Here is a 72,089-nt window from a genome sequence, read left to right as displayed (position 1 = left end):
TACGTGGACGGGTCCAGCACAGTATCTGCTGGCGAGCGACTCACTGAGTGCGGAGTCTATGACCCAAGGGCAGGTATTGCCCTGGCAATCAAGCTCCCCAGCACCATGAGCGCCCAGCACGCTGAACTGTCCGCCGTAATGTACGTGGTGACCCACCCCGAGGAAATCCCTACCCCGTACACGATTTGCTCGGACAGTATGTTCACCTGCAATTCATGTACGGAGTACCTGGCTATCTGGTCCCGTCGCGGATACATGTCCGCTGACGGGAGACCCCTGGCAATCAAGCCCCTGCTGGAGAAAATATTGACAGCGGTGGGGGAAGAAGGAAAGGTCTACATACATAAGGTGAAGGCCCATTCAAAAACTGAACCCCGTGCAGAGGGAAACCAACAGGCTGACAAATTGGCCAAAGAAGGTGCCCGCACGGGAAAGTTCTGGGACCCCTATGACACCGGCCGCATAGCAGCGGTCAAGAATAAGAACAGGGCAGCAGAGAGTACAGGGATAGCTTTGGCCCCGGACTTAAAAACAGTTCAGGCACAGGACCCGGTCCTGAAAGCAATCCTGAATGTGCTAGCTAGAGGAGAGAGAGTAGAAGGTCCTTACGGCACAGCAGCCATTACCGTTAAGGAAGGCCTGCTGTTTAAAGAGGGACAATGGGTCGTGCCACAGCAGCACCAGGGGGAATTCCTAAAACTGGCCCATGAGGGTCCAGGAGCAGGACATCCCGGGCCTGAGACCACCTGGCAACTTGTGGAACAGGCAGGATGGTGGCCGGGACTCAGGGAGGATGTCCGTGGGTTCTGTGTGAACTGCCTGGTGTGTGCTGCGAACAACCCTGACCCCCAGAAAAGGAAGGTGTCCCTCGGACACGTCAGGAGGGTAGAGGGACCAAGGCAGTCAATCCAAATTGACGACATCGGGCCCCTATCCACCGCCCAGGGAGGCAACAAATACTGCCTAGTCCTGGTGGACGTGTTCTCAAAATGGGTTGAAGCCTTCCCCTGCCGAACAGCCACCGCACTCGGGACAGCTAAGATTCTAGTGAGGGAAGTGTTCTACCGGTGGGGACTCCCACAGTATGTGGAGTCGGACCAGGGGAGCCATTTCACCGGGCAATTATTGCAGGCAACCCTTAACCTGCTCGTCATTGAGGGGAAATGGCACATTGCCCACAATCCACAGTCAACGGGTAATGTGGAGCTTTTAAACTACACCATTAACGAAAGGCTGCGGAAGGAAACGGGAGACTCACCCCAAAAGTGGGTGGAGGTCTTACCATTGGTCCGAATGGGGATCCGAGCTAGCCAGTCAAAGAACACCGGGTATTCCCCATCTGAGCTCATGACTGGCCGGATCATGTGGACCCCCACCATTGTCCTAGCCCCGGTGCTCACAGAAGGTCAGCTCAGAGAGGCGAACCGGGACCGGTTTGTCAGGAACCTGTTTGAACACCTCAAACAGATTCACTGGCAGGCTGCTGGTAACATGGGCAGACAGCATCAGAGTAACCGATTGCTGCTAGAACCCAGCAAACACCACGATCGGGGACCAGGTCATGGTGAGGAACTATATTCGGGTCGGGGTTTTTGAAGCATTATATATGGGGCCAGACAGCATTGAGGACAAGGCAAGCCCGATGGTCGATGCCATAAAGCTGCCCCGCTGTACTAAGTGGTTCCACAGCATCCAGTGCAAGCTGTACAACCCAGGGTCAGCCAACCACAGAGGGCAGCCGGGATGGGTGAACTGTCCTCAGGACAGGGATCCTCCGTTGGCCGCCCCCGACGGTGGAGGGCCCACAGGGAATGTGGCAGGCTCAGAAACCGTGCCTATAGGCACGGTGAATTGCAGTACTGGAGGGGCTATCTCACCCATCGTTTGGGATTCGGACACACCCCCAGTAACCCAAGACCTGAGAAGGACCCTCCGTACACCACGGCCAAAGATATCATGGTCAACGGCATCTGAGCCTCAGCGATTCTACCCTAGGAGAAGGGCAGCCCGACACGAAAGGCCGAAGGTCAGAAGTACAGAGGCCGCTCAGAGTAGGGACCCCCAGCCAGCCGCCTACAGAGTGAGGGACTCACAGGAGCAGTAGCATCGAGCTGTCCCAGAGACAAGGGTCTCCAGCTCACCGGCTGCGGGGAAACCCTAGCATCCAGGCGGCTATCAGTCCGCACAAGGCATGGGCCTGACAGGGAGTAACCAGGCCACCCGGAGACGGGTGGCGGTTGTACATATCTCTAATTTTAGTTTAAGGCAGCTGACTGCACCATTTTACATTTTAAGGTTTAGTTTGTCTTGTGTGTCAGCCAGCCTGAGAGCAGTTCTCAAGGGCAGGATCTAGACATTACCGGGTGATGGACAAACCTCAGGAGACCAATTGATGTTGTTTAGTTTTAATCTCTGTTTTTTTCCCTTCTGTAATGTGGTTGTACGTTGCCGATATGCTGGTGAATATAATGTAACTGAAATGAAATGTAACTGTGCTGAAATGCAATTGTAGTGATTGAACCCCCTCCAAGCTGGGAGGGTATAAATGTAAAAAGTTTGTACCTGTAAAGGGAAAAATGTGCATCTATGGTGATGTTGCATAAGTGTTATGCATTTTGGGTATTAGTTTAGCTAATTTACGGGGAAGATTATCTCTTGGGAGTCAGGAACTTTGCTCAGCTCGAAGAATGATACCATAAGTGATATGGTATCACAGCGGGGAATGTAGAATTTACCAATATCTCGCAAAGATTCCAGGTACATTTCCCCTGCAGAGGAGAAGAATCCCTTTCTGGACTTTAAAATGGGAGGAAAACTTTGGGACACAAATGAATTTTAAAGGGGCAGACGAGGCCTGCAGGGGATAAAAGGAGGTGCATTCATGGAGACCCCCCTCCCCCCTACCCCCAGTGTTTGGACTCATAGGAAAGGGAATTTAATTTGGAACTATCTACCAGAAAGTTTGAAATCCTAAAGTGCACATGGAAGAAACTACGAACTTTAATCGAATTTGGAATTTGTAAAAGGTGCAACCCATGAAAAGTCTGACAAGTTGTGCACTGTGAGAACAATGACCACTAGGTGGCGAACTTGTGGGAGACACTCCTAACCTGGACCTTCAGGTATAAAAGGGGATGCTCCACCTACTTCCATCACTTGAATGCAAAGGAATAAAGGACAGGTCACAGACTGACCTTCTCTCAAGCATGGGCCTCGTGTGCATTTATACTGTACAGTAAGGACGTATCACTTATGACTCCAGGAACCCAGTGCAACTTTTGTTAAAATTATCAGGACCGGCTATTTCAGAGAAAAAATCTTCTCTCACATAATGTTTTTAGATCATGCACTGGTCGATCATTCTTCGGTGCAAAGTGGATGAACTGACTCTTCCCCACATTGAACCCCAGTAATCACAGTCAAGGGGAGATTTAATAGAGGTTTTCAGAATTATGGGGAAACTGTTTCCACGGGCAGGAGTGTCGGTACCCAGAGGACACAGACATAAGATAATTGGTAAAAGGAAAAATCCGGGACGGGGGATGTGGGGTGAGGAGTTGTATTTTTACCTGCTCCTATCCTTACATGTTGATGATCTTATGACCTTCCACAGGAGAACAATCTCGGCCCTGAGCATGTATGAGGAGAAAGCTCCAGAAAATATTCAATATTCCCACCCGGTGAGCTTTCGTGTGTGAGGCGAACGTGTTAACCGCTACACTGCGGAAACATCTCCACTTTCAGCACCAGGTCAGACGGAAATATGAAGCGAGCAGGTGAACTGCTGAATCCTACTTTTAAGGAGCTGGTCGTGGTGCCAAGCAAATGGGTTTTGCTCAATGACTATAATGAAGAAGTGGGATTTGAACCCACGCTTCCAGAAAAACTGCAAACGGAACACAGCACCTGAGACCGCTCGGCCATCCTGACTATTTGATGCTATATCTGGCCATCTACAGGTTGATTTTGAACTTTTGTGTCCTGTCACATGAAATAAATGAGGGCAGCAGGCGTATCTCTGCCTGACACCGGGGAAACAGTGAGACAGACCTTGGAGCAAGGGTCTGGTTATTGCTAAACAGCAAAGAAAATATTAATTCTGGAATTATCCAAAAGCAATGTGACCCCGACGTGAAATAATCAGGGGTTCAGTTTTGCCAGTATTTTCACAACTTAATGTTGCAATGTGAAACAATGCAGGAAATCAGTGGTGCAGATAAAATCCCATGTTGCTCATTTTCAGATTCAACACAGTGTAAAACTTACCAATATCTCACATAGATTCGAGGTACCTTTCCCCTGCAGAGGAGAAGAATCCCTTTCTGGACTTTTAAAATGGAAGGAAAACTTTGGGACGCAAATGAATTTTAAAGGGGCAGACGAGGCCTGCAGGGGATAAAAGGGGGTGCATTCATGGAGACCCCCCCCACCCCAGTGGACTCATAGGAAAGGGAATTTAATTTGGAACTATCTACCAGAAAGATTGAAATCCTAAAGTGCACATGGAAGAAACTACGAACTTGAATCGAATTTGGGATTTTTAAAAGGTGTATGTTGGGTCTGCAAGAAAAGGGGTGGGGTCAATATCTAAAGGGCCAGTTTGGACATTGGAACTAATCAAATTGTCTGGGAACTGTATACCCTCGAAACTTGCCCCTTGAAAACATTAGCATTTAAACAATCAACGATGGAAGAAACATTTATCATTGCACCCGGAGGACCCAAATGTCACATACATATTCCAACACCTTTTCAACAGGCATAAAAATATTTGGCTCAGGCCAGACTAGCACAATGGAGAGCTCACCAACTTCGAAAAGCCTATTAACGCCAGATTAAAACCACTTAATCAAGTTTCAGTTAGCTTGCTAAAAAATCGAAACAAAGAACTGAGCTAGATTTGATGGAAGATAAAGAAGCCATTTTTAGTATAATTGAAGTCTGTTCTGGCAGTTAGGTGTGCTTCAAGAGACACTATTAAGTCAGCAGTCTCGTTGCATAAGTTCTACACCAGTATCGAACATTGGGATCCCGAAATATCAGCGAAAGGAACCTCTAAAACACAGAAGGACAGCAGCACAACAGCAAACAGGCTGTCAAAACAACTATTGGAAAGTTGCGGGCCATTACGACCAACCCAACAGTCAACCGGAACTAACCCGACAAAACCGAAGATTTTTCCACTCTACAAGCTGGTCCTACGCTACCAAGGGGTACAGACTACAGAACGTGGACAACTAAGGCGAACCCCAGGGACAACGAAGGCGAACCCTGGAGTTGGAACTGTCAAAAAGGGGATTGGTGAGCATAGCCCTTGAACCCCCCAGAGCTATAACTTCGTTAGTTGGGGGGATTGGGAGGGGGGAGGCTGGGATAACTTGTGTAAATGTTTCTGCATTCTCCTTTTTGCCCCATTTAGAGTTTAAGCTGTATTCTTTTCCCCACAGGCTGTAATTTGACAATTTATTCAATGTGTTGTACCCCTCAGTGTGTACTGGTCTGTGTGTGTTATTAAAGGTGTGCCTTTTACTTCTTTTTAAACACAATAAAGCCATACCTGCTTCCTACCTTGAAACCGATTGTCTGTCCAAGTCTGTCACAGTCCCTTCATAATTCCAGGGTCGAGAACCAAGCGTGTGGGAGCGATTCGGAACCGCTCATATAAGGTCAGAAGGGAAAGCTGACCCCCTGCAAACCATCTCTTACAACAGTATGATTTGAAATAAAGTGAAAGAATTTTACAGTGAAAAGATTTGGAAGTGTAACTTGTATTTGTGTCTTTAATTAAACTTTGTGGCGTCTGACTCCCGTTCATGCCTCTGCTGAATAAGAAAGGAGAGTTTGACGTTGACCAGACTGCACTGCCCCTGATATTTGTGAGCTCATCCTTTATATTCTGTGGTTTCTCGCCCTTTGATGGGCTGCAGTGTAGCGGATATCACGTTGGCCTCACACGCGAAAGGTCCCCGGTGGATCCGTTTTCTCTCACTGAAAGCTATCTATTTATTGAAGTGAAATAAAGAGCAATTAAGGAATAAGGGAACCCTTTTGCCAGGAGAATAAATAGCAAATAAAAACAGAAAATGCTGGAAATCTCAGCTGGCCAGACAGCATCAGCGTTTTTACCAGGAGACTAAGCTCGCCTCCGATTGTTCATCCACAGCAAGTTTAAACATAATATAGAATCATGGAATGGTTACAGCACGGAAGTAGTCTGTTCGGCCTGTCGAGCCCGTGCCGACTCTCAGCTAGTCCCACTCCTCCGGCCTTTACCCGCACCTCTGAGATATTGTACCTTCAGATACTTATCCAAATCCATTTTGAAAGATAATATTAATTCTGCCTCCGCCACCCTTTCAGGCAGCGCATTCTGGATCCCAACCACTCGCTGCCAAATGGCCTCCTCCTGTTCCCAAGTTCCTGTGTATAAAGTCTGGGAAATACGAGATCAATTCCGGCCACTCTCACAGCCTTCCTAAATATAGCACCGTCATTCTATTCTCGTAAAACCAGCTCCTGAAGTATCGGCCAGCTGTGTTGGTTAGAGCTCTGGTTATGTTCCTAAGACAACATCTACCACCGTGTGTCTGCAGTGTAGCGGTTATCATGTTCCCCAAACACACCAAAGGTCCCCGGGTGAAATCACTTTGAAAACATTAAAATGGGCCGAATGGCAGACACCTGTTCCTAATTCTTACGTTCTTATGATCTTATGTCCTTTCACTGGATAACAATCTCTCCCCTGAAAAAGCTTGAGGAGAAAGTTCCAACAAAATATTTCCACCCTGTGAGCTTTCCCGTGTGTAAGGTGAACGTGTTAAACGCTACACTGCGGACACATCTCCACTTGCAGCACCAGGTCAGACGGAAATGTTAAGCGAGCAGCTGAACTGCTGAATCCCAGTTTTAAGGACTTTGTCGTGTGTCAGAACAAATTCTTGATGAGCCTCCATTTGCCGGCGTAGTTTGAAATTGCGGTTAGAACTTTGCAAAGAATGACTTGCATTTTTACTTGGCCTTTCAACAACTCAGGATATCCTCAAGTGATTTAAAGTCAATGAAGTACCGATGGAGCCTTGTAATGTGGGGAAAGATCTGCCCCAATCACCCCACACGCATCTCAACTCTTTCAGAAGCAAGAGAGTGTGTAACCTGGGTCAATAACTTAAAGTAATGGGCTCATTAACGATTAAAGCCCATTATTAATCCTCTCACACACCTCAATTATGTTTATGCAATGAATTGATGGAAACTTCAATAACTGAACTTTACTGAGTTAAGGAATTTTAATCATTGAAGAAGTTTTATCCCCTGTCTGATTTTACACACACTGTATTTTAGGAGAGTGAGTTAAGTTGTTCATCGCTCATGATAAAAGGAAACTCGGGCTACTTTTAAAAAATGTATTCCACAGAAAAATATTCTCCAAAATAATGTTTCTGTCCGTGCTCAAACCGAGGATATTTCACATGTGCAGCGAAGGTGATAATCGTTACACGATGGAAACCTCTGCTACACCTCGAAAAAAAGCATCCTGCAGCGCTGCCTCACTTCCCAGCAACAGATCAAAGCCGCAAACAAACCCATCGATTATTCCCACTTCCCCACCTCCACAGATACTGCCCGACCTGCTGAGTGTTTCCAGCATTTTCTGTTTTTACTGAATACACAAACACAGGTATTTGTTCAAAATCAAACTGGAGGTGGCCACACACAGATTAAACAGAGCCAGAGAGACAGACAGGATCGGGAAACACTGGGAAATGGGGCGAAACCAACAGGCGCCTGGCTGCAATCACCGACAGGGATGTGTGATTTACATAATCCTGGCTAGCTCAGTAGATACTGCTTGAGACTGTTAATCTCACTATTGTGGGTTTGAGCCCCATGTTGGGCGAATCATTATCGTTAAATTTTATGTCGCTTTCTCGGGCAAACTTTATTAATTAACTGATCAGCTTGTTTTGCACAGTGAAAGTAATGTTAACTGAGGGAATGTCGATAATTGAATAATTGGTTCTGTGCTTTGCATGTTAACTGTTAAACCATATCCCATTTTACACACTGTACTTCAGGCATCTGATTCAGAATGTTTATTGTAACATGAACGTGCCCCTGGGGAAACAGTGAGACAGGTTTTAGAGCAAGGGTCTGGTTATTGTGAAACAGCAAACACAATATCAATTCCGGAAGAACAACAGCTAAATTAACTGATTTGAACACGCAGCCTCCTGATCGGGTGTTAGACCCGTAACCGTTGCACCACGATGTCCAGATTCTACAACAGTCCCAGCGGATCGGAAGGTAGAAAATGTAACATCGCTAGTAAAGAAAGGAGGGAGAGAGAAAACCGGGAACTACAGGACAGTTAGTCTGACATCAGTCATCAGGAAAATGCTGTAATCCATTGTTAAGGAAGTGGTGTCAGGGCACTTTGAAAATTATAACATGATTCGACAGAGTCAACATGTTTTTATGTAAATGTCATGGTCAGGTACAGAAAATAATCAAATAAGACTAAAGTTAAGCTGGCCTTCATATCTAGCAAACTAGATCACCAGCAAGTGATCAGGAAGGCCAATGTAATCTTGGCCTTTATTGCAAAAGGGATGGAGTATAAAAGCAGGGAAATCTTGCTACAGTTATACAGGGTATTGGTGAGGTCACACCTGGAATACTGCGTGCAGTTTTGTTTTCCATATTTACGAAAGGATATACTTGCTCTGGAGGCAGTTGAGAGAAGGTTCACTCGGTTGATTCTGGAGATGAGGGGGTTGACTTATGAGGAAAGGTTGTGTAGATTGGGCCTCGACTCATTGGAATTCAGAAGAATAGGTGGTGATCTGATCAAAATGTATAAGATTATGAGGGGGCTTGACAAGGAGAATGTTTCCACTGATAGGGGAGACTAGAACTAAGGGGCATAATCTTAGAATAAGGGGCTGCGAACTCACCCAGTTTGTAAAGTTACACCCGGAACAAGTGTCCCGCAAAGGGCAGGAGAAGCCAAAGAGTCTGTAAACTCAGTGTGTAACAGAAATAAACGGGGTTATTAACGGTGATTACAGCAATTCATCATCATCATAGGCAATCCCTCGAAATCGAGGAAGACTTGCTTCCACTCTAAAAGTGAGTTCTCAGGTGACTGAACCGTCCAATACAGGAATTACAGTCTCTGTCACAGGTTGGACAGACAGTGGTTGAAGGAAAGGGTGGGTGGGACTGGTTTGCCACACGCTCCTTCCGCTGTCTGTGCATGTGTTCTGCATGCTCTCGGCGATGAGACTCGAGGTGCTCAGCACCCTCCAGATGCTCTTCCTCCACTGAGGGTGGTCTTTATTCAGGGACTCCCAGGTGTTGGTGGGGATGTTGCATTTTATGAAGTGGCTTTGAGGGTCCTTGAAACGTTTCCACTGCTCACCTGGGGCTCGCTTGCCGTGTCGAAGTTCCGAGTAGAGCGCTTGCTTTTGGAGTCTTGTGTCAGGCATGCGAACAATGTGGCCCGTCCAACGGAGCTGGTCGAGTGTGGTCAGTGCTTTGATGCTGGGGATGTTAGCCTGATTGAGGACGCTAACGTTGGTGCGTCTGTCCTCCCAGGGGATTTGCAGGATTTTGCAGAAACATCATTGGTGGTATTTCTCCAGCGACTTGAGGTGTCCACTGTATAAGGTCCATGTCTCTGAGCCATACAGGAGGACAGGTATCACTACAGCCCTGTAGACCATGAGCTTAGTGGCAGATTTGAGGGCCTGATCTTCGAACACTCTCTTCCTCAGGTGGCCGAAGGCTGCACTGGCGCACTGGAGGCAGTGTTGAACCTCGTCGTCGATGCCTGCCCTCGCTGACAATAGGCTCCCGAGGTATGCAATTATTCATCCTCTCACAGACCTCAATTATTTTCATGTGATAAACTGATTGAGAATAGAAAGAGGGTTAGTGCTCGGGATCTTAACCACTCGACCACCAAGGAAAAATTACGATAATTGTATTTATTATATATATATATATATGTATATATATATATATATATATATATTAATAGAATCATAGAATCAGAAAGTTTCAGCACAGAGTGAGGCCATTTCGGCCCATCGTGTCCCCGCCGGCCGACCCAGAGCTATCCAGCCTAATCCCACTTTCCAGCTCTCGGTCCAGAGCTCTGTCGGTTGCGGCACTTTAAGTGCACATCCACGTATCTTTTAACTGTGGTGAGGGTCCGTCCCTCGACCACCCTTTCAGGCATTGAGTTCCAGACCCCCACCACCCTCTGGGTGATGAAATGTCCCCTCATATCTCCTCTAAACCTCCCCAATTACTTAAAATCTACGCCCCCTGTTTGTTGACCCCTCTGCCAAGAGAAACAGGACCTTCATATCCACTCTATCCAGGCCCCTCAATTTTATGCACCTCAATCAGGTCTCCGCTCAGACTCCTCTGTTCCAAAGAAAACAGACTCAGCATCTCCAAACTATCCTCATAGCCAAAATTCTCCAGACCAGGCAACATTCGAGTAAATCTCCTCTGCTCCCTTTCCAGTGAAATCACATCTTTCCTGTAATGTGGTGACCAGAACTGCACGCAGTGCTCCAGCTGTGGTGTAGCCAGTGTTTTGTACAGTTCAAGCATAACCTCCTTGCTCTTGTATTCCATGCCTTGACTAATATAGGCAAGTATTCCATATGCCTTCTTAACCACATTAACTACCTGGCCTGCTACCTTCAGGGATCTGTGGACCTGCACTCCAAGGTCCCTTTGTTCCTCTACACTTTTCAGTGTCGTACCATTTAATGTGTATTCCCTTGCCTTGTTAAACCTCCCTAAATGCATTACCTCACACTTATCTGGATTGAATTCCATTTGCCACAGTTCTGCCCAACTGACCAGTACATTGATCATCATCATCATAGGCGGTCCCTCGATCGAGGACGATTTGCTTCCATGCGTTCACAGGTGTTTCGATGAAGGACCCGATGTTCCAGTCCTGAATCCAATTGAGGGGGTGGAAGATGCCTTTGTGTGGATTTTTTTAACGTGGGGTGACCGTTGCACACCAGCCACCACATGGGCTTGACAGAGCGAGGTCTTGGTCCAGTGGCAAGGGTTAACCAAGACAACAGGAGACCAGCTCTGCTGCCTGGACCCAGTGCCCACACATATCGCAGTGTGGGCTGGGCCCGTGCTGTCCCTGGGCCCTCGGCTCTTCTGGGCCCCCTCCCCTCATCTGTCCCACCTCCTCCACGATCTGTCGCCGCTCCTCCGCCATAAACATTCACCGCATCTCGCCACAAACACTCACCGCTCATCCGCCCCGACCTTCCCACTCCTCTGTACCTGGGCCCTGCCGATGTTCCTGCTCACGCTCCAAAATGACGACCAGGGTTTTGATGACGTCACCCAGACGCCCATCTCAAATACGTCGGTATTTGTTTAAATACCTGAAAACTGTTCACATATATGTAATAAACCTTGAAACACCTCCCGGAATTCCTTATAAGATGGGATTTTGGTTTGTTGATCCAGATTCCAGAATCCATGGAGAGATGTTACCCGTGGTATAAGGTGGTGTGGCTGGATTCCGATGGACTGCATGGATAGCTTACCAACTTCGCTTGTTGTTTTAGTATCATCGCGCTGGTCCCTCGGAGAACAGTGTGAAGTGGTGGGAGGATCAATGTGGCCAGGATTCATGTCCTGGTCAATATTTATCCCTCAATCAACATCACAGAGACAGATGATCTGGTCATCATCACACTGCTGCCTATAGGAGCCTGCCATGTGAAAATTGGCGGCTGTGTCTCCCACACTACAAGAGTGACCGCACTTCAAAAAGTACTTCATTGGCTGCAAAGCGCTTTGAGACGTCCATTGATATCTTCCTGCAGTCCGCCACTTTCTTGTTCATTATCAACCACTCAACCTGTTTTAGTGTCATCTGCAAAATTCTTACTCATACCCTCAACATTTAAGTCCAAGTCATTGATGTATACCACAAAAACCAAGGGACCCAGCACTGAGCCCTGCGGAACCCCACTGGATCAAAAAATCACCCATCAATCATTACGCTTTGATTCCTGCCTCTGAACAAATTTTGGACCCAACTTGCCACTTTTCCCTTGAATCCCATGGGCTTTTACATTCGTAACCAGTCTTCCAAGTGCGACCTGAGCAAAAGCTTTGCTAAAGTGCATATACATTACATCATACCACTGCCCTCATCAACCCTCCTGGTTACCTCCTCGAAAAATGCAATCTATTTAGTCAGACACGACCTTCCCTTGACAAATTCATGTTGACTATCCTTGATTAATCCATGTCTTTCCAAATGAAGATTTATCCTGTCCCTCATGAATTTTACAAATAATTGTAAAAGGTTCGGCTGGCCAGCCTGTATTTACTCAATCCCTTTCTCCCTTTTTAAACAAAGGTACAATGTTAGCAGTGCTCCAATCCTCTGTAGCCAGTGAGGATTGGACAATGGTGGTCAGAGCCTCTGCTATTTACTCTTTTGCTGCTCTTATCAGCCTGGGATACATTTCATCCGGGCCTGGGGATTTATCCACTTTCAAAGCTGCTAAGCCACCACTACTTCCTCTCTCACTCTGTTTATTTCATCTAATATTTCACACTTCTCCACCCTCATTGCAAAGTCCACATCGCCCCTCTCTTTTGTGAAAACAGATGCAAAGTATTCATAAAGAATCCTACCCAAGCCTTCCGCCTCCGCATACAGATTCCCTTTATGGACTCTAATAGGCTCCACTCTTTCTCTAGTTATCATCATGCTCTTAATGTATTTATAAAACATCTTTGGGTTTTCCCAGATTTAATTGCCAACATTCTCTCATGCTCTCTCTTTGCTTTCCTGATATATTTTTTAATTGCACCTCTGCACCTCTCGAGTTTCTGCAGTATTGAGTTATCGGTATCTGTCATAAGCTTCCCTTTTTTTCGTTAACTTTCCCTCTATGGCCCCTGACATCCCGGGAGCTCTAGATCTGTTCGTCCCACCTTTGTTTTTAGGGAACATACTTGCGCTGTGCCCTCAGGATCTCCTCCGTGAATGCCTCCCACTGCTCTGACACTGATTTACCAGCAAGTAGCCGTTCTCAGTCCACTTTGGCCAAATTCCATCTCAGCTCAGCAAAATTGGCTTTACCCCAATTGAGAACTTTTATTCCTGGTCCCCTTTGTCCTTTTCTATAACTACCCTAAACCTTACTGAGTATGATCACTCGCACCAAAATGCTCTCCCACTAATACCCCTCATACCTGCCCCTCTTCGATCACAAGACCCAGTCCAGAACCGACCCTCCCTTGATGGGCTTGTTACATACTGGATAAAGAAGTTCTCCTGAATGCATTTTAGGAATTCTCCACCATCTGTACCATTCACACTATCATTTTGCCAGTTTATATTCGGGTAGTTAAAATCCTCCACTATTACAGCTCTATAGGTTTTGCACTTCTCAACAATCTGCCCATATATTTGTTCTTCTATCTCCCTCTAACTGCCTGGGGGCCTATAGTGAACTCCCAGTAGTGTGATCGCCCCATTTTTGTTATTTAATTCAACCCACATGGCCTCGTTTGATGACCCCTCTCACACATCATTCCTTTTCACAGCTGCAGGATCCGTCAATAATCTCTCACAACTCAACTGAAAGCAGCCGGAATGTGCAGCTTTGAGAGGGGCTTTCTGCACCGTCAGGGCTGGAAACTGTAGAGTTTGAATGTGTACCGAACTGTACAGAGTATTCAGTCAATATAGCAGGACTGGGAGACATGATGCTTTGTTAATACTGAACAAGAAATGCACATTATTCAATGCTTCTCATATTTATTTGAACACGTTTTCAGCTGGTTTTGAAACAGGAAACTTTTGCGTGGTAAGCGAATGTGATGACCACTACACTACGGAACCCACGCTTTCAAAGCAGACTGCAAACTGAATGCAGCAACTTAGACCGCTCGGCCATCCTGACTGCTCAATATTATGTGTGGCCACATGCATTTTGATTTTGAACTTTTGTGTCCTGTCACATGAAATAAATGAGGACAGCAGGCGTATCTCTGCCTGACACCGGGTAAACATTGAGACAGACCTTGGAGCAAGGGTCTGGTTATTGTGAAACAGCAAAGACAATATTAATTCTGGAATTGCCCAAAAGGACAGGGACCTCAACATGATTTAAACACGCAACTTTCTGATCAAGAGGCAGACACACCACCGCTGCACCATGAGGCCGAAACACTGAGTCTGAGATGTTCATCGATATGAAGGTTCTGCAATAAAAAGGGCTTTAAAATCCCCGCCCATTCCCACTGGGTGTCAGAAGCAGCGCTCACCTGCCAGTCACCGTATGTTTATTCGTTAAACTTTTGTGTTGCTTTGACGGGAAAGCATCATTAATTAACCCATCACCTTCTTTTGCACAATGAAAGAAATGCTAACTGAGGGAGAGTTGATACTTTAATCAATAAATAGAGCAAATGCTGGAAATCTCAGCATGTCAGGCAGTATTTGCTCGGAGACTCAACTCGGTTCCAATTGTTCATCGACAGCAAGTTTAAACACAAAGTTCGCACTTGGGATCGAACCAGTGATCGTACACATATAAAGCAAACGTGACAACCACTACACTACGGAAACCTCTGGCACAGTAACCCCAACAGAGGGGAGCTGACCAGTGAGCTCCCTCTGTGCTGATCGGGAATGTGCTGGCTCACCTTAAACAACTTCTGTCCAACACTGAAAGTTCTCAATCCTTCTCCTCTGCTGCCTTTGCAGAAATGTCACGGATCACCCAGCCACAGTGTTCACTTCTACATCCTCACAGTGGGGCCACAGAGGCTCCTACCGTCTCCCCGCGATCAGCGAACACACCCAGTTTGTAAAATTAAACCCCGAACACGTGTCCGGCAAAGGGCAGGAGAAGCGGGAGAATGTGTAAGCTCGTTCTGTAACAGATAGTAGTGGGGTTATTAACGGCGATTACAGCAATCATTAATCCTCTCACACACCTCAATTATGTTTCTGCGATGAACTGATTGAGAATGGAAAGAGGTTTAATGCTCGACATCTTAACCACGCGACCAGGGAACAGCTTCGATAATTTGTATAAATACAAAAAAATAAATTTATTTATGGACCTGAATATCAACGGCTAGCTGCCGAGACCTCATGGAGCGACGATCGTGCATCTAACTTTGAGCGAGAGAAATTGTTCCACAGTGACACCAACTTCATCTTTTGTTCCCTTTTAAACACTAGAAATTGAGACAGGGGGAATAAATAGAGAAATAAAAGCACAGGACACAGACAAGAGGAAGAGAGAAAGCACTTTACAGCCGTTGAGTTATATTTGAAGTGTTATAGTGTGGGGAAAGATGTGCCCAAATCACCCCACACGAACCTCAACTCTTTGCGAAGGAGTTCGGTGCAAATAATCAGATGCCTCAGGGACTTGGACTTTCTTGGAATAAGTTCTGCTTGTTCCTGCATTCAAGCTTGAAACAGCAACTGGGCTTCCATCTCACGGAAGCAGCGTGTAGCGGTTAGCGAGTAGGTGACGAGGTTTGGGGTTGATGTGCATCGCTTTCAATCTTTGAAATTTCCCCAAGAAAAGAATCGCTGAATCCAACTGTCCCTGTAAGCATTTTGTTCACGTTTAATCACAGGAATATCCGCAGTCAGGAGCTGAAAATAAATTAAAACCTAATACCGGCTTCGGGACAATCAGAATACTTTGTCACAGACAAGGCACCGGAAGGCTGGAAGGTAGATCACACCGGCTGTGGGAGAGCTGGTTGGCGGTGACATGGAAGTGTCTGCAGTGTGCGGGACCAGACTGCTTCCACACATCCACAATGGATGTCTCCCCCGTATTTTGAGGCTGTTCCCCCTAGTTCTAGTCTCCCCGACCAGTAAAAACAATCTCTCTGCCTCTATCTTGTCTATCCCTTTCATTATTTTAATTGTTTCTACAAGATCACCCCTCATCCTTCTGAACTCCAACGAGCAAAGACCCAGTCTGCTCAATCTATCATCATAAGGTAACCCCCTCATCTCCGGAATCAGCCGAGTGAATTGTCTCTGTACCCCCTCCAAAGCTAGTATATCCTTCCTGAAGTAAGGTGACCAAAACTGCACGCAGTACTCCAGGTGCGGCATCACCAATACCCTATACAGTTGCAGCAGGACCTCCCTGCTTTTGTACTCCATGCCTCTCGCAATGAAGGCCAACATTCCATTCGCCTTCCTGATTACCTGTTGCACCTGCAAACTAACTTTTTGGGATTCATGCACAAGGACCCCCCGGTCCCTCTGCACCGCAGCATGTTGCAATTTCTCCTCATTCAAATAATATTCCCTTTTTACTGTTTTTTTTCCCAAGGTGGATGACCTCACACTTTCCGACATTGTATTCCATCTGCCAAATCTTAGCCCATTCATTTAACCTATCTAAATATCTTTGCAGCCTCTCTGTGTCCTCTACACAACCTGCTTTCCCACTAATTTTTGTGTCATCTGCAAATTTTGTTGCACTACACTCTGTCCCCTCTTCCAGGTCTATGTATATTGTAAACAGTTGTGGTCCCAGCACCGAGCCCTGTGGCACACCACTAACCACCGATTTCCAACCCGAAAAGGGCCCATTTATACCGACACTCTGCTTTTTGTTAGCCAGCCAATTCTCTATCCATGCTAATATATTTCCACTAACTCCGCGTACCTTTATCTTCTGCAGTAATCTTTTGTGTGTTACCTTATCGAATGCCTTTTGGAAATCTAAATACACCACATCCATCGGTACACCTCTATCCAACATGCTCGTTATATCCTCAAAGAATTCCAGTAAATTAGTTAAACATGATTTCCCCTTCATGAATCCTTGCTGCGTCTGCTTGATTGCACTATTCCTATCTTGATATCCCGTTATTTCTTCCTTCATGATAGTTTCAAGCATTTTCCCTACTACACATGTTAAACTAACCAGCCTATAGTTACCTGCCTTTTGTCTGCCCCCTTTGTTAAACAGTGGCATTACATTAGCTGCTTTCCAATCCGCTGGTACCTCCCCAGAGTCCAGAGAATTTTGGTAGATTATAACGAATGCATCTGCTATAACTTCCGCCATCTCTTTTAATACCCTGGCATTTCATCAGGACCAGGGGACTTGTCTACCTTGAGTCCCATTAGCCTATCCAGCACTACCCCCCTAGTGATAGTGATTGTTTCAAGGTCCTCTCTTCCCACATTCCTGTGACCAGCAATTTCTGGCATGGTTTCTGTGTCTTCCATTGTGAAGACCGAAGCAAAATAATTGTTTAAGGTCTCAGCTATTTCCACAGTTCCCATTTTTAAATCTCCCTTCTCATCTTCTAAGGGACCAACATTTACTTTAGTCACTCTTTTCCGTTTTATATATCGGTAAAAGCTTTAACTATCCGTTTTTATTCTTTGCACAAGTTTACCTTCGTAATCTATCTTTCCTTTCTTTATTGCTTTCTTAGTCATTCTTTGCTGTCGTTTAAAATTTTCCCAATCTTCTATTTTCCCACTAACCTTGGCCACCTTATACGCATTGGTTTTTAATTTGATACTCTCCTTTATTTCCTTGGTTATCCACGGCTGGTTATCCCTTCTCTTACTGTCCTTCTTTTTCACTGGAATATATTTTTGTTGAGCACTATGAAAGAGCCCCTTAAAAGTCCTCCACTGTTCCTCAATTGTGCCACCGTTTAATCTGTGTTTCCAGTCTACTTTAGCCAACTCTGCCCTCATCCCACTATAGTCCCCTTTGTTTCAGCATGGTACGCTCGTTTGAGACACTACTTCCTCAGCCTCAATCTGTATTACAAATTCAACCATACTGTGATCACTTATTCCGAGAGGATCTTTTACTAGCTTCAATCATTAATTTTCTCTTTACATGTGATGAACTTTTATCCCTATCTCGTTTACACACTGTATTTTAGGAGAATGGTTTAAAATTTTAAGTGCTTATTGTCATGTATTCAACCAACATTGTAACCCATGTATAATCTGACCTCAGTTGTACACTGTGAGAACAATGACCACTAGGTGGTGAACTTGTGGGAGACACTTCTAACCTGGACCTTCAGGTATAAAAGGGGAAGCTCCACCCATTTTCATCACTTGAGTGCTAAGGAATAAAGGACAGGCCACAGACTGACCTTTTCTCAAGCATGGGCCTCGTGTGCATTTCTACTGTATAGTAAGGATGTATCAATGGCGACGAGAAACTTGGATTTAAACCACGTGAGCATGGCCGCTAGCAGAATAGACGAGAGATACTGTGTAAAGGAATGGTTGGGACAGAGAATCAACATTGTTGAAGCAGCACACAGTTCTCCAGGCAGACAAGGGCAATCGGGTATGCCCCAACATGTAGTCGAACCCAGAGGGCGAATTCGACAGAGATAATGGCAAGCAGAACGGCGATTCACACCATTGCAAGGGACAATGTGGCCAGTAATGGGGCCATCAACACCTGTTAATGGCACACTCAAGGACAGTCACAGGGGTAGTCAGGGACGATTGATGAGCAAGGGATCTTTTGTTTCCAACAACAGCTCATGTTGGAGGCATGGAGGCACAAACTCAGCCGGAGTTTGCAGAGATGAACAAAATACCTACAGAAATTGCAGAAATGAACGCTGGGGGAAATCGCTGGAAGCTGAATTTCAGTGAGTTCATGTGGAGCACGTATACAGTTCATACACCAGGACGTCACCGATAATGATGAAAGTGCTCCTCAGTGGCATCCCAGTATCAATGGAGCTAGACACGGGGGCTAGCCAGTCCCTGATGGGTATCAAATAGTTTGAAAAGTTGTGGGCGTCCAAGGCCAGTAGGGCCAAAATTATCACGGATTGACGCACAGGTACGGACATACACCAAGGAGATCATTCCGGTGCTTTGCAGCGCCACGATAATCGTGACCCACAAAGATTCGGAGAACAGGTTGCCACTCTGGGTTGTCCCGGGGGACGGTCCCGCACTACTGGGGAGCAGTTGGCTTGCTGTCATGAACTGGAAATGGGGCAATGTTAATGCTATTTCCTCTGTGGAGCGAGTTTCATGCTCACAGATCCTGCACAAATTTGACTCATTATTTCAACCCGGCATTGGCACTTTCATGGGGGCCAAGGTAGTGATTCACATAAACCCGGAAGCCAGGCCAGGACACCACAAGGCCAGAGCGGTGCCGTACGTGATGCGGGAAAAGATAGAAGGTGAATTGAACCGCCTGCTGAGGGAAGGTATCATTTTGCCAGTCGAATTCAGTGACTGGGCGAGCCCGATTGTACCGGTGTTCAAAGCGGATGGGTCAGTCAGGATATATGGTGATTACAAGGCCTCCATCAATCGGGTGTCACTCCAAGACCAGTACCCGCTAGCGAGAGTGGAGGACCTCTTTGCGATGCTATCCGGTGGCAAACCTTTTTCAAAATTGGACCTGACCTCAGCTTACATGACCCAGGAGCTGGCGAGTGAGTTGAAGAAGCTGACCACTATCACGACACACAAGGGGTTGTTTGAGTACAACAGATGTCCGTTCAGGATTCGCTCAGCCACCGCGATCTTCCAACGAAATATGGAAAGCCTCCTCAAGTCGATTCCAGGGACGATGGTTTTTCAGGACGACATCCTCATCACGGGTTACGATACTGAAGAACACCTCCACAACCTGGAGGAGGTGCTACGCAGACTGGACCGGGTAGGGCTGCGACTGAAAAAGGCGAAGTGCATCTTCCTAGCTCCAGAGGGAGAATTCCTGGGGATGAGGATAGGAGTAGACGGGATGAGCCCTACTGCGTCCAAGACGGAAGTGATCCAGAGAGCACCCAGACCCCGTAACAAGACGGAGCTGCGTTTGTTCCTGGGGCTCCCCAACTATTTGGTAACTTTCTTCCCAAATTGAGCACGCTGCTCGAGCCGCTACACGTGCTCCGAAGCAAAGGTCGCGAATGGGTCTGGGGGGACAGCCAGGAAAGGGCTTTTAATAGAGCACACAATTTGTTATGTTCCAACAATCTGTTAACGCGATATGACCAATGTAAGAAACTTGTGTTAACGTGCGATGCGTCGTCCTATGGTGTCGGGTGTGTGTTGCAGCATGTCAATGCCAAGGGTCAGTTACAGCCGGTAGCTTATGCCTCCAGAAGTCTGTCCCAGGCAGAAAGGGGCTACGGGATGATAGAAAAGGAGGCGCTCGCATGTGTATATTCGGTAAAGATAATGCACCAGTACCTGTTTGGCAGGAAATTTGAGCTGGAGACAGATCACAAACCCCTCACATCCCTTTTGGCCGACAACAAGGCCATAAATGCAAACGCATCAGTCCGCATACAGAGGTGGGCACTCACGTTAGCCACCTATGACTACACAATTCGGCACAGACCGGGCACTGAAAACTGCGCCGATGCACTCAGCAGGCTCCCACTCGACACCACTGAGCGGGCTACCAAGCATGCCGCTGAGATGGTCATGGCTGTTGAAGCTTTCGCAAGTGAAGGCTCACCTGTGACAGCCGGTCAGATTAATGTCTGGACAAATAGAGACCCGCTATTGTCTCGAGTCAAGAAATGTGTCCTGCATGGGGACTGGGCAGCCACGTACAGGGCATGCCCTGAGGAATTTAAACCATTTCACAAGGGCAGGGATGAACTCTCGATTCAGGCCGATTGCCTACTGTGGGGAAACCGTGTAGTCATGCCCCAGATGGGCAGAGAGGTGTTCATCAGAGAACTCCACAATGAGCATCCGGGCATTGTCATGATGAAGGCAATTGCCAGGTCACACGTTTGGTGGCCAGGGATAGATGCAGATCTGGAAGTTTGTGTTCGCAGGTGCAACACGTGTGCCCAGCTGGGCAATGCGCCCAGGGAAGCCCCCCTTAGCCCCTGGCCATGGCCAGCCAAGCCTTGGTCACGCATCCATGATGACGACGCAGGTCCTTTCATCGGAAAAATGTTTTTGGTTGTAGTAGACGCCCACTCCAAATGGATCGAGTGTGACATTTTAAATTCAAGCACATCCTCTGCCACGATAGAAAGTCTACGGGCAATGTTCGCCGCCCACGGTCTACCGGAGATCTTGGTCAGCGACAATGGCCCGTGCTTCACAAGCACTGAATTCCAGGACTTCATGGCAGGCAATGAAATTAACCATGTCAGAAAGGCACCGTTCAAGCCAGCCTCAAACGGCCAGGCAGAACGAAAAGTGCAGATAATCAAACAGGGGATGCTCAGAATCCAAGCGGGTTCCCTACAAAGCCACTTATCACGCCTCCTGTTGGCCAATAGATCTCGACCACACTCGCTCACAGGGGTTCCACTCGCAGGGCTGCTAATGATAAGGACGCTCAAAACCTGTTATCCCTTATACTCCCCACCATGAAAGAAATTGTTGAGAGCAGGCGCCAATCACAATATAACTACCATGACAGGAATGCGAGGGCACGATATATTGGTGTAAACGACCCTGTTGTTATCCACAACTACACTGCAGGGCCTAAATGGCTCGCAGGCACTGTGATTGCCAAAGAGGGCAATAGGACTCTGGTCGTTAAACTTACCAATGGACAAATCTGCCGCAAACACGTGGATCAAACAAAAAGGAGGTTCAGCAACGCCAAAGAAGAAGCAGAGGAAGAACATGATATAGAGTTCACTCGAGCACAGGTGACCGAACACCGGAACCAAAGGGAGGAGCGCCCAGTCACTGTGGGCAGTCCGGATAGGCCTGAGGCACCGCAAACAGCAGACACACAGGCCAGCGCACAACAACCGGAGCCCCAACTCAGGCGCTCTACAAGAGAGCGTAAACCACCAGAGAGACTCAACCTGTGATCCCAAAAAGACTTTGGGGTCATGTATTCAACCAGCATTGTAACCCATTTTTAAATTTAAAACCTGATAAAATTGACGACATACCGCCAACGTGCAAAAGTAAGAATTCTTTTAATCACCATTAATTAGCCGATAACCTTCTTCAGAATGAAATAAATAATAATATAATTACTGAGGAACAGTGGTATCTTCAATCATTCATTTTCTCTTTACATGTGATGAAGTTTTATCCCTATCTCATTTACACGCTGTATGAGAATGGTTTAAAATTGTAAGTGTTTATGAGTCAGTTGTAAAACCATTGATTGTGTGTGTGTCTATTCTTGATAGGAGGAGCACTTGAGACCGCAGTTCCAGTTCTATATATGTATCAATAGAATCAATTTCCACCAGTTTCGTTAAACCCAATAACATAATTTATTTCTAATGGGCTGGATGGAGGAACATGATCCATGTAAAAAATTGTTATCGTTTTACTTGAACTGAATGCTCATAAAATATTGGAGTGGGAACTAATTGGATAACAGCACTGCTGGCAACATTTGCGGAATAGATTCGTGCAGCCAAAACGCACAATGACAACCTGGGACTGTGCGGTACCGAATACTCGGGGAAAAACAGTTAAATACTTCGTCCCTGGGTGGGCTCGAACCACCAACCTTTCGGTTAACAGCCGAACGCGCTAACCCATTGCGCCACAGAGACTGATGGACATATAAGGTGCAAGACATCCAAAACCAGGGTGTCAGTCAGTTAAAGCTTCAGATTGCTCTGACCGGTATGGAACTTGTCCACTCTCAGTTGTACTTTTCCCAAATAAATGGAGGGACATTCCTTGTGGATGCGTGGAAGCAGTCTGGTTCCGCACACTGCAGACACTTCCATGTCACCACCAACCAGCTCTCCCACAACCGGTGTGATCTAGCTTCCAGCCTTCCAGTGCCTTGTCTGTGACAAAGTATTCTGATTGTCTCGAAGCCGGTATTAGGTTTGAATTTCTTTTCAGCTCCTGACTGCGGATATTCCTGTGATTCAACGGGAACTAAATGCAGACAGGGACAGTTGGATTCACCATTTCTTTGCTTGGTGAAATTTCAAAGATTGAAAGCGACACACATCAACCCCAAACCTCCCGTAAGATGGATGCCCAGTTGCTGTTTCAAGCTTGAATGCAGGTACAAGCAGAACTTATTCAAAGAAAGTCCAAGTCCCTGAGATGCCTGATTATTTGCACCAAACTCTTTGCAAAGAGTTGAGGTTCATGTTTGGTGATCTGGGCACATCTTTCCCCAAACTACAACACTTCAAACAGAACTCAATGGCTGTAAAGCGCTTTGGGGCGTCATGAGTTCCTGATATGCAAGTCCTTCTTTGCAAAAGTTCGATGCAATTTCAAAATATGCGAGCAATATCAGGGCTCCTCTGGGACCCCTCGTAAATTTCAATGAACAACTCCAAAGGGAAATCACAGCCCGAGACCAACGAGCCAACTGTTTGACAAACGTGAAGATAAGGTGTAACCATGATCAAAGCATTTTTTTGTGTGTCGCTATTCAGAACATAAGAACTTAAGAAGGAGGAGCAGGAGTAGGCCGTATGGCCCCTCGAGCCTGCTCCGCCATTTAATATGATCATGGCTGATCCGATCATGGACTCAAGTCCACATCCCTGCCCGTTCCCCATAAGCCTTATTCCCTTATCAGTGAAGAAGCTATCTCTGTCTTAAACTTATTTAATGTCGTGGCTTTCTCAGCTCTCTGAGGCAGTGAGTTTGACAGATTTACAACCCTCTGAGAGAAGAAATTCCTCCTCATCACAGATTTAAATGGGCGGCCCCTTATTCTGAGATTATGCCCCCAAGTTCTAGTCTCCCCTATCAGTGGAACCATCCTCTCTGCATCCACCTTATCAAGCTCCCTCATTACCTTATACGTTTCGATAAGATCACCTCTCATTCTTCTGAATTCCAATGAGTAGAGGCGCAACCTACTCAACCTTTTCTCATAAGTCGACCGCTCATCTCCAGAGTCAACCCAGTGAACCTTCTCTGAACTGCCTCCAAAGCAAGTATATCCTTTAGTAAATATTGTATGTGTTTGTGATCCTCGCCCAATTGCCAGACTGACGGTTTGAATCGCCCCCACCTTACGAAAGTTCTAGATCCGGGAATTATTATTCAGAGTGTAAATTAAATGAGTCATGGAAAGGGATGCTTCAGTGATAAATCGTAGTATATTTATTTGGTCTAACATACACTGTCTAAAACATGCACTGCTAAACGAAATCACTGTCTCTGTGGAGAATAAAATCCCGCTTACAAACAACATACATACAGTACAGAAATGAACCTAGTAACACGCTGTAATTCCCTGGTGGATTCTAACACCACCCCTACCAATGAATTACCCTCCCCAGAATAGCTCTGAAAAGCTTCACTTCTGAGAAAACCATGAGCCCTTACCCAGCTGGCCTGGGATATCTGGTTACTGGCTTGGGACACTCGCGACCATGTTCACCACCACACGCAGCCCGTTTTCTTGCTCAGCTCAGCTGTGGGAAGTCACTGCCTGGTCTTCAGTCTCGGTGGCTTCTTCTGCAGTACTGCGGCCCCTTCCTCTGGTACATCGATCGGTGGAGCGAGAGCGAGAGGGAGAGGGGGCTCTCTCTCGACACAAGCTGCAAGCTGCAAGCTCCAAGCTTCACACCAAGCTCCAAGCTAAAAATAAAGTGTAAAGGACCCTGTCTTTCTGGGAGTCTTGCTACCCCTATCTTTCCCGCCAATCTTTAAAACCCCTTTGTTTCTAAGCACGGGTACTTAGTCAGTGATGGGCCATCCCACCCATGCATTGGGCTGATGGCCCTTAGTCTGGGCATCTCTCTGAGCCTTTGTGTTGCGAAAGCCCCAGCTCCTCCTTGGCTGGCCAGGCTGGTGGGTTCATTGTTCTGTGTCTCCTTCTGAGATGGAGGTGAGAAGTGCTTTTACAAATTAGAGTGGCTTTGTCAGTGGCCCCCCTTCCTGGCCGACAGCTCTTTTGTCAATGGATGACTGACAGTTCTTTTGTCCCAGCTAACTGCCAGCGGTCTCTGGAGTTTGAACAAAACCAAATTTTTTACATATCTGCGCAGGGTGTCCCCAGCACAGGGAAAATAGTCTCAGAAAAATAAAATCCACAAAATATTCTCGACTGAGTCCATTCTTTAAACAGAAACTTTGTGATCTCTTCATTCTGCTCTGCTAATTATCGATCTTGCCACGTAAAAAGTGCATTGGCATTGCAATGCATTAATGTAAAATTAATGAAAAGAAAATGCAACGTTTTGTCGAGTGCAAAACATGCAGTGCCTGCATTTCAAAAAGCATTGCTTTTATTCATCCTGCGGAATGCATATTGCACAGATAATCTCAGCACACATTGTGCAGGCAAAGGCAGCATTCGACAACAAAGTGATTTGTCCTCCGCTGATTTGTAGCAGATAACTGACGATTGAGTACACAATTTGACAACTAGACTTGTAGATCAAGCATCAATGAAAAAGGCAACAAAACTGCCCACCAGCACCAGGTGTCTTTCACTTGTTTGTCCCAAATTTTCAGCAGCTGGGACAACAAGAATTTAGGTTTCACTGAGATTTGAACTCAAATCACTAGATTTAAAGTCAATAGGGCTCACCATTACACCATGGAACCAACTATTCCAAAACATTTGAAACATACTTCGTCACAGACAAGGCACTGGAAGGCTGGAAGGTAGATCACACCGGTTGTGGGAGAGCTGGTTGGTGGTGACATGGAAGTGCCTGCAGTGTGCGGGACCAGACTGCTTCCACACATCCACAATGAATGTCCCACCCTTTACTTGGGAAAAGTACAACTGAGAGTGGATAAGTTCCATCCCGGTCGGAGCAATCTGAAGCTTTAACTGACTGACACCCTGGTTTTGCATGTCTTGCAGTGTGTATCTGTGGCGCAATGGTTTAGTGCATTCGGCTGGTAACTGAAAGGTGGGTAATCCAAACCCATCTCCGGGCGAAGCCTTTTAATGTTTTTCCCCGAGGATTCGGTGCCGCACAGTTCCGGGTTGTCATTGTGCATTTTGGCTTCACGAATATATTCCGCAAACATTGCAAGCTTTGCTGTTATCCAGTGAGTTCCCACTCCAATACTTTTATGATCATTCAGCACAAGTAAAACGATAACAATTTTTTACATGGATCATGTTCCTCCATCCAGTCCAACGTAAATAAATTATGTTATTGAGTTTAAAGGAACTGGTGAAAATTGATTCTATTGATGCATATATCGAACTGGAACTTCGGTCTCAAGTGCTCCTCCTATCAAGAATAGACACACACACAATCAATGGTTTTACAACTGAGTCATAAACACTTACAATTTCTCATACAGCATGTAAATGAGATAGGGATAAAAATTCATCACATGTAAAGAGAAAATGAATGATTAAAGATACTACTGTCCCTCAGTAACTATATTATTATTTATTTCATCCTGAAAAAGGTTATCGGTTATTTAACGGTGATTAAATGAATTCTTATTTTTTCATATTAGCTGCATGTCGTCAATTTTATAAGGTTTTGAATTGAAAAAAGCTGTTACAGAAGTTACCGCCCTGACCTGGAATCGAAGCTGTGTTTCGGTGGCAGAAGGAGTGGTTTTACCCAAACATTTAAAGGTGATTTGAAAGAATCACGTGAAGTTAAATTCAGATCAACGTTGCGATGTGTTTCGGTGTGAAACAAGTGGATTGAAAAGGACAATAATGACACCAAGCATTACGATGCAGCGATGCAGCAATGCAGCGTTCCCTGGTGGTCCAGTGATTAGGATTCGGCGCTCTCACCACCGCGGCCCTGGGTCGATTTCCGGCCAGGGAAATTGCACTTCCATCAAAATTAAACCTTAGAAGAAAGAGTTACATGCATCTCATGTGGAAAAAAAGATTCATTGATTTAAACATAATTAATGAATCCATTGTAGAACTTCAATCATTTAATTTGCCCTGAGTATGTGAGGAACATTTATCCCGACCTCATTGTATTTTAGGAGCATGGTCCAGCCCCGGTATCTCCACCTGTGAAAGTAGGAAACTGCTGGAAATACACAACAGGACGGGTAGCCTTTGACAAACAATTAAACCCAGGTTACAGACTCTCTTCTTTCACGTGTCCTTTGCGGGACACTTGTTCCTCTTTAATTTTACAGGCTGACTGAGTTCACTAACCGCGGGGAGAGAGTAGGTGCCTCCGCGGCCCCACTGTGCTAACATGGAAGATAACACAATGGGGATGTGGGGTGTTGGGTGGGGATCAGTGACATGTTTGTGTAAAGGGCAGCGGAGGAGAAGGATTGACAGCTGTCAGTGAGGGACAGAAGTTGTTTAAGGTGAGCCAACACATTCCCGATCAGCACAGAAGGCATTCACTGGTCAGCTGCCCTCTGCTGTACTTCTGGTCAGAGCGGTTTCTGCAGTGGAGCCGTTATCACATTTGCTTTCCACGTGAAAGGATCCCGTGCAGGAAGATTATGTTTAAACTTGCTGTGGATGAACAGTCATGGGCGAGTTTATTCTCCTGTCAAAAGAGCGACAGTGGCTTTTCCCTTATTCTTTAATTGCTCTTTATTTCACTTCACTAAATAGATATATTTGAGTGAGAGAAATTGTTCCAGAGTGTCGCACACTTCGTCTTTTGTTCCCTTTTAAACACATAAAATGAGGCCGGGGGAATAAATCCAGAAAACAAAGCCGAGGGATATAGAGAAGAGGAAGAGAGAAGGGGAAATACTGCCTCTACCCAGAACTAATGCAGAAACTCCTCTGCTGCGCTCGGGGTGGCCACCCGCAGCCTGGATACACTAACGTCCCAACAGTTCATTGATTGTCGGAGTGGGACCGTGCGGCGCTTCAGAAGTCAGGTCGAAAAAGCAAAGTCACTGATTCAGTCCCATGTGCTTCTCTGACTGACACCGGGGAAACGGTGAGACAGATTTTGGAGCATAGATCTGGTTATTGTGAAACAGCAAAGAAAATATGAAGTCTGGAATTAAATTATTGAATGTGTATCCTGCTCGTTTCGTGGTTAGGCATTCACAGAGGGAGCCCGAGTTCGGAAAGTAACTTTTTAATTCAAACTTTTTTCAAATAATTACATGCAATTCACTAAACTCTGTGGGAGGTGGGGTGATTAAAACATCACCGATCGGAAAGGAATTGTCCGCGGGAAGCCTCCAACCGGAATTTTTGGGCCAATATTCCCAACTGGATTGTTTTGCAGACTTACAGTTAATACTTCAATAACTGAACTGCAATAATTTCAGGCGCTTTCATCATAGATGATATTTTACACCCTATCTGACTTAACACACTCTGAATTTTTGAAATTGGTTTCAAATGTTCATTGCTCAGAAGTCAAGGAACGTGGGGTACTTTTTTCAATTTATTTCATAGCAAATATATTCTAAAATGATGTTTCTGCCCAGGCTCGAACCGGGGTCTTTTCGTGTGTGAGACAAACATGATAACCACTCCACTACAGAAATCACTGCTAAAATTAGTGCCCAGAGAGAAGTGTTAAGCCAGAAGGTGTAATTCTGAATCCCTTTCTGTGAAAAAATCTTTTCACAAACATTTCTCTGACCGAAGCTGCACAAGTCAAAAATGTTCCTTTCAAAGTCGTCAAACTCCCAAATTAACGCACCCCCCGAATCTTCTGGATGAGAAAGCTCTAGTTGTGCCGACTCAAACCATAAATCTGACTTTACTCACCCTGTATTTTAGGAGATTGGTTTAAAATGTTCATTGCTCATAAGACACGGAACCTGGGGCTACTTTTGTTCAATGTATTTCACAGCAAATATATTCTAAAATAAAGCACGCGCCCAGGCTCAAACCAGTGACATTTCATGTGGGAGGTGAACATGATAACGGCTACACTACGAAAACCTTTCCTGAAACCAGCCCCCGGTTCGTCATTTGTACCACAATTAAACCCAATGAGATCGGGATAAAAGTTCCTCACATGCTCATGGCAAAATAAATGGAAAAAGATTTACAAAATAATTTATGTATTAATTACTGATGTTCAAGTCAATGATTCTTATTTTTTATACATGATTTGCATATAGATCTGTAAAATAAATGAACTCTTTTTTTTATAAGGTTTTGAATTAAAAGTACAACTTCCCAGGGTGGGAATTGAATCCAGGACACAACGTTGAGAGTATTGAATCCTTACCACTCGACAACCAGGGACGGACAGACCGTTTTACTGCTGCATCATTATAGTTCATGACATTATTGTCATTTTCAGTTCACTTGATTCACACCGAAAAAGATTGTAACTGTTGTGTATGTGTGATGTCTGTAACACTGCTATGCAACACTGAATGTACTCTTACACTGTGCACACCTTACCTACACCAGAGGATGCTGCTGCTTGAGACCGAAAGGTTACCTGCAACCCAGTATGTAAAGCAGCTCACAGCTTGGTGTCCTCACTCGAGGAGCTTCAAATAAATGACTACAGGTCTCCACAGTTTAAGTATCATACATTGCCTCGTGGAGTCATTACTAAAGGTGACTACATACACTACAGTAAACGCCACTTGAAATCACATTCAAATGATTCACTGAATCCACCCCTTGTACCACCGCAACATAGGTTCGATTCTTGGTCAGGGAGATAATATTTACAACAGTTTTCAAATTAATAGCCCTATATAAATGTCAACATGCAGCTAATGTGAAAAAATTAATTCATTTAATCATGTTCAATGAACCGATAACTTTCATTTGCAGAATTAAAGAAATGATAATATGGTTACTGAGGGATAGTGGTACATAAGAATATAAGAACATAAAAATTAGGAACAGGAGTCGGCCATCTAGCCCCTCGAGCCTGCTCCGCCATTCAACAAGATCATGGCTGATCTGGCCGTGGACTCAGCTCCACTTATCCGCCCGCTCCTCATAACCCTTAATTCCCTTATTGGTTAAAAATCTATCGATCTGTGGCTTGAATACATTCAATGCGCTAGCCTCAACTGCTTTCTTGGGCAGAGAATTCCACAGATTCACAACCCTCTGGGAGAAGGAATTCCTTCTCAACTTGGTTTTAAATTGGCTCCCCCGCATTTTGAGGCTGTGCCCCCAAGTTCTAGTCTCCCCGACCAGTGGAAACAATCTATCTGCCTCTATCTTGTCTATCCTTTTCATTATTTTAAATGTTTCTACAAGATCACCCCTCATCCTTCTGAACTCCAACGAGTCAAGACCCAGTCTACTCAATCTATCATCATAAGGTAACCCACTCAACTCCGGAATCAGCAGAGTGAATTGTCTCTGTACCCCCTCCAAAGCTAGTATATCCTTCCTTAAGTAAGGTGACCAAAACTGCACGCAGTACTCCAGGTGCGGCCTCACCAATACCCTATACAGTTGCAGCAGGACCTCGCTGCTTTTGTACTCCATGCCTCTCGCAATGAAGGCCAACATTCCATTCGCCTACCTGATTACCTGTTGCATCTGCAAACTAACTTTTTGGGATTCATGCACAAGGATCCCCATGTCCCTCTGCACCGCAGCATGTTGCAATTTCTCCCCATTCAAATAATATTCCCTTTTTACTGTTTTTTTTTCCCAAGGTGGATGACCTCACACTTTCCGACATTGTATTCCATCTGCCAAACCTTAGCCCATTCATTTAACCTATCTAAATCTCTTTGCAGCCTCTCTGTCCTCTACACAACCTGCTTTCCGACTAATCTTTGTGTCATCTGCAAATTTTGTTGCACTACACTCTGTCCCCTCTTCCAGGTCATCTATGTATATTGTGAACAGTTGTGGTCCCAGCACCGAGCCCTGTGGCACACCACTAACCACCGATTTCCAACCCGAAAAGGGCCCATTTATCCCGACTCTCTGCTTTCTGTTAGCTAGCCAATTCTCTATCCATGCTAATACATTTCCACTGACTCCGCGTATCTTTATCTTCTGCAGTAACCTTTTGTGTGGTACCTTATCGAATGCCTTTTGAAAATCTAAATACACCACATCCATCGGTACACCTCTATCCAACATGCTCGTTATATCCTCAAAGAATTCCAATAAATTAGTTAAACATGATTTCCCCTTCATGAATCCATGCTGCGTCTGCTTGATTGCACTATTCCTATCTTGATGTCCCACTATTTCTTCCTTCATGATAGTTTCAAGCATTTTCCCTACTACAGATGTTAAACTAACCAGCCTATAGTTATCTGCCTTTTGTCTGCCCCCTTTTTTAAACAGAGGCGTTACATTAGCTGCTTTCCAATCCGCTGGTACCTCCGCAGAGTACAGAGAATTTTGGTAGATTGTAACGAATGCAATTGCTATAACATCCGCCATCTCTTTTAATACCCTGGCATTTCATCAGGACCAGGGGACTTGTCTACCTTGAGTCCCATTAGCCTGTCCAGCACTACCCCCTAGTGATAGTGATTGTTTCAAGGTCCTCTCTTCCCACATTCCTGTGACCAGCAATTTCTGGCATGGTTTCTGTGTCTTCCATTGTGAAGACCGAAGCAAAATAATTGTTTAAGGTCTCAGCCATTTCCACATTTAGAAACATAGAAACATATAAAATAGGTGCAGGAGTAGGCCATTCGGCCCTTCTAGACTGCACCACCATTCAATGAGTTCATGGCTGAACATGTAACTTCAGTACCCCATTCCTGCTTTCTCACCATACCCCTTGATTCCCCTATTAGTAAGGACTTCATCTAACTCCTTTTTGAATATATTCAGTGAATTGGCCTCAACAACTTTCTGTGGTAGAGAATTCCACAGGTTCACCACTCTCTGGGTGAAGAAATTCCTCCTCATCTCGGTCCTAAATGGCTTCCCCCTTATCCTTAGACTGTGTCCCCTGGTTCTGGAATTCCCCAACATTGGGAAGATTCTTCCTGCATCTAACCTGTCTAACCCCGTCAGAATTTTAAACGTTTCTATGAGGTCCCCTCTCATTCTTCTGAACTCCAGTGAATACAAGCCCAGTTGATCCAATCTTTCTTGATAGGTCAGTCCCGCCATCCCGGGAATCAGTCTGGTGAACCTTCGCTGCACTCCCTCAATAGCAAGAATGTCCTTCCTCAGTTTAGGAGACCAAAACTGTACACAATACTCCAGGTGTGGCCTCACCAAGGCCCTGTACATTTGTAGCAACACCTCCCTGCCCCTGTACTCAAATCCCCTCGCTATGAAGGCCAACATGCCATTTGCTTTCTTAACCGCCTGCTGTACCTGCATGCCAACCTTCAATGACTGATGTACCATGACACCCAGGTCTCTTTGCATCTCCCCTTTTCGTAATCTGTCACCATTCAGATAATAGTCTGTCTCTCTGTTTTTACCTCCAAAGTGGATAACCTCACATTTATCCACATTATACTTCATCTGCCATGCATTTGCCCACTCACCTAACCTATCCAAGTCGCTCTGCAGCCTCATAGCATCCTCCTCGCAGCTCACACTGCCAGCCAACTTAGTGTCATCCGCAAATTTGGAGATACTACTTTTAATCCCCTCGTCTAAATCATTAATGTACAGTGTAAACAGCTGGGGCCCCAGCACAGAACCTTGCGGTACCCCACTAGTAACTGCCTGCCATTCTGAAATGTCCCCATTTACTCCTACTCTTTGATTCCTGTCTGACAACCAGTTCTCAATCCATGTCAGCACACTACCCCCAATCCCATGTGCTTTAACTTTGCACATTAATCTCTTGTGTGGGACCTTGTCGAAAGCCTTCTGAAAGTCCAAATATACCACATCAACTGGCTCTCCCTTGTCCACTCTGCTGGAAACATCCTCAAAAAATTCCAGAAGATTTGTCAAGCATGATTTCCCTTTCATAAATCCATGCTGACTTGGACCTATCATATTACCTCTTTCCAAATGCACAGCTATGACATCATTAATAATTGATTCCATCATTTTATCAAGTACCGATGTCAGGCTGACCGGTCTATAATACCCTGTTTTCTCTCTCCCTCCTTTTTTAAAAAGTGGTGTTACATTGGCTACCCTCCACTCCATAGGAACTGATCCAGATTCAATGGAATGTTGGAAAATGACTGTCAATGCATCCACTATTTCCAAGGTCACCTCCTTAAGTACTCTGGGATGCAGTGCATCAGGCCCTGGGGATTTATCGGCCTTCAATCCCATCAATTTCCCCAACACAATTTCCCGACTAATAAGGATGTCCCTCAGTTCCTCCTCCTTACTAGACCCTCCGACCCCTTTTATATCCGGAAGGTTGTTTGTGTCCTCCTCAGTGAATACCGAACCAAAGTACTTGTTCAATTGGTCCGCCATTTCTTTGTTCCCCGTTATGACGTCCCCTGATTCTGACTGCAGGGGACCTACGTTTGTCTTTACTCACCTTTTTCTCTTTACATATCTATAGAAACTTTTGCAATCCGTCTTAATGTTCCCTGCAAGCTTCTTCTCGTGCTCCATTTTCTCTGCCCTAATCAAACCCTTTGTCCTCCTCTGCTGAGTTCTAAATTTCTCCCAGTCCCTGGGTTCACTGCTATTTCTGGCCAATTTGTATGCCACTTCCTTGGCTTTAATGCTATTCCTGATTTCCCTTGATAGCCACGGTTGAGCCACCTTCCCTTTTTTATTTTTACGCCAGACAGGAATGTACATTGTTGTAGTTCATCCATGCGGTCTCTAAATGTCTGCCATTGCCCATCCACAGTCAACCCCTTCAGTATCATTCGCCAATCTATCCTAGCCAATTCACGCCTCATACCTTCAAAGTTACCCTTCTTTAAGTTCTGGACCATGGTCTCTGAATTAGCTGTTTCGTTCTCCATCCTAATGCAGAATTCCACCATATTATGGTCACTCTTCCCCAAGGGGCCTCGCACAATGAGAATTGCTAATTAATCCTCTCTCATTACACAACACCCAGTCTAAGATGGCCTCCCCCCGAGTTGGTCCCTCGACATATTGGTCTAAAAAACCATCCCTTGTGCACTCCAGGAAATCCTCCTCCACCGTATTACTTCCAGTTTGGTTAACCCAGTCTATGTGCATATTAAAGTCACCCATTATAACTGCTGCACCTTTATTGCACGCACCTCTAATTTCATGTTTGATGCCCTCCCCAACATCACTACTACTGTTTGGAGGTCTGTACACAACTCCCACTAACGTTTTTTGCCCTTTGGTATTCTGCAGCTCTACACATATAGATTCCCATTATTAAATCCACCTTCTCATCTTCTAAGGGACCAACATTTACTTTAGTCACTCTTTTCCGTTTTACATATCGGTAAAAGCTTTAACGATCCGTTTTTATGCTTTGCACAAGTTTACCTTCGTAATCTATCTTTCCTTTCTTTATTGCTTTCTTAGTCATTCTTTGCTGTCGTTTAAAATTTTCCCAATCTTCTATTTTCCCACTAACCTTGGCCACCTTATACGCATTGGTTTTTAATTTGATACTCTCCTTTATTTCCTTGGTTATCCACGGCTGGTTATCCCTTCTCTTACCGCCCTTCTTTTTCACTGGAATATATTTTTGTTGAGCACTATGAAAGAGCCCCTTAAAAGTCCTCCACTGTTCCTCAATTGTGCCACCGTTTAGTCTGTGTTTCCAGTCTACTTTAGCCAACTCTGCCCTCATCCCACTATAGTCCCCTTTGTTTCAGCATAGTACGCTCGTTTGAGACACTACTTCCTCAGCCTCAATCTGTATTACAAATTCAACCATACTGTGATCACTTATTCCGAGAGGATCTTTTACTAGCTTCAATCATTAATTTTCTCTTTACATGTGATGAACTTTTATCCCTATCTCGTTTACACACTGTATTTTAGGAGAATGGTTTAAAATTTTAAGTGCTTATTGTCATGTATTCATCCAACATTGTAACCTATATATAATCTGACCTCAGTTGTACACTGTGAGAACAATGATCACGAGGTTGTGAACTTGTGGGAGACACTTCTAACCTGGACCTTCAGGTATAAAAGGGGAAGCTCCACCCACTTTCATCACTTGGGTGCTCAGGAATAAAGGACAGGCCACAGACTGACCTTCTCTCAAGCCTGGGCCTCGTGTGCATTTCTGCTGTATAGTAAGGATGTATCAATGGCGACGAGAAACTGGGATTTAAACCACGTGAGCATGGCCGCTAGCAGTATCGACGAGAGATACTGTGTTAAGGAATGGTTGGGACAGAGAATCAACATTGTTGAAGCAGCACACAGTTCTCCAGGTAGACAAGGGCAATCGGGCATGCCCCAACATGTAGTCGAACCCAGAGGGGGAGTTCGACAGAGATAATGGCAAGCAGAACGGTGATTCACAACATTGCAAGGGACAATGTGGCCAGTAATGGGGCCATCAACACCTGTTAATGACACACTCAAGGACAGTCACAAGGGTAGTCAGGGACGATTGACTAGCAAGGGATCTTTTGTTTCCAACAACAGCTCATGTTGGAGGCATGGAGGCACAAACTCAGCCGGAGGTTGCAGAGATAAGCAAAATACCTACAGAAATTGCAGAAATGAACGCTGGGGGAAATCGCTGGAAGCTGAATTTCAGTGAGTTCATGTGGAGCACGTATACAGTTCATACACCAGGACGCCACCGATAATGATGAAAGTGCTCCTCAGTGGCATCCCAGTGTCAATGGAGCTAGACACGGGGGCTAGCCAGTCCCTGATGGGTAACAAATAGTTTGAAAAGTTGTGGGCGTCCAAGGCCAGTAGGGCCAAAAATATCACCGATTGACGCACAGCAACGGACATACACCAAGGAGATCATTCTGCTTCTTGGCAGCGCCACGACAATCGTGACCCACAAAGATTCGTAGAACAGGTTGCCACTCTGGGTTGTCCCGGGGGACGGTGCCGCACTACTGGGGAGGAGTTGGCTTGCTGTCATGAACTGGAAATGGGGCAATGTTAATGCTATTTCCTCTGTGGAGCGAGTTTCATGCTCACAGATCCTACACAAATTTGACTCATTATTTCAACCCGGCATTGGCACTTTCATGGGGGCCAAGGTAGTGATTCACATAAACCCGGAAGCCAGGCCAGGACACCACAAGGCCAGAGCGGTGCCGTACGTGATGTGGGAAAAGATAGAAGGTGAATTGAACCGCCTGCTGAGGGAAGGTATCATTTTGCCAGTCGAATTCAGTGACTGGGCGAGCCCGATTGTACCGGTGTTCAAGGCGGATGGGTCGGTCAGGATACATGGTGATTAGAAGGCCACCATCAATCGGGTGTCACTCCAAGACCAGTACCCGCTACCGAGAGTGGAGGATCTATTTGCGATGCTATCCGGTGGCAAACTTTTTTCAAAATTGGACGTGACCTCAGCTTACATGACCCAGGATCTGGCGAGAGAGTTGATGAAGCTGACCACCATCACGACATACAAGGGTTGTTTGAGTGCAACAGATGTCCGTTCGGGATTCGCTCGGCCGCCGCGATCTTCCAATGAAATATGGAAAGCCTCCTCAAGTCGATTCCAGGGACGGTGGTTTTTCAGGATGACATCCTCATCACGGGTTACGATACTGAAGAACACCTCCACAACCTGGAGGAGGTGCTACGCAGACTGGACCGGGTAGGGCTGCGACTGAAAAAGGCGAAGTGCATCTTCCTAGCTCCAGAGGTAGAATTCCTGAGGATGACGGTAGGAGTAGAAGGGATGAGCCCTACTGCGTCCAAGACGGAAGCGATCCAGAGAGCACACAGACCCCGTAACACGACGGAGCTGCGTTTGTTCCTGGGGCTCCCCAACTATTTGGTAACTTTCTTCCCAAATTGAGCACGCTGCTAGAGCCGCTACACGTGCTCCTAAGCAAAGGTCGCGAATGGGTCAGGGGGGACAGCCAGGAAAGGGCTTTTAATAGAGCACACAATTTGTTATGTTCCAACAATCTGTTAACGCGATATGACCCATGTAAGAAACTTGTGTTAAAGTGCGATGCGTCGTCCTATGGTGTCGGGTGTGTGTTGCAGCAGGTCAATGCCAAGGGTCAGTTACAGCCGGTAGCTTATGCCTCCAGAAGTCTGTCCCAGGCAGAAAGGGGCTACGGGATGATAGCAAAGGAGGCGCTCGCATGTGTATATTCGGTAAAGAAAATGCACCAGTACCTGTTTGGCAGGAAATTTGAGCTGGAGACAGATCACAAACCCCTCACGTCATTTTGGCCGACAACAAGGCCATAAATGCAGACGCATCGGTCCGCATACAGAGGTGGGCACTCACGTTAGCCAACTATGACTACACAATTCGGCACAGACCGGGCACTGAAAAATGAGCCGATGCACTCAGCAGGCTCCCACCAGCCACCACTGAGGGGGCTACCGAGCATGCCGCTGAGATGGTCATGGCTGTTGAAGCTTTCGCAAGCGATGGCTCACCCGTGACAGCCCGTCAGACTAAAGTCTGGACAAATAGAGACCCGCTATTGTCTCTCGTCAAGAAATGTGTCCTGCATGGGGACTGGGCAGCCACGTACAGGGCATGCCCTGAGGAATTTAAACCATTTCACAGGGGCAGGGATGAACTCTCGATTCAGGCCGATTGCCTACTGTGGGGAAACCGTGTAGTCATGCCCCAGATGGGCAGAGAGGTGTTCATCAGAGAACTCCACAATGAGCATCCGGGCATTGTCATGATGAAGGCAATTGCCAGGTCACACGTTTGGTGGCCAGGGATAGATGCAGATCTGGAAGTTTGTGTTCGCAGGTACAACACGTGTGCCCAGCTGTGCAATGCGCCCAGGGAAGCCCCCCTTAGCCCCTGGCCATGGCCCGCCAAGCCTTGGTCACGCATCCATGATGACTACGCAGGTCCTTTCATCGGAAAAATGTTTTTGGTTGAATTAGACGCTCACTCCAAATGGATCGAGTGTGACATTTTAAATTCAAGTACATCCTCTGCCACGGTAGAAAGTCTACGGGCAATGTTCGTCGCCCACGGTCTACCGGACATCTTGGTCAGCGACAATGGCCTGTGCTTCACAAGCACTGAATTCCAGGACTTCATGGCAGGAAATGGAATTAACCATGTCAGAAAGGCACCGTTCAAGCCAGCCTCAAACGGCCAGGCAGAACGAAAAGTGCAGATAATCAAACAGGGGATGCTCAGAATCGAAGGGGGTTCCCTACAAAGCCACTTATCACGCCTCCTGTTGGCCAATAGATCCCAACCACACTCACTCACAGGGGTTCCACCCGCAGGGCTGCTAATGAAAAGGATGCTCAAATCCCGTTATCCCTTATACACCACACCATGAAAGAAATTGTTGAGAGCAGGCGCCAATCACAATATAACTACCATGACAGGAATGCGGGGGCACGATATATTGGTGTAAACGACCCTGTTGTTGTCCACAACTACACTGCAGGGCCTAAATGGCTCACAGGCACTGTGATTGCCAAAGAGGGCAATAGGATTCTGGTAGTTGAACTAACCAATGGACAAATCTGCCGCAAACACGTGGATCAAACAAAAAGGAGGTTCAGCAACCCCATAGAAGAAGCAGAGGAAGAACACGATACAGAGTTCACTCCAACACAGGTGACCGAACACTGGAACCAAAGGGAGGAGAGCCCAGTCACTGTGGGCAGTCCGGATAGGCCTGAGGCACCGCAAACAGCAGACACACAGGCCAGCGCCCAACAACCGGAGCCCCAACTCAGGCGCTCTACAAGAGAGCGTAAACCACCAGAGAGACTCAACCTGTGATCCCAAAAAGACTTTGGGGTCATGTATTCAACCAGCATTGTAACCCATTTTTAAATTCAAAACCTGATAAAATTGACGACATGCAGCCAACGTGCAAAAGTAAGAATTCTTTTAATCACCGTTAATTAGCCGATAACCTTCTTCAGAATGAAATAAATAATAATATAATTACTGAGGAACAGTGGTATCCTCAATTATTCATTTTCTCTTTACATGTGATGAAGTTTTATCCCTATCTCATTTACACGCTGTATGAGAATGGTTTAAAATTGTAAGTGTTTATGACTCAGTTGTAAAACCATTGATTGTGTGTGTGTCTATACTTGATAGGAGGAGCACTTGAGACCGAAGTTCCAGTTCTATATATGTACCAATAGAATCAATTTCCACCAGTTTCTTTAAACCCAATAACATAATTTATTTCTAATGGGCTGGATGGAACATGAACCATGTAAAAAATTGTTATCGTTTTACTTGAACTGAATGCTCATAAAATATTGGAGTGGGAACTAATTGGATAACAGCACTGCTGGCAACATTTGCGGAATAGATTCGTGCAGCCAAAACGCACAATGACAACCTGGGACTGTGCGGCACCGAATACTCGGGGAAAAACAGTTAAACTCTTCGTCCCTGGGTGGGCTCGAACCACCAACTTTTCGGTTAACAGCCGAACGCGCTAACCCATTGCGCCACAGAGACTGATGGAAGTATAAGGTGCAAGACATCCAAAACCAGGGTGTCAGTCAGTTAAAGCTTCAGATTGCTCCGACCGGGATGGAACTTGTCCACTCTCAGTTGTACTTTTCCCAAATAAATGGAGGGACATTCATTGTGGATGCGTGGAAGCACTCTGGTTCCGCACACTGCAGACACTTCCATGTCACCGCCAACCAGCTCTCCCACAACCGGTGTGATCTACCTCCCAGCCTTCCGGTGCCTTGTCTGTGATGAAGTATTCTGATTGTCCCGAAGCCGGTATTAGGTTTGAATTACTTTTCAGCTCCTGACTGCGGATATTCCTGTGATTAAACGGGAACTAAATGCTTACAGGGACAGTTGGATTCACCGTTTCTTTGTTTGGTGAAATTTCAAAGATTGAAAGCAACGCACATCGACCCCAAACGTCCCGTGAGATGGAAGGCCAGTTGCTGTTTCAAGCTTGAATGCAGGTACAAGCAGAACTTATTCAAAGAAAGTCCAAGTCCCTGAGACGCCTGATCATTTGCACCAAACTCTTTGCAAAGAGTTGAGGTACATGTTTGGTGATCTGGGCACATCTTTCGCCAAACTACAACACTTCAAACATAACTCAATGGCTGTAAAGCGCTTTGGGGCGTCAGGAGTTCCTGAAAGGCGCTGCAGATATGCAAGTCCTACTTTGCAAAAGTTCGATGCAATTTCAAAATATGCGAGCAATATCAGGGCTCCTCTGGGACCCCTCGTAAATTTCAATGAACAACTCCGAAGAGAGAATCACAGCCCGAGACCAACGAGCCAACTGTTTGACAAACGTGAAGATAAGGTGTAACCATGATCAAAGCATTTTTTTGTGTGTCGCTATTTAGAACATAAGAACTTAAGAACTAGGAGCAGGAGTAAGCCATATGGCCCCTCGAGCCTTCTCCACCATTTAATATGATCATGGCTGATCCGATCATGGACTCAAGTCCACATCCCTGCCCGTTCCACATAAGCCTTATTCCCTTATCAGTTAAGAAGCTATCTCTGTATTAAATGTATTAAATGTCGTGGCTTTCTCAGCTCTCTGATGCAGTGAGCTCAACAGATTTACAACCCTCTGAGAGAAGAAATTCCTCCTCATCACAGATTTAAATGGGCGGCCCCTTATTCTGAGATTATGCCCCCTAGTTCTACTCTCCCCGATCAGTGGAACCATCCTCTCTGCATCCACCTTATCAAGCTCCCTCATTATCTTATACGTTTCGATAAGATCACCTCTCATTCTTCTGAATTCCAATGAGTAGAGGCCCCACCTACTCAACCTTTTCTCATAAGTCAACCCCCTCATCTCCGGAGTCAACCCAGTGAACCTTCTCTGAACTGCCTCCAAAGCAAGTATATCCTTTCGTAAATATTGTCAGTGTTTGTGATCCTCGCCCAATTGCCAGACGGACGGTTTGAATCGCCCCCACCTTACGAAAGTTCTAGATCCGGGAATTATTATTCAGAGTGTAAATTAAATGAGTCACGGAAAGGGATGCTTCAGTGATAAATCGTAGTATATTTATTTGGTCTAACATACACTGTCTAAAACATGCACTGCTAAACGAAATCACTGTCTCTGTGGAGAATAAAATCCCGGTTACAAACAACATACATACAGTACAGAAATGAACCTAGTAACACGCAGTAATTCCCTGGTGGATTCTAACCCCACCCCTACCAATGAATTACCCTCCCCAGAATAGCTCCGAAAAGCTTCACTTCTGAGAAAACCCTGAGCACTTACCCAGCTGGCCTGGGATATCTGGTTACTGGCTTGGGACACTCGCGACCATGTTCACCACCACACGCAGCCCGTTTCCTTGCTCAGCTCAGCTGTGGGAAGTCACTGCCTGGTCTTCAGTCTCGGTGGCTTCTTCTGCAGTACTGCGGCCCCTTCCTCTGGTACATCGATCGGTGGAGCGAGAGCGAGAGGGAGAGAGGGCTCTCTCGACACAAGCTGCAAGCTGCAAGCTCCAAGCTTCACACCAAGCTCCAAGCTAAAAATAATGTGGAAAGGACCCTGTCTTTCTGGGAGTCTTGCTACCCATATCTTTCCCGCCAATCTTTAAAACCCCTTTGTTTCTAAGCACGGGTACTTAGTCAGTGATGGGCCATCCCACCCATGCATTGGGCTGATGGCCCTTAGTCTGGGCATCTCTCTGAGCCTTTGTGTTGGGAACGACCCAGCTCCTCCTTGGCTGGCCAGGCTGGTGGGTTCATTGTTCTGTGTCTCCTTCTGAGATGGAGGTGAGAAGTGCTTTTACAAATTAGAGTGGCTTTGTCAGTGGCACCCCTTCCTGGCCGACAGCTCTTTTGTCAATGAATGACTGACAGCTCTTTTGTCCGAGCGAACTGCCAGCGGTCTATGGAGTTTTAACAAAACCAGATTTTTCACATATCTGCGCAGGGTGACCCCAGCACAGGGAAAATAGTCTCAGAAAAATAAAATCCACAAAATATTCTCGACTGAGTCCATTCTTTAAACAGAAACTTTGCGATGTCTTCATTACGCTCTGCTAATTATCGATCTTGCCACGTAAAAAGTGCATTGGCATTGCAATGCATTAATGTAAAATTAATGAAAAGAAAATGCAACGTTTTATCGAGTGCAAAACATGCAGTGCATGCATTTCAAAAAGCATTGCTTTTATTCATCCTGCGGAATGCATATTGCACAGATAATCTCAGCACACATTGTGCAGACAAAGGCAGCATTAGACAACAAAGTGATTTGTCCTCCGGTGATTTGCAGCAGATAACTGACGGTTGAGCACACAATTTGACAACTAGACTTGTAGATCAAGCATCAATTAAAAAGGCAACAAAACTGCCCACCAGCACCGGGTGTCTTTCACTTGTTTGTCCCAAATTTTCAGCAGCTGGGACAACAAGAATTTAGGTTTCACCGAGATTTAAACTCAGATCGCTAGATTTAAAATCAAGAGGGCTCACCATTACACCATGGAACCAACTATTCCAAAACTTTTGAACCATACTTCTTCACAGACAAGGCACCGGAAGGCTGGAAGGTAGATCACACCGGTTGTGGGAGAGCTTGTTGGTGGTGACATGGAAGTGTCTGCAGTGTGCGGGACCAGACTACTTCCACACATCCACAATGAATGTCCCACCATTTACTTGGGAAAAGTACAACTGAGAGTGGATAAGTTCCATCCCGGTCGGAGCAATCTGAAGCTTTAACTGACTGACACCCTGGTTTTGCATGTCTTGCAGTGTGTATCTGTGGCGCAATGGTTTAGCGCATTCGGCTGGCAACTGAAAGGTGGGTAATCCAAACCCATCTCCGGGCGAAGCCTTTTAATGCTTTTCCCAGAGGATTCGGTGCCGCACAGTTCCGGGTTGTCATTGTGCATTTTGGCTGCACAAATATATTCCGCAAACATTGCAAGCTTTGCTGTTATCCAGTGAGTTCCCACTCCAATACTTTTATGAGCATTCAGCACAAGTAAAACGATAACAATTTTTTACATGGATCATGTTCCTCCATCCAGTCCAATCAAAATAAATTATGTTATTGGGTTTAAAGGAACTGGTGAAAATTGATTCTATTGATGCATATATCGAACTGGAACTTCGGTCTCAAGTGCTCCTCCTATCAAGAATAGACACACACACAATCAATGGTTTTACAACTGAGTCATAAACACTTACAATTTCTCATACAGCATGTAAATGAGATCGGGATAAAAATTCATCACATGTAAAGAGAAAATGAATGATTAAAGATACTACTGTCCCTCAGTAGCTATATTAATATTTATTTCATCCTGAAAAAGGTTATCGGTTATTTAACTGTGATTTAATTAATTCTTATTTTTTCTTATTAGCTGCATGTCTTCAATTTTATAAGGTTTTGAATTGAAAAAAGCTGTTACAGAAGTTACCGCCCTGACCTGGAATCGACGCTGTTTTTCGCTGGTACAAGGAGTGGTTTTACCCAATCATTTAAAGGTGATTTCAAAGAATGACGTGGCGTTAAATTCAGATCACGGTTACGATGTGTTTCGTTGTGAAACAAGTGGATTGAAAAGGACAATAATGACATCAAGCATTACGATGCAGCGATGCAGCAATGCAGCGTTCCCTGGTGGTCCAGTGATTAGGATTCGGCGCTCTCACCACCGCGGCCCTGAGTCGATTTCCGGCCAGGGAAATTGCACTTCCATCAAAATTAAAACCTTAGAAGAAAGAGTTACATGCATCTCATGTGGAAAAGAAGATTCATTGATTTAAACATCATTAATGAATCCATTGTAGAACTTCAATCATTTAATTTGCCCTGAGTATGTGAGGAACTTTTATCCCGACCTCATTGTATTTAAGGAACATGGTCCAGCCCCGGTATCTCCACCTGTGAAAGTAGGAAACTGCTGGAAATACACAACAGGACGGGTAGCCTTTGACAAACAATTAAACCCAGGTTACAGACTCTCTCCCTTCCCCTGCCCTTTGCGGGACACTTGTTCCCCTTTAATTTTACAGACTGACTGAGTTCACTAACCGTGGGGAGAGAGTAGGTGTCTCCGCGGCCCCACTGTGCTAACATGGAAGATAACACGATGGGGATGTGGGGTGGTGGGTGGGGATCAGTGACATGTTTGTGTAAAGGGCAGCGGAGGAGAAGGATTGACAGCTGTCAGTGAGGGACAAAAGTTGTTTAAGGTGAGCCAACACATTCCCGATCAGCACAGAAGGCATTCACTGGTCAGCTGCCCTCTGCTGTACTTCTGGTCAGAGCGGTTTCCGCAGTGGAGCCGTTATCACGTTTGCTTTCCGCGCGGAAGGATCCCGTGCAGGAAGATTATGTTTAAACTTTCTGTGAATGAACAGCCATGGGCGAGTTTATTCTCCTGTCAAAAGGGTGACAGTGGCTTCTCCCTTATTCTTCAATTGCTCTTTATTTCACTTCACTAAATAGATATATTTGAGTGAGAGAAATTGTTCCTGAGTGTCACACACTTCATCTTTTGTTCCCATTTAAACACATAAAATGAGGCCGGGGGAATAAATCCAGAAAACAAAGCCGAGGGATATAGACAAGAGGAAGAGAGAAGGGGAAATACTGCCTCTACACACCGGAGAAGTGTGAGCTTGTGGACCGGAGAAGTTGCAGCTGCTGGAGCTGTGCGTTTTGTCGGGGAGGGATGGGGGGAGAGCCCGCCGAGCGACCGGAGAAGCTGAGAAGCTGCTGTGCTTTTCATCGGATTTGACACTGTTTAAAAATGGCAGAGTGCCAAGTTTTCTCTCCCTACTGCCCATGTGCGAAGGTGTCAGCAGTGTTTTCAGCGCAGGCATTTGGCTCCGCCCCCCACTTCACCATCGACGCCACGCCAGGACTCCGGGGACTGTACACAGCGGCCAGGATGGGGCGAGTTTTTCCGCGAGCCATTTCCAGCGCGCAAAGTCGATGCGCTTGAGGTCAGTGCGCCGAGAAAACTGCTTGGGGAAAATCTAGCCCTTGAAGAGTAAGGAGTACACTGAAGGAAATACAAGTATATTTCCCGAGCAACTGTCAATTTTAATAACTTTTTATACAACCATCGAAACAGCCAAAAAACAGGGCACTCGGCCCATAGTACCTAATATATAGCCCACAGTACAAGAGTAAGGAAGTCTTGCTTCAATTGTACAGGGCCCTGGTGAGACCACACCTGGAGTACTGCGCACAGTTTTGGTCTCCTTATTTGAGGAAGGAATTAATTGCCTGGGAGGTGGTACAACAGAGGTTCACCAGATTGATTCCTGGGATGAGAGGACTGTCTTAAGTTGAGAGATTGTGTAGAATGGGCAGATACTCTCCAGAGTTTAGAAGAATGAGAAGTGATCTCATTGAAACACACAATATTCTGAAGGGGATTGACAAGGTAGATGCTGAGAGGTTGTTTCCCCCGGGCTGGAGTGTCTCGAACCAGGGACCACAGTCTCAGGTTAAGGGGTCGGCCATTTAAGACAGAGATGAGGAGGAATTTCTTCACTCAGAGGGATATGAATCTTTGGAATTTTCTGCCCCACATGCTTGTGAATGCTGAGTCTCTGAATATATTCAAGGCTGCGTTAGATAGATTTTTCGAGTCTCTGGAAATCACTGCCTGAAAGGGTGGTAGAGGCAGAAACCCTCACCACATTTAAAAAGTGCTTGGATGTGCACCTGAAGTGCCGTAACCTGCAGGGTTATGGACCTCGAGCTGGAAAGTGGGATGAGGCTGGAGAGCCTCGAGTTGGCCGGCGCGGACACGATGGACCGAAATGGCCTCCTTCCGTGCTGTAAACTTCTTTGATTCTATGAACTCGTTAGCAAAGAGTTGAGGTGATTTGGGCACATCTTTCTTCACATGACAACATTTCAAAGGCAACTCAACGGCTGTGAAGCGCTTTGGGGCATCATGAGTTCCTGACAGACGCTGCAGAAATACAAGTCCTTCTTTGCAAAATTTCAATGCAATCCCAAGGCTGGTCTGGGATTTGAAGCCAGGATCTTTCTGCAAATTTCAAGTAACAACCAACGAAACAAGAATCATACCCCTTGACCAACAAACCACCTGCTTTGCAAATGTGGAGATAAGATGTAACTATTATTGAAGCATTTTTAATGTGTGTTGCTGTTCTTGATCGGAGGAGCACATGAGACGAAATTAGTGACTTGGCCTTTTCGACATGTCTTCTGAAGCGCCGCACGGTCCCACTCCTGCAGTCAATGAGCTGTTGGGACGTTAATGTATCCATCATCATCATCTCATCATAGGCGGTCCCTCGAAACGATGATGACTTGCTTCCACGCTGAAAAAGGATGAATTCACAGGTGTTTCAATGAAGGATCCGAACGACATCCCGAAGGGTGGAAGATGCCTGTGCGTGGATTTTTTTAACGTGTGGTGGCCGTTGCACCCCAGCCATCACACGGGCTTGACAGAGCGAGGTCTTGGTCCAGTGGCAAGGGTTAACCAAGACGACAGGCAACCAGCTCTGCTGCGCGCACCTAGTGAACACACATATCGCAGAGTGGGCTGGCCCGTGCTAATTCTGGGCCCCTGGCCCCGAACTCATGCCTCTGCTGGGCACCGATCACATCCCTCTACAGTCTCTCACCGCTCCTTCGCCCCGACCTCGCCGCTCCTGCTGTATCTGCCCACGCTCCAATCACCGACCTGGACCTTGATGACGTCACACTTCGCTGCCGCCGGCCTCCTGCACCAGCTCGCGCTGCTCCCTGGAGTAGTCTCCCGGGACCTCCAAGCTGCTCCCAGGGCCGCTCGCCGTTCCTTTTATGGCCCCGACCTGCCGCTGGTGTTCTCCCGTTAGTGTATCCAGGCTGTGGGTGGCCACCCCGAGCGCAGCAGAGGGGTTTCTGCATTAGTTCTGGGTGGGGACAGTATCGTTCCCCTTCTCTCTTCCTCTTGTCTTTATCCCTGTGCTTTTATTTCTCTATTTATTCCCCCTGTCTCAGTTTCTAGTGTTTAAAAGGGAACAAAAGATGAAATGGTTATCACTGTGGAACAATTTCTCTCACTCAAAGTTAGACGCACTACCGTTGCACCATGAGGTCTAGGTAGCGAGCCGTTGATATTCAGGTTCATATATAAATATATATAAATATATCTATATGTATCATAACCGTTCCCTGGTGGTCGAGGGATTAACATCCGGCGCACTAAACTGGTTTCAATTCTCGATCAATTCATCGCATAAAAATAATTGAGGTTTGTGAGACGATTAATAATTGCTGTAATCACCATGAATACCAATACTTTCTGTGATAGATCGAGCATACAGACTATCTGGCTTCTCCTGCCCTTTGCCGGGCACGTGTTCGGGTTTAATTTTACAAACTGGGTGAGTTCACAGATCGCGGGGAGACGGTAGGAGCCTCTGTGGCCCCACTGTGAGGATGTGGAAGTGAACACGGTGGCTGGGTGATCCGTGACATTTCTGTAAAGGGCAGCGGTGGAGAAGGATTGAGAGCTTTCAGTGTGGGACAGAAGTTGTTTAAGGTGAGCCAACACATTCCCGATCAGCACAGAGGGAGCTCACTGGCCAGCTCCCCTCTGTTGGGGCTGCTGTGCCAGAGGTTTCTGTAGTGCAGTGGTTATCACATTTGCTTTACACGTGAAAAGTACCCGGTTTGATTCTGGGTAGAAACATGATGGTTTAACTTGCTATAAGGGAACAATCGGAGGAGAGTTTAGTCTCCTGGAAAATGCTGCCTGACCTGCTGAGATTTCCAGCATTTGCTGTTTTTATTAGCTATTTATTCTCCTGGTAGAAAGGCTCCCTTATTCCTGAATTGCTCTTTATTTAACCAATAAATAGATAACTTTCAGTGAGAGAAAACGGATCCACCGGGGACCTTTCGCGTGTGAGGCCAACGTGATATCCGCCACACTGCAGCCCATCAAAGGGCGAGAAACCACTGAATATAAAGGATGAGCTCACAAATATCAGGGGCAGTGCAGTCTGGTCAACGTTAAACCCTCCTTTCTTATTCAGCAGAGGCATGAACGGGAGTCAGACGCCACAAAGTTTAATTAAAGACACAAATACAAGTAAAACTTCCAAATCTTTTCACTGTAAAATTCTTTCACATTATTTGAAATCCTACTGCGTTGAATCTGAAAATGATCACCATGGGATTTTATCTTCACGACTGATTCTAATTTCTCTGCACGGAAGGAATAACTGGTGCTGTTAAATTTGACAAAAGTTGCCCCAGATTCCTGGTGACATCGGCAATACAGTGTGTGAAATGGGTCAACATGCTGAAGAACATAAGAACAAAAGAAATAGGAGCAGGAGTCGGTCATACGCGCCTCGAGCCTGCTCCACCATTTAATACGATCATGATCGATGCGATCATGGACTCAGGTCCACTTCCCTGCCCGCTCCGCAAAGCACAGGACAAATGTTTGAAGTATCGACTGTCCATCAGTTAGCATTTCTTTCATTGCGCAAAAGAAGGTGACGGGTTAATTAATGATGCTTTTCCATAAACGCAACACAAATGTTTAAGAAAAAAACATACGGTGACTGGCAGGTGAGCGTTGCTTCTGACACCTGGTGGGAATGGGCGGGGAATTTAAAGCCCCTTGTATTGTGAAAGCTTCATATAGAGGAACATCTCAAACACATTGTTTAGGCCTCGTGGCGCAACGGTAGCGTGTCTGACTCCAGATCAGAAGGTTGCGTGTTCAAGTCACGTCGGGGTCACTGTTCTTTCAGAATTAATATTTTCTTTGCTGTTTGGCAATAACCAGACCCTTGTTCCAAGGTCTGTCTCACTGTTTCCCCGGTGTCAGGCAGAGATACGCCTGCTGCCCTCATTTAATTCATGTGACAGGACACAACAGTTCAAAATCAACTTGCAGGTGGCCACACACACCGCCGAGCGGTCTCAGGTGCTGTGATTAGATCGCAGTTTTCTCTGGAGGTGTGGGTTTGAATCCAACTTCTGACATTTATTATTTTTAATCATTAAGCGAAACTCATTGTTTGACACCACGACCAACTCCTTAAAACTGGGATTCAGCAGTTCACCTGCTCGCTTAACATTTCCGTCTGACCTGGTGCTGAAAGTGGAGATGTTTCCGCAGTGTCGCGGTGAACACGTTCGCTTCACACGCGAAAGCTCACCAGACGGGAATATTTTCTGGAGCTTTCTCCTCATGCATGCTCAGGGGCGAGTTTGTTCTCCTGTGAAAAGTTCATAAGATGATAAGCATGTAAGAATTAGGGACCGGAATAGGCCATTCGGCCCCTCGAGCCTGGTCCACCATTCAAGAAGATCCTGGCAGTTCCTCGACAGCAAGTTTAAACATCTGGGGCAGAGCCAACAGGCGCCTGTCTGCAATCAGTGAGAGAACGGTATGTTTGGCAGAAGCCTGGCGAGCTCAGTCATTAAAACATAAGACTTTTAATCTCAGGGTCGTGGTTTCGACACCCACATTGGACATTTACATTTTTCATAGAATTATCGATTGAGAGAAGTTTGCAGCACATAAGGAGGCCATTTTGGCCAATCACTTCCACCCCGGCCAACAAGAGGCGATCCAGCTTCATCCCACTTTCCAGCTCTGGGTCCATAACCCTGCAGGTTACGGCACTTCAGATGCACATCCAAATACTTTTTACTTGCGGTATCTACCTCCGCCATTCTTTCAGGCAGCGAGTTCCTGACCCCCACAAACCTCTGCATGAAGAATTTTACCTTCAAATCCTCTTTAAACCTTCTACCAATTACATTCAATATATGCCCCCTGATTGTTGACCCCTCTGCTATCCACTATATCTACGCCCCTCATAATTTAATCATCTCAATGTTGTCTCCCCTCAGCCTCCTCTGTTCCAATGAAAACAAACCCAGCCGATCCAATCTGTCCTCACAGCTAAGATTCTCCAAACCTGGCAACATCCTCGTAAATCTCCTCTGTACCCTCTCGTACAATCACATAATTACTGTAATATGGTGACCAGAACTACATGCAATACTCCAGCTGTGGCCGAACCAGTGTTTGATACATTTCAAGCATAACCAACCTGCTCTTCTATCCCATGCCTCAGCCAATAAAGGTAAGCATTCCGTGCGTCTTCTTACCCACCTTATCCAACTGGCCTGCTACCCTCAGGGATCTGTGGACATGCACTTCAAGGTCCCTTTGTTCTTCCACACTTCTCAATGTCCGACCATTTAATGTGTGTTTCTTTCCTTGTTTGCCCTCCCCAAATGCACAGCCTCACACTTCTCTGGATTAAATTAGTGTCACCTGAAAACGTTTTAATCATACCTCCTATATTTAAGTTTAGATCATTGATGTTACCACTAAAAGTCAGGGACCAAGCACTGAGCCCTGTGGAACCCCACTGGAACCATCCTTCCAGTCCCAAACACTCCCATCAAACATTACCATTTGCTTCCTGCCTCTGAGCCAATTTTGGATCCAACTTGCCACTTTGCCCTGGATCCCATGGGCTTTTACTTTCGTGACCAGTCTTCCATGTGGGAACTTGGCGAAAGCTTTGCAAAAATCCTTATACACTACATCATGCGCACTGCCCTCATCGATCCACTTGGTTACCTCCTCAAAAAATTTTATCAAGTTAGTCAGACAAAACCTTCCCTGAACAAACCCATGCTGACTATCCGTGATTAACCCATGTCTTTCCAAATGCAGAAATTAAATCATTGATAAATTTTATCCTGCTTTCACGGGAAAACACCATTAATTAACCGATGATCTTTGTTGTGCATGTATAAAATAAGTATACACCCTGTACACTCAATGTACAGTTACATAAGACTACTGGATGTATCTTCACACTGTATGCACTATGCTTATATCACCAGAGGGTGCAACTGGTGGAGACCTCGGGGTCACCTGTACACAACAGGTAACCAGGTATAAAAGGGAGCTCACAGAACTGTACCCTCACTCAGGAGCTGCAATAAGTGAACTAAGGTCACCACAGTTCAAGTACAATACCTTACCTCGTGGAGTCATTACTAGAGTGCTTACAGACACAATAACTGGTGACGAGAATACGAATTTCCATGTGACAATGGCTAACCTTGGCACGTTTGAACAATTCGCCGATGGGGAAGATTGGAAGGCCTTTGTGGAAAGGCTTGAACACTTCTTTATTGCAAATGACATGGGGGGAGACGACCCGACCTCGCTGGCTGATAAGTGCAGAGCTATCCTGCTCAGTAGTTGTGGGCCCACCGTCTATGGCCTTGTCAGGGACCTGCTAGTCCCAGAGAAGACAATAACATATCTTGAGCTCGTAACGCTGATACAGAAACAGCTCAAACCTAAAGAGAGCATCCTCACAGCCAGACACCGGTTCTCTCCCCACCGGTGGATCCGAAGGCCAAGAAATCGCAAAATATGCTGCAGACCTGAGACGATTGGCTGCACCATGTGATTTTAGTGATCACCTCACCTCACCACTAAGGGACATCTTTGTTATTGGAATCGGTCACAAGGGCCTTCTCCACAGGCTGCTCTCTGCGGACACCACGGTCACCCTGCAGAAGGCAATTAACGTGAGCCAGGCGTTCATGATCTCGGCCTGCGATTCCAAGTGGATGTCTCACCCACAGGACTCTAACCCGGCAAGTACTGTGAACCGAAAGGTGCCTTTTAAAGGCAGGGCTGCTGCTAGCAGTCTCTCTCAGGGAAGAGAGAACAGAACCCCGAGTCCCACAATCCTGAATCCGCCACATGGGGCCAACCGGCCAACCCCATGCTGGCGCTGTGGAGGAAATCACAGGGCCCACCAGTGCCACTATAAAGACTATACTTGCAAAGGCTGTAACATGAAGGGCCACCTGCAGCGAATATGCAAGAGAAATCGTACTCACCGAGTCGATGAAGAGTTGGCCGATCATCCGGACTCCAGCGACGATGAGGTGTACGGAGTGTTTACCTGCACCACCGAGAGTTCCCCGGTGAAAATGGAAGTTGAAGTCAACTATGTTCCAGTCACGATGGAGGTGGACACAGGGGCGAGCCAGTCACTGATGAATCAGGCAGCCTTTGAGAAACTCTGGGACAATCCAATCGAACGACCTAAAATGATCCCGATCGAAGTGAAACTGCTCACCTACACAAACGATACATCCCAGTCCTTGGCAGCGTGGATGTCCAGGTGTCCCATGGCGGCGAGATGCACAGGTTACATTTGTGGATCGTTGCTGGGGATGGTCCAAAGCTATTAGGAAGAAGATGGATGAAAAAGATCACTTGGAGCTTGGAATAGCTCCAACCTCCAGCGATCGACATCCCCCATGGCCCCGAAGTTGGATCTAGCACAACACCTGAAAAACCAACCGCCCAACTCGACTGTGAGGCGACGACACACACCGCTCAACCCAACGGCGAGATGATCCAGCCCAAACAACCAGACCTCACCTTCCAGGCTCCAGTGGCAGGACTCCGGAGAAGAAAATTCACGCAGAAGATAACTTCCTGTCTTCCGTGGCAGAGCCTGGGAAGAAAAGGATCACCGCAGCCTACCTCATGGAGAGAAAGAAGATGACGTCTGGACCACGAGATGAAGGGCCTGAAGTCAAGATGGCGGCAGCCAGACCACAAGGGAGCAACACGTGATACCGAACGGCGAACAGGATTGGGGTAAAGATTGAAAGACCCTCTTAAAGGAGACCGGCAACCCATCACAATTAAAGGGACAGTTCCACTCTTTATACAGCGATGATGGTGATACAAATGTAAAAGATGTAACTGACAATTTCAAGTTTGCAAATGTAACGAATCATGATAATTCGGGCAATTGCGGTCAGAACCAATGTATTGTGAGAGTAAACGAAGTGATGACGTGCGATGCTGGGATTTACAAGCATGCCGACAAAACCAAGGGCAACCTCCCCTCAGCACCCAGGTCCCGCGACCATGTAGCCTGCCCCTCAGGGACCAATGTGATACCCCAGGAAGTGTGGCCACACACAGAGGGAGCATACCAGCTGCAGGGCCAGTGATCAGCGGACGGCAAAGGCACCACGACCGGCACCCTGCCCCCGATCGGCTCCACCTCTCTGGCCACCAGGGCCAGTACTGGGAGCGAGCGGATATCACCCTCCTGCCCTCCCAACGGGACCTGGGATGACCAGGCTCCCACTATCGCTGAAGAGCAGCAGGGAGACACCGCACCCTTCAAAGGAGGACAGGGATGCCACACACTCCTGTGGCTCTGCCCATCACTAGGCAACAGCAAAGGCTCTGAGATTCAGCCAGGTGAGCGATCTGAGCCCACCCAGCTGGCAGGGGACACAGCGCCGCCATCAGACAACCTGGACACAGTCTGGTTACTCTGGAACTAGTGTCCTCACCCACCTGCACCTACACAACCCAGGGGCAAGACTGTGATACCACATATGTACCTTACCTGTAAAATGTACTTGTTCCACTACTGTAGAACCGAAACAGTGATGTAACTAATCCGATGTTTTTTTGTTCTTTCTGTCTGTACAGGTCTGCACATGCAGGTGTTGAGCCACACACATGGTCTATGTATGGGGGGGGGGGGGGGTGCCGTGGGGGGAATGGATGTATGTAGCCATGGACACACATGGATCACACCCAGAACCCACACAACCCCCACTGCAATCTCCAACCATCCACTGCTGAACATTTCCCAATGTCGTGGCAATAAGGACTTGGGGATCCACAGGGAGAGAACCAAGCCAAAGCATAGACAAGGTGCAAGGGCTTTGGGCACTCAAGTCTCGGGCCAGAGCACACAATGCAAAGGCCAGTGGCACAAGACTTTGGGGAGAGTGATGTTGTGTCTGTTTAATATAAGTATACTCCCTGTACACACAATGTACAGTTACATAAGACTACTGGATGTATCTTCACACTGTATATACGATGCCTGTGCCACCAGAGGGTGCAACTGGTGGAGATCTTGTGGTCGCCGGTACACGACAGGTAACGAGGTATAAAACGGAGCTCACCATAATGTCCCCTCACTCAGGAGCTGCAATAAATGGACTAAGGTCCCCACAGTTCAAGTACAATACCTTGCCTCATGGAGTCATTACTTGAGTGCTTACAGACACAATAGAAAGAGATTAAACATTAAATGGTAGGACATTGAGAATTGTAGAGGAACAAAGCGACCTGGGAGTGCATGTCCACAGATCCCTTAAGGTAGCAGGCAAGGTGGATTAGCTGGTTAAGAAGGCATACAGAATGCTGGCCTTTATTAGCCGAGGCCTAGAATAAGAGAGCAGGTGGATTATGCTTGAATATAAAACACTGGTTAGGCCACAGCTGGAGTACTGCGTGCAGTTCTCGTCACCACTTTACAGGAAGAAGACTGTGATTGCACTGGAGACTTACAGAGGAGATTTCGAGGATGTTATCGGGAGTGGAGAATCTTAGCTATGAGGACAGATTGGATAGGCTGGGGTTGTTTTTCTTGGAACAAAGTGGGCTGAGGGGAGGCATCATTGAAGTGTATACAATTATGAGGGGCCTTGATATAGTGGACAGAATGGGCCCATTTCCCTTAGCAGAGTGGTCAACAACCATGGGGCATAAATTTTGAGTCATTGGTAGAAAGTGTAGGGGGGATTTGAGGGGAAATTTCTTCACGCAGAGGGTTGTGGAGGTCTGGAACTCACTGCCTGAAAGGGTGGGAGAGGCAGAAACTCTCACCACATTTAAAAAGTGCTTGGATGTGCACCTGAAGTGTCGTAACCTGCAGGGTTATGGACCGAGAGCTGGAAAGTGGGATTAGGCTGGAGAGCCTGTTATTGGCCGGCACGGTCACGATGGGCCGAAATGGCCTCCTTCCGTGCTGTAAACTTCTGATTATATAATTCGATGAAAAATAATCACCAAACGTGGGCTCGCACCTCTGACCCTGAGATTTAGAATCTCATGATCTACTGACTGATTTAGCTGGGCTTCTGCAAAATGCACCTTTTTGTCGTTGATTACAGCTTCGCCCCAGATGTTTAAACTTGCTGTCGAGGAACTGCCAGGATCTTCTTGAATGGTGGACCAGGCTCGAGGGGCCGAATGGCCGACTCCGGCCCCTAATCCTCACATGCTTATGATCTTATGACATTTCACAGGAGAACAAACTCGCCCCTGAGCATGCATGAGGAGAAAGTTCCAGAAAATAATCCCGCCTGGTGAGCTTTCACATGTGAGGCGAACATGTTAACCGCTACACTGCGGAAACATCTCCACTTTCAGCACCAGGTCAGACGGAAGTGTTAAGCGAGCAGGTGGACTGCAAAATCCCACTTTTTAGGCGTTGGTCGTGGTGTCAAACAATGAGTTTCACTTAATGATTAAAAACAGGAAGTGTCAGAAGTGTGAGGCGAACCCACACCTCCAGAGGAGACTGCGACCTAAACACTGAACCTTGGACCGTTCGGCCATCCTGACTATTTAGGGCAATATGTGGCCAACTACAGGTTTACTTTGAACTTTTGTGTCCTGTCACATGAAATAAATGAGGGCAGCAGGTGTATCTCTGCCTGACACCGGGGAAACAGTGAGACAGACCTTGGAGCAAGGGTCTGGTTATTGCCAAACAGCAAAGAAAATATTAATTCCCGAATTACCCTGAAGAACAGTGACCTCGACGTGATCTGGGATCAGACGCACTACCGTTACGCCACGAGGTCGATACAGCACATCGGAAATGTTTGACTATATGAAGGTTTCACATTACAAGGGGCTTTAAAATCCCCGCCCATTCCCACCGGGTGTCAGAAGCAGCGCTCACCTGCCAGTCACCGTATGTTTTTTTGTTCAACTTTTGTGTTGCTTTCACGGGATTGCATCATTAATTAACCCGTCACCTTCTTTTGCAGAATGAAAGAAATGCTAACTGAGGCAGAGTCGATACTTCAACCATTTTTTTCTGTGCTTTGCATTGAAACATAGAAACATAAAAACAAAGAAAACAGGTGCAGGAGTAGGCCATTCGGCCCTTCGAGCCTGCACCACCATTCAATATGATCATGACTGATCATTCACCTCAGTACCCCTTTCCTGCTTTCTCTCCATACCCTTGATACCTTTAGCCGTAATGGTCACATTTAACTCCCTTTTGAATATATCTAACGAATTGGCCTCAACAACTTTCTGTGGTAGAAAATTCCACAGGTTCAGAATTCTCTGAGTGAAGAAGTTTCTCCTCATCTCGGTCCTAAATGGCTTACCCCTTGTCCTTAGTCTGTGACCCCTGGTTCTGGACTTCCCCAACATCGGGAACATCCTTCCTGCCTCTAACCTGTCCAATCCCATCAGACCTGTATATGTTTCTCTGCGATCCCTTCTCATTCTTCTAAATTCCAGTGAAGAAAAGTCTAGTTGATCCAGTCTTTCTTTACATGTCAGTCCTGCCCTCCCGGGAATCAGTCTGGTGAACCTTCGCTGCACTGCCTCAATAGCAAGAATGTCCTTCCTCAGATTCGGAGACCAAACTGTACACAATATTCCAGGTGAGGCCTCACCAAGGCCTGCGTCCGCGCACATGCAGAGGCTGAATTCCAGGACATAGTCGACGTATTTACTGAGGCGTATGAAAGCATGGGTCTTACGCTAAACATCCGTAAGACAAAGGTCCTCCACCAGCCTGTCCTCACCGCACAGCACTACCCCCCAGTCATCAAGATCCACGGCGCGGCCCTGGACACCATGGACCACTTCCCATATCTCGGGAGCCTCCTATCAACAAGAGCAGGCATCGATGACGAGATTCAACACGGCCTCCATGCCCCAGTGCAGCCTTCGGCCGCCTGAGGAAAAGAGTGTTTGAAGACCAGGCCCTCAAAACTGCCACCAGGCTCATGGTCTACAGGGCTGTAGTAATACCTGCCCTCCTGTAAGGCTCAGAGACATGGACCATGTACAGTCGACACCTCAAGTTGCTGAAGAAATATCACCAACGATGTCTCCGCAAGATCCTACAAATCCCCTGGGAGGACAGATGCACCAACATCAACAGCCTTATTCAGGCTAACATCCCCAGCTTTGAAGCACTGACCACACTCGATCAGCTCCGCTGGGCAGGCCACATAGTCCGCATGCCAGACACGAGACTCCCAAAGCAAGTACTCTACTCGGAACTCCTTCATGGCAAACGAGCCAAAGTGGGCAGCAGAAACTCTACAAGGACACACTCAAAGCCTCCCTGATAAAGTGCAACATCCCCACTGACACCCAGGAGTCCCTGACCCAAGATCACCCTTCTGGAGAAAGTGCATCCGAGAGGGCGCTGAGCACCTCGAGTCTCATCGCCGAGTGCATGCAGAAATCAAGTTTAGACAGCAGAACCTGTCCCACCCATCCCTTCCCTCAACGACTATCTGTCCCACCTGTGATAGGGTCTGTGGCTCTCGTATAGGACTGTTCAGCCACCAAAGAACTCACTTTAGGAGTGGAAGCAAGTCTTCCTCGATTCCAAGGGACTGCCAATGTAGATTCCAAAATTCATGGAAACCCCCCAGTGTTTGGACTCACTGAAAAAGAAATTCGATTTAGGACTATTAAACATAAAGTTTGGGATTCTAAAAAGCATATGGAGGAAATCTACAATTCTTAACCAAGTTTGGGATTTTAAAAGGCATGTTTGGGCCTGTGGGGAAAAGCTGCAGTGACAGAAGGGTGGGATTTAGAGTTTGGATATTGTAGCTAATCAGTTTGTCTTGGGGAGCTGTTTAACCGTAGTCAGGCTCCCAGAAAACATTAGCATTTAAACAATCGACCACGGAAGAAACATTATCCACCCCACCCACAGGACCCAAATATCACATCCATATTCCAACACCTTTTCAACATGTATGGAAATATCTGGCTCAGCCCAGACTTCCCGAAGCCAAAGCAGTGCTATTGCAATGGACAAGAGTTCATCAGTTCATAAAGAAGGAGTATCACCATCCCAAAGTCTATCAACACCAGATTAAAACATTTAATCAAGTCTCAGTTAGCTAGTCTGCCAAAACTTATACAAAGAAGACCACTTAAAATCAATGGGCAGCAAAACTTAAACAAAAGAAACATTAGATTTGGCACGAAGATTAAGCAGCCTCTCAGAGTATAACTGGGAGCCTATCGTGCCAAGAGCAATCTATTTTTCTGACCATTACTTTGGAACAACAAGATCAAGATCGAGAGCACACGGCGAGAAAACACAGGAAGAGACATCACGACATCGGAGAAAAGAACTTCAAAAAACCAATCAGTGGAACATCAATATCAACTGACTTGGTAACAGGCATCAACCAGACCACCGCGACCGACGGACACAACCAGGAAAATCAACCACAAGAAAACCGGGGTCCACGCAAGTTTTCCACTCTACAATTTGTGCCTCGACTGTCCAGCAGGTAAAAATTACCGAAACAACTTAAAACCCGATTGATGACAAAGGATACCGGCTTCGGGACAGTCAGAATACTTCGTCACAGACTTGGCACCGGAAGGCTGGAAGGTAGATCACACCGGTTGTGGGAGTGCTGGTTGGTGGTGACATTGAAGTTTCTGCAGTGTGCGGGACCAGACTGCTTCCACACATCCACAATGAATGTCCCACCCTTTATTTGGGAAAAGTACAACTGAGAGTGAACAAGTTCCATGCCGGTCAGATCAATCTGAAGCTTTAACTGACTGACACCCTTGTTTGGGATTTTAATGTCTGGAAGCATGTAATGCTTGTAGCTCCACACTGTGGATGTGGACGTATTGTGTACTGAAACTGTACAGTTAATTATTAAACAGAACAGGCTCTTTCCGGAGAGTTCCGAGAGAGCAGCCTGCATGTTAGGAAGCTGTGTGTTCTGCGCTCTGTGAAGATATCACAGGGATGTCTTGCAATATGTGCATCTATCAGTCTCTGTGGTGCAATGGATCAGTGCGTTCAGCTTTTAACTGCAAGGTTGGTGGATCGTAGCACATTCAGGGACTAAGCCTTTAATTGTTTTTCCCTGAGGATTCGGTGCCGTGCAGTTCCAGGTTGTCATTGTGCGTTTTGGCTGCACGAATATATTCCGCCACCATTGCCAGCTGTGCTGTTATCAAGTTATACCAACTGTTACTTGCATTTTCGCGTGGTTGTTCATTGTCTCGTCGCCAATTGATACGCTCATAATAAAGAATGAAACTGAGTACTGTGAACAATGAGTAAGTGTGACATTAGCTCCTTTAATAAGACTCCAGAGTGCTTATATACCATGCTCCCAATGGATGCTGGAATCCCTTGGGACTCCAACAGGTCGGCCCTCTGGTGGTGGTGTGATACAGATCGACAAGTGTTAAATACATAACACAAAGTGTGTACGGAAATCAGCCATCAAAAGCCCTCTCATTAACCACAGGGGTTTCCGGCAATTTTCTGATCGCAAAGCGCTTTCAGTCCTTGTCCTTAAAATTGTAGATGTGGAAATTGGGGAGTTTAATTACTTAGAAAGGAGAACATTGTTGTTTGGTGCAGTTCCGGTCAGAGAATTGTTTGTGAATGGAACTTTTTGCAGAGAGAGGGATTGAGCATTTCAGCTTGTTGCTGAACACTTCTCTCTGGGCACTGAGCTAAGCAGCAGTTTCCGTAGTGTAGCGGTTATCATGTTTGCCTTACACGCGAAAGGTCTCTGTTGCGAGCCTGGGCGGAAACATTATTTGTGAAGCAAAAACTTGTCTGCAATAAAATTGAACAAAAGCAATTAAGGGTACATTGTCGCATGAGCAATGAACATTTTAAAACTAATCTACTCAAATACAGAGTGTGTAAAATCAGATTGGGGATAAAACTTCATCAAGGGTTAAAGTTTCACTAATTATTAAAGTTCAGTTATTGAAATTTCGATTGTCCCTCTTTGCATTTCTTTCATTCTGTGAAACAACACTATCGGTTTCTTCCATCAGATCTAAGTTGCATTTGAAACCCACAAACGGCTCATTAATTATTCGCTTGTCCCCAGTGCCAGAGCTCAGAGGGTTATTGTTCATCCCTGGGATGCAAGCTACCTCAGACCCGGGCCAAACCTCCCCGTGCACCTAGCACAGGCTCAGGAAAACCCCGGGGGAGAGGATATCCCGATCACTGGCCCTTCCAGCAACACTGAACAAGCGCCTGGTCTGAAACTTTCCCGAGTAATAACTTGTAACTGCAGCATCGAACAGTCAGGATGGCCGAGCGGTCTGAGGTGCTGCCTTCAGGTCGCAGTCTCCTCGGGAGGCGTGGGTTAAAATCCCACTCCTGACATTCAGTGTTTTTAATTGCAAACTCATTTGTTTTGACACCACTCTGAAGTGCTTTGGGACATCCATCTAACATAATAAAATTACTCCACTTCAATTACAAACGGTGATATCAAAGTTACTTCCCAAACCGGGAAACGATCCCGGGTGGCCGTAGCGAAAGGAATGGTTTTGTGAAGCATTGAAAGGTGCCCGATAAATATCTCGCACTGCTAATTTAAACTCACGGTTATAATTTGTTTCAGTGCAAAAGAAGGCAGGCTCGAAGGGCCAAATGGCTGACTCCTGCTCCTGGTTCCTGTGTTCTTATGCAGAGCACAGAACAGATGATTAAATTATCAGCTCTCCCTCAGTTCGCATTTCTTTCATTGTGCAAAAGAAGAAAATGGGTTCATTAATGATGTTTTCCTGTGAAAGCAACATTCTTCGAAACCACAGAGAGAATTGGCATATTCTACACAATCTCTCATCATCGGACAGCCCTCTCATCCCAGGAATCAATCTGTTGAACCTCTGTTGCACCACCTCCAAGGCAAGTGTGTCCTTCCTCAGATAAGTACTATGGGCGAATATCCTGTTTTTCTGCTGATTCTACTTCCTCCTCCTTTGATAGTCCTTCTCTGTACATTCTGTATTCTGCTTGTTTCTCTACTGAAATATCAGCCTGAAGTTTATCACAAGCTTCCGTTTTTGTGTTTTAGTTGATCTTCATTCATCCACCGAGCTGTAGCTAGCTATCATGCATGCTATTTCTGCACCCTGCATGAGAACGTGTCTAGTCGTTACCCGATCTATCTCCTTTTTGAATGTCTCCCAATGTTTTACTGAGAAATCTTTGGTTTCAATCTACCTGGGCCGGATCCCTTTCAACTCAAAAAATTAGTCCTCCTACAGTTGGGTTTTTTCACACATGATTATACCTTCTCCTTTTCCATAACTACTCTAAACCTAATGATTTTGTGATCACTGTTTCCTCAATGCTCCTCCACAGAAACATGCTCTACTTAATCCATTTCCGAGATCCAGAACTGCTTTCTTCCCCATCGTGCTGGAAACATACTGATGGAGAAAGTTCGAATACAGATTTCAGGAAATCCTCCCCTGCATTTTCCCTTTGCATGGTTATTTTCCCAGTTTACGTTGAAGTCCCACATTATCACGACAGATCTTGAATCTTTCTGCATTTTACCTAAATTTACACCTCTTTATCCTTCCCACTATTAGGTGGCTGATAAAATAATCGCTCATCTAACTTTCTACAGGCACATTCATTTAAAAAAGAATGTCGGATGGGAATAGGGCCACAAATCGATGAACAATATTAAATCACATGAAGCGATGGAAAAATTACATAAAATATGAAATAATTACTTTGCCTCTGTATTTACCAGGGACACAGGGCAGATGGACATGACGGTGGAATAATGTATGGGAAATTATATAACTGCAATAAGTAGAGAGGAGAAATATTAAATGAACGAACCAAATGAAAGGAGGATTGAACACCTGGTCTGGATGGATTACATCCATACACTTTAAAATAATTCAGCGAAGAGATAGCAGGAGCACTATTACAAATATTTAATGATTAGTTTGAAAAATGTGTAGTGTCAGAGGAATGGCGGATAGCTAACGTAATACTTATATTTGAGATGGAAGATAGAACATGTCCGGGGAACTATAGACCAGTCAGTGGAACTTCGGTGGTAGGAAAATAATGGAATCCCTACTAAAGTAGAGAATAGAAGATAATCTATAAACCAAAAATATAATTATGTATAATCAGCGTGGATTCAAAAGCAAAAGTCTTGCTTGACCAACTTCTTTGATTTCATTGAAGAAGTAACAGGGAGAGTAGACCAGGGTAATGTGGTCGATATAATATACTTAAATTTGCAAAAAGTCTTTGATGAGGTACCACATATTAGGATAATGAATAAGGTCAGAGCTTGCGGTGTTAGGGGACAAGTCGTGGAATGTATAGCGAGCTGACCCCAAGACAGAAAGCAGAAGTATAGGACTGTTATTCTGAGTGCAGAAGGTGTAAAGTGGGCTCCCATGAGGATCAGTGTGGGACCAATGCTGTTCACAATTTAAATTGTCCATTTAGACTTTGGAATCGAAAAAACAATTTCTACACTTTCAGATGAGGCCAAATTGGGGTGGGGCTGATAGACATTATTGAGGAGGACTGCAACAAACTACAACAAGACATTAATAATCTTGTAGACTGGACATTGAATTGGCAAATTCAATCCAACACAGACAGAGTGAGGTCATGTACTTTGGTAAGAAAGATAAGGTCAAATACTACGTGAGAATAAGAATCTAAGTGAGGTCAAGGAGCAAAGGGATCTCAGAGTAGAAATACAAATAAACAGTAAAGGTCGTGATGCGGGTTATACATCCATAAAAAGAAAATGGAGCACCAAGGGTTAATTCAAGACGGATAGTGTTGAAAAGTAGTGAAGTTCTGTTGAACTGGTATCAAACTTTCTTTGGACCACACTTGCAGTACACTGTACAATTCTCATCGCCGTGTTATAAGAACATAAGAACATAAGAACATAAGAACATAAGAATTAGGAACAGGAGTAGGCCATCTAGCCACTCGAGCCTGCTCCGCCATTCAATAAGATCATGGCTGATCTGGTCGTGGACTCAGCTCCACTTACCCGCCCTCTCCCCGTAACCCTTAATTCCCTTATTAGTTAAAAATCTATCTATCTTTGACTTGAAAACATTCAATGAGCTAGCCTCAACTGCTTCCTTGGGCAGAGAATTCCACAGATTCACAACCCTCTGGGAGAAGAAATTCTTTCTCAACTTGGTTTTATATTGGCTCCTCCTTATTTTGAGGCCGTGCCCCCTAGTTCTAGTCTCCCCCACCAATGGAAACAACCTCTCTGCCTCTATCTTGTCTATCCCTTTCATGATTTTAAATGTTTCTATAAGATAACCCCTCATCCTTCTGAACTCCAAGGAGTAAAGACCCAGTCTACTCAATCTATCATCATAAGTTAACCCCCTCATTTCTGGAATCAGCCTAGTGAATCGTCTCTGTACCCCTTCCAAAGCTAGTATATCCCTCCTTAAGTAAGGTGACCAAAACTGCACGCAGTGCTCCAGGTGCGGCCTTCCTAATACCTTATACAGTTGCAGCAAGACCTCCCTGCTTTTGTACTCCATCCCTCTCGCAATGAAGGCCAACATTCCATTCGCCTTCCTGATTACCTGCTGCACCTGCAAACTAACCTTTTGGGATTCATGCACAAGGACCCCCAGGTCCCTCTGCACCACAGCATGTTGTAATTTCTCCCCATTCAAATAATATTCCCTTTTACTGTTTTTTTTCCCCAAGGTGGATGACCTCACACTTTCCGACATTGTATTCCATCTGCCAAACCTGAGCCCATTCGCTTAACCTATCCACATCTCCTTGCAGCCTCTCTGAGTCCTCTACACAACCCGCTTTCCCACTAATCTTAGTGTCATCTGAAAATTTTGTTGCACTACACTCTGTCCCCTCTTCTAGGTCATCTATGTATATTGTAAACAGTTGTGGTCCCAGCACTGATCCCTGTGACACACCACTAACCACTGATTTCCAACCGGAAAAGGACCCATTTATCCTGACTCTCTGCTTTCTGTTCGCCAGCCAATTCTCTATCCATGCTAATACATTTCCTCTGACTCCGCGTACCTTTATCTTCTGCAGTAACCTTTTGTGTGGCACGTTATCGAATGCCTTTTGGAAATCTAAATACACCACATCCATCGGTACACCTCTATCCACCATGCTCGTTGTATCCTCAAAGAATTCCAGTAATTACATGGCCACTATGGTCAGATGTTCGACCCCAGTCAATGAACGACACTCAATACAGTTGTACAATGACAGATAGTCCCAGTAATACAGATTCAGTCCGGTCAGATATTGCAGTCTGCCCAGTGCCTCTCAGCTCTCACAACTCTATTGTGACAGCGAATCCCAGTAAGAAAGAGAGCTTTTAGTGCCGAGGGCAGGTGCAAGTATACAAAGTGTTCCAACAACAGCAATAACTTCATCATTTGCATGTCTGCAGAGTACAGAGTTACGGTTTCTGTTAAAGGAACGGCATAAATGAGCAGTGGGAATTTGGCTAATGTGGACTTCCGATTTTTTGAAATTATGTCACTGCCCCTATCATTTAATGGTCATCACTACATTGTCAGATACAGAACAAGGCCAAATATGGATCACACACAGAGTTACACAACGTCAACGACTATAATCACTGACCAGGAAGAGCAGTGACTGCAAGGATCACGTAGAATATTTTATCAATGATGGAAAATGTCGCAGGCATTGTCATGTATTCAACCAGCATTGTAACCCATGTATAAACTGACCTAAGTTGTACACCGTGAGAACACTGACCACTAGGTGGGAGACACTCCTAACCTGGACCTTCAGGTATAAAAGGGGAAGCTCCACCCACCTTCATCACTTGAGTGCGATGGAATAAAGGACAGGTCACAGACTGACCTACTCTCAAGCATAGGCCTTGTGTGCATTTATACTGTGAAGTAAGGCCCTATCAATGGCGACAAGAAACTGGGATTTAAACCACGCGAGCATGGCCGCTAGCAGAACAGACGAGAGGTACTGTGTTAAGGAATGGTTGGGACAGAGATTCAACATTGTTAAAGCAGCACACAGTTCTCCAGGCAGACAAGGGCAGTCAGGCATGCCCCAACATGTACTCGAACCCAGAGGGGGAGTTCGACAGAGACAATGGCAAGCTAAGCAGTGATTCACGCCATTGCAAGGGACAATACGGCCAGTAATGGGGCCATCAACACCTGTTAATAGTGCACTCAAGAAAAATAACAGGGGCAGTCAGGGAAGATCGACAGGAAAGGGACCTTTTGTTTCAAACCGTAACTCATGCTGGTGGCGTGGAGGCATACATTCAGCCGGAGTTTGCAGAGATGAGCAAAATGCCTGCAGAAATTGCAGAAATGGACACTGGGGGAAATCGCTGGAAGCTGAAGTTCAGCGAGTTCATGTCGAGCACGTATACAGTTCATACACCAGGACGCCACCAATATTGAGGAAAGTGCTCCTCAATGGCATCCCAGTATCAATGGTGTTAGACACGAGTGCCAGCCAGTCCCTGATGGGTATCAAACAGTTCAAAAAGTTGTGGGCATCCACGGCCAGGAGGCCAAAATTATCGCCGATTGACGCACAGCTACAGACTTACACCAAGGAGATCATTCCGGTGCAAGGCAGCGCCACGGTAGTCGTGACCCACAAAGATTCAGAGAACAGGTTGCCACTCTGGATTGTCCCATGGGACGGTCCCGCACTACTGGGGAGGAGTTGGCTTGCTGTCATGAACTGGAAATGGGGCGATGTCAATGCAATTTCCTCTGTGGAGCGAGTATCATGCTCACAGGTCCTGGACAAATTTGACTCATTATTTCAACCCGGCATTGGCACTTTCATGGGGGCCAAGGTAATGATTCACATAAACCCGGACGCCAGGCCAGTACAACACAAGGCCAGAGCGGCGCCGCACGTGATGCGGGAAAAGATAGAAGGCGAATTGGACCGCCTCCTGAGGGAAGGCATCATCTCGCCAGTCGAATTCAGTGACTGGGCGAGCCCGATTGTGCCAGTGCTCAAGGCGGATGGGTCAGTCAGGATATGTGGCGATTACAAGGCCACCATCAATCGGGTGTCACTCCAAGACCAGTACCCACTACCGAGAGCGGAGGACCTCTTTGCGACGCTATCCGGTGGCATACTTTTTTCAAAATTGGACCTGACCTCAGCTTACCTGACCCAGGAGCTGGCGAGTGAGTCGAAGAAGCTGACCACCATCACGACACACTAGGGGTTGTTTGAGAACAACAGATGTCCGTTCGGGATTCGCTCGGTCGCCGCGCTCTTCCAACGAAATATGGAAAACCTCCTCAAGTCGATTCCAGGGACGGTGGTTTTTCAGGACGATATCCTCATTACGGGTTACGATACTGAAGAACACCTCCACAACCTGGAGGAGGTGCTACGCAGACTGGACCGGGTAGGTCTGCACCTGAAAACTGCGAAGTGCATCTTCCTAGCTCCAGAGGTAGAATTCCTGGGGATGAGGGTAGCAGCAGACGGGATCAGCCCAACTGCATCCAAGATTGAAGCGATCCAGAGAGCACCCAGACCCCGTAACACGACGGAGCTGCGTTCATTCCTGGGGCTCCTGAATTATTTTAGCAACTTTCTTCCCAAATAGAGCACGCTGGTGGAGCCGCTGCACGTGCTCCTATGCAAAGGTCGTGAATGGGTCTGGGGGGACAGCCAGGAAAGGGCTTTTAATAGAGCACGCAATTTGTTATGTTCCAACAATCTGTTAACGCTATATGACCCATGTAAGAAACTTGGTGTCGGGTGTGTGTTGCAGCATGTCAATGCCAAGGGTCAGTTACAGCCGGTAGCTTATGCCTCCAGAAGTCTGTCCCAGGCAGAAAGGGGCTACGGGATGGTAGAAAAGGAGGCGCTCGCATGTGTATATGTGGTAAAGAAAATGCACCAGTACCTGTTTGGCAGGAAATTTGAGCTGGAGACAGATCACAAACCCCTAACGTCCCTTTTGGCCGAAAACAAGGCCATAAATGCAAACGCATCGGACCGCATACAGAGGTGGGCACTCACGTTAGCTGCCTATGACTACGCAATTCGGCACACACCGGGCACTGAAAACTGCGCCGATGCACTCAGCAGGCTCCCACTTGCCACCACTGAGGGGGCTACCGAGCATGGTGCTGAGATGGTCATGGCTGTTGAAGCTTTCGGAAGCGAAGGCTCACCAGTGACAGCCCGTCAGATTAAAGTCTGGACAAATAGAGACCCGCTATTGTCGCTAGTCAAGAAATGTGTCCTGAATGGGGACTGGGCAGCCACGTACAGGGCATGACCTGAGGAATTTAAACCATTTCACAGGGGCAGGGATGAACTCTCGATTCAAGCCGATTGCCTACTGTGGGGAAACCGCGTAGTCATGCCCCAGATGGGCAGAGAGGTGTTCATCAGAGAACTCCACAATGGGCACCCGGGCATTGTCACGATGAAGGCAATTGCCAGGTCACACGTTTGGTGGCCAGGGATAGACGCAGATCTGGAACTTTGTGTTCGCAGGTGCAACACATGTGCCCAGCTGGGCCATGCGCCCAGGGAAGCCCCCCTTAGCCCCTGGCCAAGCCTTGGTCACGCATTCATGTGGACTACGCAGGTCCTTTCATGGGGAAAATGTTTTTGGTTGTAGTAGACGCCTACTCCAAATGGATCGAGTGTGACATTTTAAATTCAAGCACATCCTCTGCCACGGTAGAAAGTCTACGGGCAATGTTCGCCGCCCACAGTCTAGCGGACATCTTGGTCAGTGACAATGGCCCATGCTTCACAAGCACTGAATTCCAGGACTTCATGGCAGGCAATGAAATTAACCATGTTAGAACGGCACCGTTCAAGCCAGCCTCAAACAGCCAGGCAGAACGAGCAGTGCAGATAATCAAACAGGGGATGCTGAGATTCCAATGGGGTTCCCTACAAACCTGCTTGTCACGCCTCCTGTTGGCCTTTAGATCCCGACCACACTCGCTCACAGGGGTTCCACCCGCAGAGCTACTGATGAAAAGGACGCTCAAAACCCGATTATCCCTTATACACCCCAACATGAAAGAAATTTTCGAGAGCAGGCGCCAGTCACAATATTACTACCATGACAGGAATGCGAGGGCATGATGTATTGATGTAAATGACCCTGTTTTTATCCTCAACTGCGCTGCAGCGCCCAAATGGCTCGCAGGCAATGTGGTTGCCAAAGAGGGAAATAAGTTTCTGGTAGTTAAACTTACGAATGGACAAATCTGCCGCAAACATGTGGATCAAACAAAAAGGAGGTTCAGCAACCCCATAGAAGAAGCAGAGGAAGAGAACGATATAGAGTTCACTCCACCACAGGAGACCGGACACCGGAACCAAAGGGAGGAGAGCACAGTCACTGTGGGCAGTCCGGACAGGCCTGAGCACTGCAAACAGCAGACGCTCAGGTCGGCGCCCAACAACTGGAGCCCCAACTCAGGCGCTCTACAAGGGAGCGTAAACCACTAGAGAGACTCAAACTGTGATCCCAATAAGACGTTGGAGTAGGAGGTGATGTCATGTATTCAACCAGCATTGTAACCCATGTATAAACTGACCTAAGTTGTACACCGTGAGAACACTGACCACTAGGTGGGAGATACTCCTAACTTGGACCTTCAGGTATAAAAGGGGAAGCTCCACCCACCTTCATCACTTGAGTGCGAAGGAATAAAGGACAGGTCACAGACTGACATTCTCTCAAGCATGGGCCTCATGTGTATTTATACTCTGTAGTAAGGACGTATCAGGCATTTTCTGTGTAAAGCGATGCTGCCTCTTCATGCTTTAGGCAATCTCTCTGAATTAAACTCTGAAATATTCCTGGAGCCTTTCAATTATAATCTATGGGCTCCCCACTGGGACAGTCAAGATGCAACAGAGTTGAAATTAGTTTCAGTTGTTTGAACAAACACATTACGGCCGCTGATTTGAGTCCCTCATGACATAGAATATGTTTAAATGCAAAATTCCGAAATTGAAGCTAAACGTCCCAAAACTGGAAAATGTTGATCAGACTTATTATATAATGTAATTGGAAATGATGCTCTCTCTCCAATGGCCGTGTTCCTTCAAACACAATCAGACACATTGTATTGATTGTATATTGTTCTGATGAATGTTTTGCACTCTTCTGTGTTAATTCAGTGATTACTTTCAAAATGTTAGCTGAGTCTCTCGGGTCTGCTCTACTTCACTGCGGTATGCGGCTACCTACTATAACTCTGGATATGTAATTCTCAATTAAAGTGCAGTGCTCATTTTACTGTCGATCACTCATTTGTTCTAACTTAGAGTCAGCAATGAGTAAGGATCCATTTTTCCACAGCACCTCAAACAAATACAGCATGTCAAATCAATTAATGAAACACCTCGAACTAATAAAATAAGGTGCAATTTTCCCTCATAGTATAAATCTTAAATGTACGGTTTCATTCTGGGTAATCTGCGATATACGCCTTCAAAGGCAATGGGAAAACATCGCCAGGGTGCAAAATAATTTGTTCTGGGCTCTGCATGTTTGTAATGTAGACAAATTTGCTGCTGATACAAAGATATGGTGGGAAAGCAAGTTGTGATGAGGACGCAAACAATCTGCAAAGCGATATAGCTAGGGTCAGTGAGTGAGCAAAAAATTGGCAGCTGCAGTATAATGTGGGAAATATGAGGTTATCCACTTTGGTCGGTAAAACAAAAAAAGCTAATAATTACTTAAATGGGGAGAGGTTACAAAATGCTGTGGAGCAGAGGGATCTGGGAGTCCTTTTACAGAAGAACATAAGAAATAGGAGCAGGAGTAGGCCATACGGCCCCTCGAGCCTGCTCCGCCATTCAATAAGATCATGGCTTATCCGATCATGGACTCAGCTTCATTTCACTGCAGCTCCCCATAACCCCTTATCCCCATATCATTTAAAAAGCTGTCAATTTCTCTCTTAAATTTATTCAATGTCCCAGCTTCCACAGCTCACTGAGGCAGAGAATTCCACAGTTTTACAACCCTCTGAGAGAAGAAATTTCTCCTCATCTCAGTTTTAAATGGGTGGCCCCTTATTCTAACATCATGCCCTCTAGTTCTAGTCTCCCCATCAGTGGAAACATCCTCTCTGCATCCACCTTCTCAAGCCCTCTCATAATCTTACACGTTTCGATAAGATCACCTCTCATTCTTCTGAATTCCAATGAGTAGAGTCCCAACCGACTCAACCTTTCCTTATAAGTCAACCCCCTCATCTCCAGAATCAAACTAGTGAACCTTCTCTGAACTGCCTCCAAAGCAAGTATAGCCTTTCGTAAATATGGAAAACAAAACTGCATGCAGTATTCCAGGTGTGGCCTCACCAATACGTTATACAGCTGTCGCAGGACTTCCCTGCTTTTATACTCCATCCCCTTTGCAATAAAGGCCAAGATACCATTGGCCTTCCTGATCACAAAAAGTTAGCATGCAGATACAGCAAGTAATTAGGAAGGCAAATGGAAAGTTGGCCTTTATTTCAAGGGGGATGGAATATAAAAGTACGGAAGTCCTGCAACAACTGTACAGAGCACAGGTGAAACCACACCTGGAGTACTGCGTACAGTTTTGCTCTCCTCATTTCAGGAGGGATAAACTTACATTGGGGGCATTTCACAGAAGGTTCACAAGGTTGTCTTATGAAGAATGGTTGAACAGGTTGGGATCTACCTATTGGAGATTAGCAGAGTGAGAGATGATATCTTTGAAAGGTGTAAGATTCTGAGGGGGCTAGACAGTGTAGATACAGAGAGGATGTTTCCCCTCGTGGGGGAATCTAGAACGAGGGGACATAGTTTCAGAATAAGGGGTTGCGCATTTAAAATGGGGATGAGGAGGAATTTCTTCCCTCAGAGGGGCGTGAATCTTTGTATTTCTACCCCTGAGATCTGTGAAGGCTCGGTCATTGAATATATTTAAGGTGGAGGTAGACAGATTTTTGAACGTAATGGGAGTCAAGGGTTAGGCGGAGATGGCAGGGAAGTGGAGCTGAGGCCAAGATCAGATCTGCCATGATCTCACTGAATAGTGGAACAGGCTCGAGGGGCTAAATGGTCTCCTCCTGTTCCTATGTCCCTCTGTGTAAGGTCTGGGAAACACACGGTGGTGATCTTTGGAAACTTCAACTAAATGGTGTTGTTTTAAAGGGGATGCAGAAACAGAGTGACCGAGAGATTTACACACAGCAATATTTGAAGGTGGGTAGACAAGTTGATAAGGTTATTAAAAAAGAATACAGGACCCTTGGCTTTATAACGTGAAATAGATTACACTGGTGAGGAACTTACACCAAAGCTTTATAAATCCCTGCTTAGGCCTCAGTTGGATCCTGTTTACAGTTCTGGGCACCACAATTTAGGAAGGATATCGAGGATTTGGAGAGAACATAAGAAATATATAAGAAACATTTTCTGTTGTTATTGAAAACACAAACACAGGTATTCATTGAAATCCAATCCGTAGGTGGCCACACACAGATTGAAGAGAGCCAGGGAGACCGACAGAATCGGAAAACATCGGGAAATGGACAAGAGATATTGACAAGGACTAAAACCGCTTTGAGACCAGACAATTGCGGGAACCCCTGTGGTTAATGAAAGGGCTTTGGATGGTTGGTTTCCTGACACACTTGTAATGTGGGGAAAGATGTGCCCAAATCACCCCCACATGGACCTCAACTCTTTCAGAAGCAAGAGAGTGTGTAACCTGGGTGTATAACATAAAGTAATGGGGTCCTTAACGATTAAAGCCCATTATTAATTCTCTCACACACTTCAATTATGTTTCTGAAATGAATTGATGGAAAATTCAAGAACTGAACATTAATGAGTTAAGGAACTTTAATCATTGATGAAGTTTTATCCCCTATCTGATTTTACACACACTGTATTTTAGGAGAGTGAGTTAAAATGCCCATCGATCATGATACAAGGAACCTGGGGCTACTTTTAAAAAATGTATTCCACAGAAAAATATTCTCCAAAACAATGTTTCTGTCCGTGCTCAAATCGAGGATATTTCACATGTGTGGCGAACGTGATAACCGTTACACGACGGAACTCTCTGCTTACACCTCGAAAAAAAGCATCCTGCAGCGCTGCCTCACTTCCCAGCAGCAGATCAAAGCCGCAAACAAACCCATCGATTATTCCCACTTCCCCACCTCCACAGATACTGCCCGACCTGCTGAGTGTTTCCAGCATTTTCTGGGGTTGATGTGCGTCGCTTTCAATCTTTGAAA

At 46.1% G+C, this 72,089-nt stretch overlaps 3 non-coding genes across 3 annotated transcripts; 1 reads left to right on the top strand and 2 right to left on the bottom strand.

The window, feature by feature from the left end:
* Positions 1-22,510: 22,510 nt before the first annotated feature.
* On the bottom strand, positions 22,511-22,584 carry trnan-guu (transfer RNA asparagine (anticodon GUU)). The gene has a single exon. It is a non-coding gene; the product is annotated as a tRNA-Asn (tRNA).
* A 16,711-nt stretch (positions 22,585-39,295) lies between these two features.
* Positions 39,296-39,369, bottom strand: trnan-guu (transfer RNA asparagine (anticodon GUU)). The gene has a single exon. It is a non-coding gene; the product is annotated as a tRNA-Asn (tRNA).
* Positions 39,370-48,546: 9,177 nt separating this feature from the next.
* On the top strand, positions 48,547-48,618 carry trnaw-cca (transfer RNA tryptophan (anticodon CCA)). Its single transcript has one exon. It is a non-coding gene; the product is annotated as a tRNA-Trp (tRNA).
* Positions 48,619-72,089: the final 23,471 nt, after the last annotated feature.

The sequence above is a fragment of the Pristiophorus japonicus genome, unplaced genomic scaffold, assembly GCF_044704955.1.
Source record: "Pristiophorus japonicus isolate sPriJap1 unplaced genomic scaffold, sPriJap1.hap1 HAP1_SCAFFOLD_112, whole genome shotgun sequence".
In the NCBI taxonomy this organism is placed as follows: domain Eukaryota; kingdom Metazoa; phylum Chordata; class Chondrichthyes; family Pristiophoridae; genus Pristiophorus; species Pristiophorus japonicus.
The sequence above is the reverse complement of the archived record's forward strand: the minus strand, read 5'-3'. Positions and strand labels throughout refer to the sequence as shown.